Source organism: Dryobates pubescens, chromosome 15, assembly GCF_014839835.1.
Source record: "Dryobates pubescens isolate bDryPub1 chromosome 15, bDryPub1.pri, whole genome shotgun sequence".
NCBI classification, from domain to species: domain Eukaryota; kingdom Metazoa; phylum Chordata; class Aves; order Piciformes; family Picidae; genus Dryobates; species Dryobates pubescens.
The window spans coordinates 8,796,233-8,857,180 of NC_071626.1; the positions used below are offsets into that span (position 1 = coordinate 8,796,233).

The 60,948-nt window shown below is 53.5% G+C and overlaps 4 protein-coding genes and 1 pseudogene across 4 annotated transcripts; 2 read left to right on the forward strand and 3 right to left on the reverse strand.

The window, feature by feature from the left end:
- Positions 1 to 4,518: 4,518 nt before the first annotated feature.
- Positions 4,519 to 19,751, reverse strand: TRIOBP (TRIO and F-actin binding protein). The gene is made up of 14 exons (XM_054168023.1): positions 19,566 to 19,751; positions 15,780 to 15,836; positions 15,359 to 15,427; positions 14,829 to 14,918; positions 13,915 to 14,024; positions 12,934 to 13,489; positions 12,186 to 12,296; positions 10,115 to 10,262; positions 9,467 to 9,578; positions 8,848 to 9,007; positions 8,428 to 8,529; positions 8,032 to 8,118; positions 6,785 to 6,948; positions 4,519 to 5,681 (listed from the first exon to the last, which is right to left on the reverse strand). Exons 1-13 carry the CDS (start codon positions 19,569 to 19,571, stop codon positions 6,787 to 6,789), a joined length of 1,770 nt encoding a protein of 589 aa, XP_054023998.1. The 5' UTR covers positions 19,572 to 19,751; the 3' UTR covers positions 4,519 to 5,681; positions 6,785 to 6,786.
- A 12,252-nt stretch (positions 19,752 to 32,003) lies between these two features.
- NOL12 (nucleolar protein 12) lies at positions 32,004 to 35,027 on the reverse strand. The gene is made up of 6 exons (XM_054168030.1): positions 34,910 to 35,027; positions 34,703 to 34,808; positions 34,461 to 34,509; positions 33,906 to 34,048; positions 32,862 to 32,971; positions 32,004 to 32,248 (listed from the first exon to the last, which is right to left on the reverse strand). The coding sequence occupies exons 1-6, from the start codon at positions 34,990 to 34,992 to the stop codon at positions 32,080 to 32,082; spliced, it is 660 nt and encodes a 219-aa protein (XP_054024005.1). The 5' UTR covers positions 34,993 to 35,027; the 3' UTR covers positions 32,004 to 32,079.
- Positions 35,028 to 36,503: 1,476 nt separating this feature from the next.
- Positions 36,504 to 44,048, forward strand: LOC104302035 (arf-GAP with dual PH domain-containing protein 1). Its single transcript, XM_009902499.2, has 11 exons — positions 36,504 to 36,609; positions 37,569 to 37,699; positions 38,592 to 38,683; positions 38,773 to 38,855; positions 39,575 to 39,687; positions 41,119 to 41,265; positions 41,654 to 41,737; positions 42,430 to 42,492; positions 42,997 to 43,068; positions 43,590 to 43,821; positions 43,911 to 44,048. Exons 1-11 carry the CDS (start codon positions 36,519 to 36,521, stop codon positions 43,937 to 43,939), a joined length of 1,137 nt encoding a protein of 378 aa, XP_009900801.2. The 5' UTR covers positions 36,504 to 36,518; the 3' UTR covers positions 43,940 to 44,048.
- Positions 44,049 to 47,305: 3,257 nt separating this feature from the next.
- Positions 47,306 to 51,313, forward strand: LOC128897877 (urotensin-2 receptor-like; annotated as a pseudogene).
- A 7-nt stretch (positions 51,314 to 51,320) lies between these two features.
- Positions 51,321 to 59,823, reverse strand: LGALS1 (galectin 1). The gene is made up of 4 exons (XM_054168073.1): positions 59,782 to 59,823; positions 53,328 to 53,407; positions 51,885 to 52,056; positions 51,321 to 51,515 (listed from the first exon to the last, which is right to left on the reverse strand). The coding sequence occupies exons 1-4, from the start codon at positions 59,821 to 59,823 to the stop codon at positions 51,372 to 51,374; spliced, it is 438 nt and encodes a 145-aa protein (XP_054024048.1). The 3' UTR covers positions 51,321 to 51,371.
- Positions 59,824 to 60,948: the final 1,125 nt, after the last annotated feature.

The following is a 60,948-nucleotide window of genomic DNA, read 5'->3' on the forward strand; positions in this document are numbered from 1 at the left end:
ATATTTGAAAGGTGGCTGTCAAGAGGAAAAGGCCAGCCTCTTTTCAGTGGTGTGCTGTGGTAGGATGAGGGGCAATGGACACAAACTGGAACATAGGAAGTTCCACCTCAACATGATGAAAAACTTCACAGTGAGAGTGATGGAGCACTGGAACAGGCTGCCCAGAGAGGTTGTGAAGTTTCCTTCTCTAGAGACTTTCAAGACCTGTCTGGATGTGTTCTTGTGATCTGCCCTAGGTGATCCTGCCTTGGAAGGGGGGTTGGACAGGAGACTGCTTCAAAGAGTCCAGCACAGAGCCACAAAGATGATTAAGAAAGTGGAACATCTTCCTTATGAGGAAAGGCTGAGGGAGCTGGGACTCTTTAGCTTGGAGCACAGGAGACTGGGGGTGAGTTAATTCGTGTTTATAAGTATGTGAAAGGTGAGTGTCAGGAGGACAGAGCCAGCCTCTTCTCAGTGATGTCCAGTGACAGGACAAGGGGCTATGGGTGCATACTGAAGCACAAGAGGTTCTGTGTAGACATAAGGAAAAACTTTTTCACTGTGAGGGTTAGAGAGCACTGGAACAGGCTGCCCAGAGAGGTTGTGGAGTCTCTTTCTCTGGAGTCTTTCAAAACCCATCTGGATGCATTCCTGTGTGACCTGCTCTAGGTGATTCTGCTCTGGCAGGGTGATTGATCTTTCAAGGTTCCTTTCAACCCCTAACATTCTCCAGGTTGCAGAGAGGAATAGCCACATCCCACCTCCCCTGGGTTTAATTTTTGCTGTAAGACCTAATGAATACATTGCTTGCCCTCCCATAGGAAGTGCACGGGTGGTGAGCTCTGGTGGCCACTGTATGACCCTTTGACCAGTTGAAGGATCTCTTATTTTTCCTAGCTGGGAATAAACTGCCATCACTGGGTGCCTGCACATAGGTGTGTGCAGATAAGGCACCATCTGCTTTAATTTGCATCCAAGTTTTCAACCGTCAGAAGTAGCTTGCCAATACACTGTGCCCTGAGGAGAGACAAGGAGGAGAGGTGTAAGCATCATCTCCGAGCCCTAGAGGTTGGCACGGAGCCATGGGCTGACCACAGAGCCTCTAGCCTTAAAAACCAGGCAGCCATTATCAGGGCAGCACAGTGATGGGGAGGCAAGAGACGGGAGAGGCAAGGCGGGAGGAGGGCAGATGCTTTAGCTAACTTTAGCCATCTGAAAACTAGGAGTCTAATCTCAGCCGGTCACCTGGGCAGCTCCCGCGGCTGATCAGCGCTGCTCAGCCTCCTCCGGCGGGTGCCGCTGCCGGCAGGCAAACATCCTCTCCCCCGCGCTCGGGAGTTGCAACCCTTTCACCCAGACTGGCTGCTCTTTAGCCAGTCACAACAGGGGGAAGATCCCATGCCCCTAGGTGACTCCGTGAAGGGAAGGCACAGCTCATCAGGCTGCTGCTGGCCTTACACATGGGGGACATCCCGGTCAAGGCAATCCCCGAGTCCCCACTTGATGTTGGAAAGCACCCCTTGAGCCCTGCACTGTCCTACCAGTGCATCCTTGACATGAGCTGGCCAGGATCAAGAGGGGCTCCCTGGCCACTGGCAGGATGCCCCAGCTGGAGGTGGGGTGCAGATGATGCAGGGTAATGCAAGCCCCACTGCCTCTGGGAAGTGGGGTCCAGCACCACTGGCGCTCCCCTGCAAGCAGCATGAAGGGGGCTCCCCCAGAAAGAAGACTTACTCCCATGGGCCACCTACACCACTGTGCCTGGCTTGGGCTCATGTCTGTAGTTGTGGCCAGAGGAATCTGCCACCATGCCCAAGGTGAGGTGGGTTACCCCTGAGCACCCCTTTTGCATCTCGAGGAGAGCTACCCAACCACTCCAAGCCTCCTGTGCCTCCCATTTCTGGCATTAGTCAGGGGAGGTTGGGAAATCTTGCTTCAATGATGAACTCCAGAGGACAGACTCTGGCAGAGAAATCCTCCCTGTAACACCATTTACCTTCTCCTCCCTCCCTGCACTGCATTCAACCAGATGCCTTGGGGATTTGTGTACTTCCAGTGGAATGATTTTGACTTAAATGGTCAAACTGTGGCCATTGTGGACATGCTGGGGATCCATCAGTGAACAGCTCCTGCCTTGTAGGGGTAGAATGACTGTGTATTGGCATCCGAGTGCACCAGGGCTCTTACGGCACCTAATGCCAGCAGCAACATCTCATTTCACCTGGTTTCTGTTTCCAAAGAGGTTCAAAATCCCCAGCATTGATATCCAAGTGCTGCAGTGCTTTTTCACTCTCAAAAGAGGGGAAATGGGCTGATTTTCCAGCTGTGCCCATCAGAGCTTCAGCTGTGAGCCCCTGGTGAGCAGTGCAGTGTGGCCAGCCCAGCATGAAGCTATTCCACCCAGCTGGTGGTAGCAACGGAGCAGACTTTAGTGATGAGAATACATGGCAAAGGAGTACTGCCTCTGGCTGCTGGACCACATACCACTATTTAAAAAGATTTATGAGCTGGTTTTTAAGGGCAAGATCCTTATGAGAGCTCTCATGCAACTGGGGCACCACAGGCTGTGTGTTTTCCTGGTGCTCTAGGCTGGGATGTTTCTCGCAGCCAGGATATGGCTGCAAGGGGATGGGGTATGGGCATCACTTTGGGATGCCAGCCTCCCTCCAGCCATCATGCCTGTTGCCTGTGGGTATTTTGGTCACCTCTCCCCACCATTCTCCATCACCCAGCTACCCTGCACTTGGCAGATAGCGATGCTGTGACCGTATCACCCTGCTGCAGGCAAGACAGGGCCTGCCTGATTAACGCCACGCCGGTTTGGGAGGTGGCAGTCCCCCATTACCCTGGGATGACAGGACACACTTACCCAGCTGGTGGCTGATCTGCAGCTGCAGAGCCTCGAGGAGGGGCAGCTGGACTGCATGTCAGGCACCCACACATTTCACCCATGCTTACGCGAACTGCTTATCAGGGTCAGCAGCCCCTGCTCAGGAAGGGGAGAAAAACACCAACACGCCAACCAACCAACCCAAACAAACACAAGGGGAAGGGGCCAGTGAGCCACACACAGCAGCAGTCTGCAGTTCACCCCTCACTCACTGTTTGCTTGTCCCCAGTGCCCCACTTCTGGGGGTTTTCTCCCCCAGTAGATACCACCACACATTCTTTCTTCAGTGTTTTTCTAGCAAACATATATCCCCCCCGCCCCCCGATCCCCCCATGTGCCCTCAGCCCTGCTTTATTTTCTTCTTTCTTGGTCCCAACCAATCCTGCATGGCAAGCCCTGCAGCTTGGAAGCAGCTGTCCTGAGCTGCTCTATGGCCTCTTGCCTTGCTTCCCACCTCAGACCTCAGTGTGCTGAATGCTTGCCCCATTCCCCAACTCAACAGCAACAGCCATGTCCTGTGGGGAAGCAGAGGGAAAAGCCTGGAGCTTGGGCAGCACAGGGACAGGTGGGTTTCTAGGCTGGAGGCCGAGCCCCAGCCAGAGCAAGGCTTGCCTCTGTGCATGTGCAACGGGGAGCCAGCTGCTGAGCTCAGAACTTGGCCTCTTGCACTGTCCACCAGGTTGCCCAAGGGCCTCATGTGCACAATGAAAGCCTGCAAATCAGTCTGACCAGAATTTGTGACTTAAGAAGCAGCCTGCCTGCCTCACCTAGGCAAAGCAGTCACTGCAGCTGTGCCCATGGAGGAGGGGGTCTGCATCTGCCTGCACTGCCCTGCCCTGCAGGACACTGATACAACACAGAATCATTAAGGCTGGAAAACACCTCTAAGATCATCAAGTCCAACCATCAACTCAATGTCCCCACTAAACCATGTCCCAAAGTGCTGTGTCTGTGCATTTTTTTAAACACATCCAGGGACTATCATTTCTCTGGGCAGCCTATTCCCATGCCTGACCACTCTTTCAGTGAAGAAACTTTTCCTAACATCCAATCTAAACCTGCCCTGGTGCAACTTGAGGCCATTTCCTCTTGTTCAGTGACAAACACCCACCTCACTACAACCTCCTTCCAGGTAGCAGTAGATAGTAGTAAGCCCCCCTGAACCTCCTTTTCTCCAGGTTAAACAATCCCAGTTCTCTCAGCTGCTCCTCATGAGACTTTTTCTCCAGACCCTTCACCAGCTTCATTGCCCTTCTCTGGACACCACAGTGAGGTTACCACATGCTGAGCTAAGGCGTGCTGCCCCGACTCTCCTCACTGTGCCTCCCACCATGTCCTTCCACCCCACTCTCACCCCCATGTCTTGCAATACTCCAACCATCCACACAATATATCGTCACTTCCATTCAAGGTCCTCCTTGAGCCTTTTGCCATCCCCTCTTCAGATGGTGCCTCTAGCCTCAGCAGAAGCCTGCAATTAGGGTCTTTTTCTAATTGCCTGTGGCCTCTCTGCAGAGCAACAGCTGATGTGTACATTGGGAGGGAGCTGAATGAGGAGTCACTCCCACGTCCTCCATTCTGCTCAATAAAAGCTTCACCCAAAACAAGAGATGAAGTGTTTGAGATCCTTGTAATCTCCCCCAGGTTTAACATAAACTGTTTGCCAGTAATTTGCAGTGCCAACAGCCTCCCCCAGTACTGGATTTACTAGTACAGCCCAGGCTCAGCTCTTCCTCCATGAGGTCCACAAGGGATTTTTGGAGTGGTCTGCTGAAGCAGATTATTTCCCCTCGACACCCAATAGTGGAGCAGACAGCTAGATAATAGCATTGCAGGGCTCCTCTCACTCTCTGGCCATGGGCTGGGGGTGCTTCTGCTGCTTTCCTTCCCCAGATCCAGAGGGAGAGAATAGATGGGTGGGGATGTCCCAAAATCACATAGGAACCTGGAAAAACAACCCCCCCAGTGCCACACTGGGTTAGGGCCACAGAGCAGCCTTCCCTTCCAGGAATGCCTTTTTCTCAGCAACAGGGGAAGATTTTATTAAGTTAAAAGTGGAAGGGTGCAGCACAGCAGCAGCTGCCACCTTGGAGGGGGGGTGGCTCCAGCAGGTGCAGTAGCAGCCTCACGGCTCCTGTTCCCTGGAAAGGAGAGGCCCTGTGGCGCTGGGCTCCTGCCAGCTTGAGTTCTTGAAGGAGCCAAGGGACAGTCACGGAGAGAGCTCGATCACGCAGACTTCTTGCCAAGGTCTCCTCTTTCAGAAGTCCCAGGCAAGCATGTCCATGGCAGACTGCCCCAGCGGCTCCCTCCTATGGCTTGTTTGTCTTCTCCGCAGGTCCCTGGGGGCGGTGCAGGGTGGGGGAGCATAGTCCTCACCATACAACCCCGGGGGGGCCATGGAGACATTTGGAAGAGAGGGAATATGTGACTAAAGTGGTTGTGTGGCCAGAAGCAAGAGGGCTGGGTAGGGGGTCAAAACCAGATTCTCTTTTTTCAGGTTAGAAAATGCTGGTGATGTAGTAAAAATTTTCCCCCCTCCTCTTCCCCTCTTTCCCTGGGGGGGAAAAAAAAAATCTTCTATAAAATATAATTTTCACATATAAAATCCTGAAGAAGGTGCAAACAATGTGCTCAGGTATGCAGGCGAAAGGGGGTCATCAAAAAAGCTTTGGGAGGGGAGCGAGGAGGTTGAGGGGTGCGTGGGATTCCTTGCCAAGGTGACAAGGGATGGGATTCAACCTCCCTCTCCCCACAAGTGAGGAATGGAGCAAATACAAAACAAGAACAGGAAAACAAACGAAGGGCAGACCTGGAGAGAGACAAAACCAGAAATGGTTTAGAAAGGCTCCAGCAAGCACAGAAATACCGACCCCTCTGCTCCCCCAGGGTTGGCTGTGGCATGCCCTGCTGCAGACCCACTCATCTCAGTGCCCACCAGCTAGGGCTGGTGGGGCAGCATGACCTCAATCCCAATGGCCATGGCATCCAAGCAAGAAGCAGAAGAGCGCCAGACAAGAGGACACCCTGCTTCCCTCCCTAGCCACAGCAGGGATGCCTGCACGTGAGTGTGGGAGGGCTGGGTCTAGTCAGGGCTGCTTTGATGCAGACCTAAAATTTCCATGCTGCCACAGAGAAACCACTTCAAAGGGGAACACAGCAGAAACACCACCTACAGAGGCAGTGCACAACCACCCCCACGCTGTCATCCAAGCCATGGCACAAAGGCCAGCACGTGGCCAGCTCCCCCCTGGCTGAGCAGTGCTTGGTGCTGTGGCTACAGAAGCAACCACCCCCACACTGTCATTCAAGCCATGGCACAAAGGCCAGCATGTGGCCAGCTCCCCCCTGGCTGAGCAGTGCTTGGTGCTGTGGCTACAGAAGCAACCACCCCACACTGTCATTCAAGCCATGGCACAAAGGCCAGCATGCGGCCAGCTCCCCCCTGGCTGAGCAGTGCCTGGTGCTGTGGCTACAGAAGCAACCACCCCACACTGTCATTCAAGCCATGGCACAAAGGCCAGCATGCGGCCAGCTCCCCCCTGGCTGAGCAGTGCCTGGTGCTGTGGCTACAGAAGCAACCACCCCACACTGTCATTCAAGCCATGGCACAAAGGCCAGCATGTGGCCAGCTCCCACCTGGCTGAGTGGTGCTTGGTGCTGTGGCTGCAGAAGCATCAAGAGCAGCACAGCTAGAAGGGTGCTGGGGACCTTGGGAGAATGCCAGGGACAACAGAAGGGCCAGAGGTGCAGAAGGAGGGGATGCAAGAAGCAGAGAAGGAAAAGTTTAAGCCTGAAGTTTCAGCATTGGGCAGAGTAGGAGGAACGAGCAGCCTCTACCCCCCTGTCAAAGCAGGGCAGCCAGTGTCAGCCAGCTGTAGCTGCAGGGCACATCACAGCACCCCTGGTGCTCACCATTACTTGGTGATGCTGTTGCACAGTGACTCCTTCTCCTGCAGAGCTGCCATGGCGAGGCGCAGATGCTCCTTCAGCTGCTCGATCTCTCGCTCCGAGCGCACCTTGATGTGGTTCAGCTCTGCATAGACATCTTGGTATTTCCCTGAGGCAAATCTCTTATCCTGCCAGGGGAGGGAGAGAGGCCAGTAGGTTTTAGGGCTAATATTAAGAGTGGCCAGGCAAGTCCAGCAGAAGGGCCAGCAGGTGAGGAGGGGAGAGCCAGTCCTGAGTTTGAAGCCCATCTCAATCTGGGCCATGCCAAAACCATTCAGAGTGTGGAGGTAGTGCTTCTTAAACCCCAGACTGGGGAGGAAGGCAAAGCTGCTGGCCCTGCAGCAACAAGGATCTGCAACATTAGACTGAGGAGGTGATGGGGGGGATCTCTCATCTACAACTACATGAAAGGAGGTTGTAGTGAAGTGGGGGGAGGGCTAGTATCAGGCAATAGAAGAAGAGGAAATGGCCTTAAATTGTGCCAGAGGAGGTTTAGATTGAAAGAGTGGTCAGGCATTGGAATAGGTTGCCGAGGGAGATGGTGGAGTCACCCTCCCTGGAAATGGTCAATAACTGTGTGGACATGACATTTCAGGACATGGTTTAATGGCCATGGTGGTGTTAGGCTCATGGTTGGACTTGATGATCTTAGAGGTCTATTCCAACAGACACAATTCTGTAATTCTATGGTGCACATGCTTTTGGGCCAGCCCCATGGGAAAAATAAACCCCACCAGAGATGTGGGATGCTGAAAGGGCCAGTCCCAGACTCTTTGAACATCACTGAAGATCAAAACTTCCTTCAGATTCCCCTTTAGCAGGGGCCTTTGAAAATTCCTCTGAAGGAGCTGCTGCCAGTGGAGGGAGCAGCACACCCATCAATACATCCACCCAGCCAGGCAACAGCCAGGGGAAGAGAAGGTGGCTGGGGAAGCAGAGTGCTGGACAGGCTTTATCTGGACTTCCCACCTGGGCAAAAAGGGTTCCTGGCTTATCCATGCTTATACCTGGGGAAACCAGTGAAGTCTCTGGCACATTTCCCATGTACAAAGCAGACTGTTTGGAGCAGGTGGCTGTTATGTGCTCAGGAGGAAGGAGGGATGAGGAGTACCAGTGACAAGATTTGAGCTGAACCCAGCTCACATGCAGCCCTGGTGCTTCCCTTCCTTCCCTCTCCTGCTGCTTTCCCAGTGGCCTCCAGACCCGCTGACCTTTTGCATCATCTGCAGCTCCTCCCGGAGGCACTGCACCTCTTTCTTTACATACTGGAGCTCGTTCTCCTTCACTCGCAGAAGTACCTGGGCCGGGGAGGAAGAAGAGGAACCAGAGGTGACTCAAGAGCCACCAGGCGGGGAAGGCCAGCAGCCCCGACGCAGGCGCGGCAGCGGCAAAGGAAGGAAGGGCCAGGAGGGCTGGGGCAGGAAACGGCGCCAGCGGCCCAGGAGAGCACGGAGCGGAAGCTTGCGTACCAGCTTCCTGCACCGGCCTCCCTGCTCCTTCCACCACCCTCCTCCTACCCACTTCAAGCCAAAAGCACGTCAAGGAGAAGATCCTCGGCGTGGGGCGGGGACGGAGGCAGCGGGGCAGCCCGAGGGGACCTGCCCTACCTCCAGCTCGCAGGAGCTCCGTTCGTTGTTGTGCAGAGAGCCTCGCGATGAAATGAAGCTCCGCAGCTTCCCGATCTCCTCCGAGAGGCGGGTCTGCAGCTCCTGCAGGCAACACCAAAAAACATCAGAGCAGCCATGACACAGGAGTCTCTGCTGTCCTGGCCTCTCCATCTTCATTGCCAGCCCTGTTCCAGCTGAAACCTCCTCCCAACCCCCCCCGACAATGGCAGCACCTACAAGCAGCAGAGCACACTTTGCCACACTGAAGACAGGCCCATCTATAGCCTCTGACTCTTAATCTTTTTTCTCTCTGATGAGAACATCTCAGAAGGGAAGAAATATGACCAGAGGGGGTGCTTCCAACACAGGGGCTGTGCTGTGCTCCGTGGTCTCCGCTGGCAGGGAGAGCCCTTCTCTTGCCTGGTTTTTCCGGAGGAGCTCCTTCCCCTCCTGCTGACAGTGCTGCAGTGTCTGTTCCCTCTCCTCTGCTTTCTGGGTGAGCTCCCCAATTTCCAAGCACTTTTGGGAATACTGCTCAGAAAGCACCTGCAGCTCCCGCTTCAGAGACTCCACGTCCAGCCTGCAAAAGAGGCACCAACTCAGCACTGCCCTGCAACCTGGCCACTGGCATGGCCTTTCCCCCTGCCACAGCTGCCTCTCTCCACACCAGTCATCAGCACAAAACAATGTTCCCTGTGGACCAAGGCTTCAGTTCCCACTCTTGCACACAAGCATGATGCCTTGAGGAGCTTCAAGCCATGCCAAAGAAATGGGGGAGCCTTCCATGAAGAAAACAGAGGGAAGAAACTATCAGGGAAAGAGAGATGCTATAGGGAATATAGCCAAGCAGGGGATATACCTCCCTGCCTTACAGCTCCAGCAGCCCTGGCAGTCACCACTGCGCACCCACTGCCCCTGAGGAGGGAGCTGGGGTGGCCGCAGGAGGGACAGATGGAGGCTATGGCTGCAGAAGGGGGGTGGTGACACTGGCACAGGGCAGCAGTGTCAGGCAAGGCAAACAGGAGAGGTGCTTTCTTACTGGTGCTGCTTCTGGAGGGCATCTGAGACCGAGCTGCATTGCTGGATGCTTCGTGTCCTGCCCAGCTCCTTATTCATCTCCTCCCGATGGGCTTTCTTCAGTGCCTCGATGGCTGTGGAGGGGAAACAGTGGGAGATGGGGGATCAGGCTGGGCCAGCTCCAGAACATCTGGGGAAACCATGCCAGGGAAGTGGCTGAGGTATTGCCACTGCAGGCTCACAGACTTGTCTTGGCAGACTCCCTCTCCTTCCCTTCTGCCCTCAGGGCATCCCCTACACTCTCCATGTCCCAGAATTATCCCAATGCACTAAATGCTGCCAAGAAAACTAAGACAAGGCAGTGTGGGAGCTCCCTGCCACCTCTGCCAGCCCTGCTCACCTACAAGAAAGTGCTGGTCCTCTCCCACTCATGCACCCATGCAAGATTCCATTTCCTACAGCATCTTTTACCACTCTGCCCCACCCAGCCCAAGCAGCCTCTGCAGCACAGGTCCAAGGAGCACCAAGCTGATGCTCCAAGATGCATCAGCCTCACACCAGCAGGGTCAGTCCAGCAGACTGAGATGACTCGTTTCTGGCAAGAGACATCTGGGAGAGGTGGAAGGGTTTCACTTGAATGAGGAGGGCACAGCTCGGTGCTCTCTCCTACCTGCTGCTGTTGCTGCTGCCTCTTCCGCCAGGAGCCTCTCCTTCTCCTGCCGCAGTCGCTCCAGTTCCCGCTGGTGGTGCCTCTGGAGCTCCTCCATCACTTGCTGGTGGGAAGACTCCATCTCAGCCAGGCTGCGCTCACAGGCTTCCTGCCATGCCAGGTAAAGGAGTGGTAAGGGACCAGGAGGAAGGACGCAGGCCAGGCACCTGGCTGGGCTGATGTTTGCCTTTGCAAACCTCAGCCACACCCAGGGCCATTTTCAGAGATGTGAGACCACTCCTCAGCAGGGCCTTTGCCTTCTGCAAGTGAGGTGGCACTTCTCTCACTGAACACAACCACCTGACAGGAACACACATCTTGCAAACATTCATCTTGCACTTTTTAAGACCAAAGAGGAAGGTCCCTCTTGGGCCAAGAACTGGGAATAATGCATCTGACACTCCAGTCCAGACCCTCCACCAGGCTGCACTGCCTGGCTGGAAAAGATCAACAGAGGGAATTGTGTCTTGGTATCTGCCTTTTAAATGAAGCAGTGTCCCCTGGAATCAATGAAAATTGAGCCTCTTCTCCTGAAAAATAACACCCTGCACTGCCCTGTGGCCCGACAGCAGCTGCCAAAGAGCCCTCCTGAAAGCCTAATGGTTAGGGATCCTCCTCGCACAGCCTGCCCTCCTTTCTGATGGCTCTGAGACGAAGGGAATGGCTCTTTTGATGCTGAATGCTGTGGTTAACTGGTGTTGCAGCAAAGAAAGTGGTTCCCACCTTGAAGCTACACATCTGCTCTTGCTTCAGACACTGGCAGCACTGCCCCAAGACACTCAGAAAGGATTTGTTCACCACCAAACATGCCAGAGTATTATTTAAAAAGACAGGGCCTCTAAGACCTCAGCAGAGAGCCAGGAAGCCATCACATCCCCCAACAGCCCCTTTCCATCTCATTCCTTCCCCTAGTAATAAGGCAAAGGCCAATATAAAGAGCACTGCAGCATGTGGGAATGCAAGTCCTTGTCAGCTACTCCTCCCTGCTGAGACAAAGCAAGCTGGGAAACGCCACAGATCGACCAAAGGAAAAGCTGAGGGATTGGTTTAGTGTCCATGGGCTGTCTGTGAGCCTTGGCAGACTGAGAGAGAACAAGCCCTTTGGGGAAAGGCCAAGTTTGGCCTCAGATGTGAAATGCTGGTCTTTTAAGCCAAGCTATTAGAAAGATAAGGTGCCATTCCTCTCCACTCCCTTTCCTTTTCTTGACCATAAAAAGGCCTGTGAGCTGTAAATATTAAATCAAGATGATGGGAGTGACTGGTAAGTGGCTAGGCTGGGCACCACAGGGCTTGTGGGTTTCTTTGTCTGGGCTAGGTACAGCCAACTCTGCATCAGGCTTTGTTAGCCCAAATTTCCTTGCCCCCTGGTTTCTTTCCACACATAGGGCACATCCTGAAATCTCCACAGTGTGACAGAACAGCAGCCACCCCCCAGGAAAGCCCCATGGGATGTGACCTTGCTTGCTTTGGATGAAAGAAAATAAATGAAGAGAAGCTGAAGCACGAGCAAGCCCTGCTCCGTGGGCTTTCCCACGTGCTGTCCCAGCAAACGGACAGGCTGCACTGTCAAAGTGACCTCCAGGGTTCAGGCAGCTCTGGCAGGGATGGGAGCTCCCCAGGGCCTGACAGACTGCTTTCAACAAGGGATTCAGAAGCCCCTGTTAGCAAGAACCACACGTCAAGCTGTAAACTGCCAGGGAGCGTGTGGGTGGCTCAGCAGAGAGCTGCAGTCCCACTCCCAAGCTGGAGGATGTCTCACACTCCTCACCCAGGCCAGCATCATGCCCATGCACAAAGCAGGGCACAGATCCTGCACCTCTTCTCCCATTCTCCTCCCCACTTATACTCTGGCCCCTTTAAGGCCAGGCAAGATTCACCAGCCTCTGTGTAATTAACATTGATTACAAGTGGGCCCAGTTAGAGTCACCATGGCAACCCAATGATTAGCAATACCTGCTCCCTAATGAGCTGAGTCCCAGCACTACCCAGTTTGGGACTGGGAGTGATCCCAGGGTCCTGTGTCCTGGCTCACCTGTGAGATGTACCCCCGTGGCACTTGGCTCTCTCCCTGGGATTTTGCTGCCTCCCGAAGGCTCTCATTTCGGGCCCGGCAGGACTCCAGCTGTGCCCGCAGTGACTGGACCTGTGCCAGGGAGGGGAGAGAGACGCTCAGCCAGGGATGGAAAAGTGTCACAGCCCAACCAACATCCTGCATCCAAACCCTGGGCTTAAAGATAGGAAGGACCATGCATGGCCAAAGTCTTTGATTTCCCACAGGAACGGCAGCCTGCCAAGGGACCAAACTGGCAAAAGTCAGGCCCGGCCTGGTAAGTGCTAGCAAGGAGGAGAGGAGACATCCCAACTTCTAGAGGTGGATCTGTGCTGGAGGAAACCACTGCTGCACATGTAGCCAGCATGACAGACAAGTGCATGGCTCCTTTCAAGGGCTGACAGGTGAAGCACTTGCAGGCTTGGGAGCAGCCAGAAAAGAGAGGCTGCTGCTGCACTCCTGGAAACACATGCTGCAGGCAAGCGGTGCCACCAACAGCTTAGCCTGGACCAAAACGTGGCCTGGGAAACGTCTCCAGGCAGGAGTCTGCCCTCACTTTACCTGGATGCAAAAGCTCCCATGCACTGCACTGTAGGCAAATGGAGCCAGAAAGAATGAACATCTCCAAGGCACCTCTGCCTTGCTCTTCTGTAAAGCCTCCTGCTACCAGGGAGGACCACATTAACAAGGCCACCAGAATCCCAGGTTCAGAGAGGAGAGATGTTCTTACCTCCTTTTTCAGTGCCTCACTGGTGTCTCCATGGCCCCCTTTGCTCTGATTCAGTAGTGCTGTCAAAGGCACTCGTTGTGAGTCCTTCAAGGGCAGGCGTTCCAGCTCCAGCCACTTCTTCTCTATCTCCTCATTCAGCCGAAGCCGCTGGTCCTCTGAAAGTGGGGGAGCAGGGAGATCCTGCTCCCCAGCCCTGCGGGAAGGCTCTCCCGCTGGGCCATCGCTGTTCGGGACTCTGCCATCAGGGGCCTCAAACCATTTCCTCCTCTCCTCTGAACGGACGGCCAGGTCCCGCTCCAGCTCCTCCTGTTTGGGACTTCGGTCAGAGATCCTCAAGCTCCCTCTCGTCCTCTGTGGGGACCCCTGATTCCCAGGGTCCTGTGGCAAGGGAGACAGCTCCACGTAGTCGAAGGCGTGGTGCTGCCCGTCTGCCTTCCAGTGACTGCCCTTCGAGTTCCCCTCATGGCCCGAGCCCAGCCGCTGCTGCTCCTCCTTCCGGAGTGAGCCCTTCTGGGGGACAGAGTTACGGAAGTTCTCCTTATCACAGTCAGAGAGCCTGAAACCAGAGCGGCAGCCAGTGAAAGAGAGGCACTGCAGGGGAGAGGATGCCCTTGGAGCCACCACCAACTGCCCTCAGTCAGCCCAGAACCCCACTGTAAGTGCAAAGCTGGGCCTGTAGCATCCCGTGCCTCAGGGACACGGGTTCCTCCATGGGGCATGGAGGATTCACCCCAGTTCCAGCCATGCTGGTGAAAAAATTTAGTTAAACTGATATGGCAAGGCAAAAAGCAGGTGCAAGAGCAGCAGTCTTCAGGCTCTCAGCCTCTGCCATCAGCTGAGGTATCCAGGCCATGCTCAGGAGGAGCGGAGGGCAAGACTGATCTGAGAACGGCTGGATTTCCAGACAGGTCTTCCCAGACCCTGCCTGCCATGGGAAAGGGGTGTCAAGAAAGGGAAGAGGTGACATGGGGAAACTCTTACTTGGTGACATCTGGAGCACTGACTGGGCGCACGTTCTTCCTCAGGGCCTCAATCCAGTTGCGCCGGATGCCCGAGGTCATCGCGGACAGGGTGAAGACAGCATCCCTTGTCTGCAGCAGGCAGGTGATGGAGGCCCATCAGCACCAGGTGGAGGCACAGGCAGCTTCCCCTCACTCCCCAATACCCCTAAGCACTTGCTCACATGCATGGTGAACAGTGTTCAAGAGGCTGACCACTGCCTCAAAGACTCTTGGGGACAGGTGGAGGGGTGGGAGTGGAAACATGCCCTTTGCAGAGAAGACCTCCATGAGACCATCTCCAAGCAAAGGCAAAAGAAACTTTGCTGGCACATTTGGCCATACACAAGCTGGTATAATCCAGCCATTCAGGTGCAGAGAGCTGGGCACCAGCACTTGAGGTACAGCAACAGCTCACAGGGGAACCCAGCACTGCACACACCCATAAATACTGGGGTTTGTGCTGTCTTAGCAGCCACCTCCTGCTGCCACAGCAAGTAGCCAAGGATGGGATTGTACTAGGGCTGGATCCAGGGTACAGGTTGTTACTCAAGAGCTCTGACAGCCAGGCTACAGTGAGATCTGCAGCACTCACCACTCCCTCCCCAAAGCTCTAGAGAAGCTGCCTTGGCCAGCAGGTCAAGTAAGCTCCTGGCATTCAGCTTGGCTTCTGGACAACTTCCAGCACAGCCTTTGGCCTCCTCCTTCCTTTGCGGATGGGCAGCACTCACGTTCCTGAGCACTGCCGCCCCTGTGCCACCCAAGCAGCCTTGCTGGGCCACTGTCCTGGCAAAAGGCTTGCACAGCTTGCTCCTCAGCATCTTGGCATAGACATGCATTCTCAGCCAGTGTTCCCTGGGGCTGCTGCTGTGTGTCCATGCAGTGTAGGACACTCACGTGGATCTGGAAGCCATAGTTCCGCTGCACTGCAAACTCCGTCACATCTGTGCACGAGCGGAGGTCGATTTCTCCATCGAGGTCATCAGCCTGCAAACACAGCCCACCCACTGCCACATCAGTGCAAACCTAGCTTTGAAAAGCCCCTCAGCACCTGCCAGCACCCCAGCTGAAGGGCAGGCTGCCTCTGCCTTCATCCCATGGCTCTCTGGGAGCCAGTCTCAGCTCCCCAGCACAGCATGGCCTCTGTCAGCCAGAGAGGTAGACAGCAGCATGGATTGAGGGAGTCACATACGCCCAAGAGTAGGACCAGCTCTTCTCCTCACATCCCACCAAGACCCCCTAGGCTTTGCCACCCCTATCCTCCACATTATCCCCTTGGCCAAGAGCAGCTTGCCACTTGCAGTGCCTTTCAGGAGGAGAGGACACTGCTGTTCCTCCTGGGAGCATGCTGGTTACACTGGGGCTGTGCTCCTCTGCCCCTTGGCTGGGAAGGAAGGGAGGGCTGGAGAAGGGCTGACCACACTTACCTCCTCTGCGTTTGAGTCCCGGTAATACCTCAGGCTGGAGTCAGTCAGCACGAACCAATGTTTCTTCCACTGCAGGCAGATTGGGCAGGGGGAGGGAAAGGAAGACAAGAGGGAAACGGATAGGCAGTTACCAGGGGAAGTGTAGGAACAGGGAGGGACACTGCACTGTGACCTAGTGGCCTTCTCTTCACCCTCCTCCACGTCCCTTCCAGCTCCCCCACCTACCCCTTGGCTGGGAGGGAGGTGCTGGGTGAACCTCTGTACCTGCACACAGAGTGAGGCACCTCCATCAAAAGCTTCCTGCTGCCTTTCTGAGCAGGACCAATCTCAGTGAGTGAGGAGGAAGGAAATTAACTTCTCACTGGGGGGTTTCTAGCAGCAGGAGCTTGGGGGAAGTGGCAGACCCCCGCTTCAGGCTTACCTCTCCTGGTTCATCCAGAATGGACATCCATCCCTTCTTGAAATTGAGGAGATCCGGCTGAAGAGGAAGGACAAAAGAGAAGGTTACTGTATTGGAATGACCCACAGAAGGGCTTTGCATGCCAGGGGGTGGAAGGTGAATCTGCAGGGGCAGAACAACAATGAGAACAGCCTGGCATCACTTTTAGGAAACTCATGAGGGTGTAGGAGCCAGTGCTGAAGGAGAACTGGATTTAGTTCTCAGCAGTAGGCAGTCATTCCTATAAGAGGAAGCAGGAGATAAGGAAAGAGGTTAAAAAAAAAAAGATAAGGAAAAATATGCAGCAGGGAGGTTTCCACAAGGAGCCTCAGAGGTATTTACTCAGAGGGGGGGTGGCAGGGTCAAAGAGAGTGGGCAGAAGGGAGTGCTCCACAGCCAGGCTTGCCTTGGAGACGGAGGCAAGGTTGCAATTACCTAGACACACCTTGTCCAAACTCTGGCCATCCGTGCCTCACAGCTACCTCTGGTAACTTCACCAGCACTCATTTATTAAAGACACAAACAGCTCTCTAAGAAACAGCCCTCACCACAAAGGTACAGGAGGCAGTTCAACAGCTGTGAAAACATGCTGCCTTCAAATGAGATGCCCCAGGGTAGAGATGAAATGAAAGGTCACAACCAGCACTTGATCCTCTCAGAGACTTGACCTTCTCCAAGACTCAATCCTCTCTGAGATGCTGGGGGCTCCTCTTTTACCTGGGTCTTTCTGCTCCCCCCTGTTGCAAGTCCTGCCCTGCCTTTGGTAGCCACAGCTACCAAAGATGAAGAGAGTTTCACTCAGATCACCCATGCTAGAAAGAAGCTTCCCCCTGCCCCCCACCTCCTCCTAACCTCATGCAATTGGTGCAGCATCCCAACCAGTTTATCTCCTTCCCAAGGTGGAGCACCAGAGAGCTGACTCAGTGGAATCACTCTCCCTAGATTTGCTCTCAGTCAAACAGGCTTAAGCTGGTCCCTCCTCCCAGCCCTGCTGACTCTGGAGAAGTTGCACCACCAAATAATTCAACCCAACACCTCTTCTCCCTGAGAAGCCAGGGTTTGCTGATCTGTCCCTTCTTCTGCAGCTGGAGTGCTGGAGAGTTTGTGCCAAAGTTAGACCTCCCAGTGGTCTGTACCAGACTTGTCAAGTATGTCACCATCAGGCCTCACATGCCACAACCACCACCCAGGACCAAGGGATGGTTTTGCAAGCCCACAGCCACTATGTGCCCCCTGAACAAGCCCAGCAGCTGGCTGTGCCTGCCCTGGAAGTCCAGCTCTCTGGCCATCCAGCTGAGCCATGCCTTTCCCTGCTTTCACCTCCTAAAGCTGCCCCTCTTAGGTTGTACCTGAGTTTATGTGGTGGTAAGAGCTGAACATGTGTTGGCCCACCCTGGTGCTCTGGATATTGGTTTGAGCAGGCATGGGAAGGCCCACCAAGGGGAGGGTCACTGGCTGCTATGGCTTCAGGCCTGGCAAGAGGTGTCTGATGGTAGCCTCAAGCCACCTGCTAAGGTGATGGGCGCTGTCTGCAGCTGGGAGACAAAGTGGACATGTGCGGCCCCGTTCCTAGGGGCCTGGATGTCCTACTGGCTCTGCTGTTGCTCTGAAAAAGCACCCCAAAAATTAATTCCTTCCCCGTGGCAGCAGCTCCACCCTTTTTCCCGTTATCCCTTCCAATCCAGTGACTTCAGCTCCGGCTCCAAACTGGGAGCGGCGAGGGGGAAGGAAAGGAGGCGAAACGTCAAGGCACAAGCTCCCCCCTCCCGGGACACACGTGCTCTCGGCAGAAGGGCTCTGCAGAGCAGGAAAAGCAGTATTATTAGGGAGAGAAAGAGTGAAGAGCCCTAGCTGGGGCTGTTGTTTGGATCAGCTGGGGTTCAGCTCACTGGGGATTTACAGTTCCAAAGCATTAGGTGCCAAAACAATGAACACTAACGGGATGCGTGCTGCTCCAGAACTGCTGCCCTCAACACAGTGTCAGGGCCAGAAAATGCCCCCGAAGGGCTTCTCCCAAGCAGGTGAATTGCACAGGGATTTTGTTTGCCCTACAGGCCCCATTTGCCCTGCCACCCCCAGACATGGAGCCACAAATCTGGAATTGGCTTTGAACTATCCTTGTCATAGCAGGGCTAGTACCACAGGGCAAGGCTTCAGGTGATGCACAAAATACTCTTTTCTCCCCCTGCCTCACAACCAAATCCAGCTCCCTCGTCCAGCATCAAGAGCTGAGGATACCAGCAGAGCAGAGAGCAGGGTTCAAACCAAACCCCCCCATCCAGAGGAAATGGTCTGGCAGCGGGAAGAGGAAACGTCCAGGAAAGCCGAACTGCTGGGAGAGATCCGGGTGCTGGAGATGTAAGGATGAGGCAGGATGCACCCCTGGCAAAATGTACACAGCTCAGGGCTGTGGATGGTGAGACTTCAGCTCAGGAGGTGGCAGCAACAATTTTGCCTGGCTGCATTTGTACCCACCAGAGTTATATGTTCAGCCCCACAGCTGACCAGGTAGAGTCACCAAGCACCAGGGACATAGGTGACATCTGAAAGGACTGGTTTACAAGAGCAGGTTAAGGAGAGGCAGCTGCCTGCTCTGGCTGAAGAAGGGCTACAGGGGAGGTGATAATAGCCTGCAAGTATCTGAAGAATGTAAACACCAAAGAAGGAAAGTGGAGTGGGAGCAAAAGAATGGCCCCTGGGTGGTACAGAGGCGCCTGGAAGGAGAAGTGGAGAAGAAGCTGTGGAACGCCGAGAAAGCTCCGTGTTTGAGGGAAGGGATGGGATGGTTAGGTGTGCTCTTTCCAAGGCCACCCTCTGCCATCACCATGCTTCCCACTCCCAAAAGCTCCTCAGGACCACAGGACCTGGAGCACTGCTTCCTCTCACCTCAGAGAGATGGTGCAAGAGGCTTGCAGCCTCCCGGAAAACACAATGTCTCCTCTCCTCCAAAAAAGGAACCTGCTCCACAAGGCATGGGCCCCAGGCCAAAACGCAAAGCAAAACTGCTCCAGCTCAGTTTGGTGGAAGCAAAACCACTCCCAAGATGAAGCACACAAGCAGCTCCCAGATGTATTGTACGTGCCACAAAAGCAAGCGGGTGACAGGCTCTGCCTTTCCCATCGCCCCCGTGCAAAACGCCGGCAGGCACAGCCCGGCCGTCACCTCCATTACCCCACTCTGCTCAACAGCCTTCCTCCTGGGGCTGGCAGACGTCTGCACGAAGCAAAGTTTGCCCCAGGGATGGGACACTCCTTGCCCCAAAACCACATCTGATTCCCACAGGGCGCAGGACCTCCCGATGCCCGGCGGGGTGTGGATCTTGCATCCGATTGCGGTCACTGATGTGGTGAGCTTCGGCAGGCCTCAGCCCAGTTACCCAGGGCTGTGGAGGTGGGGTCGTGCCCGCTGCTTAGGGAGTGCCGGTAACGAAGCGGCTCTTGAGCAGCCACGGGGAGCCCAAGAGGGGAACCCATGCGGAAACCCATGAGGGGTGCCGGCGGTGGTGGGGAAAGGAGGCAAGGAGGCACCGACCCTCAGCAACAGCCTTGAGTACCCGTCGAGACCAGAGTCCCCGCGGGAGCTGCGATGCCCGGAGCGGGCAAGGAGCAGAGGGACCCCGGCAAGGCGGAGACTGACAGCTGGGAGCCCCACCGGTCCTCCGCCACCTCCCAGCCCCGGGAGCTCCCGCCGGGCACCCGCAAATCGCGGCCAAGGAGGACGGCACCCACCTCCCCAAACCCCGAACCCCGCGGGTCGGTCCCGACTCACCGTCATGGCGGGGGCGCCGCGGCCAGCGGCGGGGCCGAGGCCGGGGTCGCGGCGGGGCCGGGCGTTGGCAGCCAGTGCGGCGGGGCGGCTTCAGCGGCCGGGTGGCTTTCGCGGCCCCACCATGCCCGCCCCGCGCTCCCCCCTCGCTTTTTCCTCGTCTTATTAAATAAATAATAATGATTTAAAAAAAAAAATCCTAAAGAAGAAAAAAGGAGGGGGAGAAAAAAAATCCCAAACGAAAACCCAAAGAACTTTTCTTTCCTCCCCCCGAAACTTCCTGGGAGGGCCCGGGCAGGCCAATGGCAGCAGCCGCCACCGCCCCGGCCGCCCGCAGCCAATGGAGCCGCCGGGGAGGGCGAGGTCCGCACGGAAAGGGGGGGCCGGGCAGGGGTCGGGGGGTGGCCGGCGTGATGAGACGGACCGGGGCGATGCTGGGGCTGCGCTGTGCCCCCTTCCTTCCCTCCCCGCTGTCCCGGGCAAAGTTGAAGCCCCGCTAAGGGACGGGCTGAGCCACTGCTGCCCCGGGAAGGCAGCGCCAGGAGCCCAGCCCTTGCCCAGGCCGGGTTTCTTCCAGGCGGGGATGATCTTTATTTCAGGCATTTTTACTAACACAGATTTTCAGCAGTCCTGGCATGTGTGTGCACACAGTGGGGTCCTCACCCTTGCTCTTGAAGCTACTCGGTTTTATATCCCACCCTCCCAAAGGAACCCCTAAAGCAGCAATTTGCAGTGTTGGCAGAGGTGGTATCAGGACCAGGGAGGCTCCTGGTGCCACCAAATGCCAGTCAGCATAGGGAAGGGACATTGCTAGACAGGGTGCCAAAGGGCACGAGGCAGGGGGCTGCACATCACAAAATGTACAGTTAGACCCAAGGTAATGCTTCTGGTCTCAGGGTAAAGTGAAGGTGCCTGCCTCTGAGGTGAAGAAACCTGGGCTAGGTGGGGTGAACCATCCCCATTTGTGCCAGGGGTCTGGGTTCCTCTCTGGCTTGGGGAAGGGAAGTGAGGGAAGGGATGTTACTCGTTTCAAGTTTCAGAGATCTTGGGAGCCTCCTGCCTGGCTGCAGGCTGTCCTTGTGTAACACATAAAGCCAGTCCTTAACAGGGGACAACCTGGCCAAGACGACTGACGCACAGGGCAGGAATGGAGGCAGGGACTCGGACACAACTGCCAGATACACAGGCTCCTGGGACACTTTGTGCAGCCCTCCAAAGCCACTTTCGTGCCATTTTTGGCATCCCAGGAATGCCAACACAATTGACTGTATCATCTTTCATGCCACTAAAGCCCACTTCATCCCTATAAAACACTCAGTGCCATCACAGCACCAGGCAGTAATAAAGGGAAAGAAAGCAGCTATGCTGAGATTTTAGTCCTAGATCTACTGCTTACCACTCTAGCTACAAAGAATAGGATCTGTACCTCAGCTGCCAGCCTAAGAAAATGGGCAAAGGACTAAAGGAAAGGGGGATGTTAGTGAGCACGGTGCCCAGGAGGCTCAGGTGAAGTGTTGGAGACCCAGGTGCTACCTGAAGTGACCTTCAAGGAAGGGCAGCTGCCTTTCCTCACCATTTCCAGAGTCTGGCCCTTACCTTGTTGCGCTTCTCACTGGCATTGGAATGCGGCTTCACGCTTCCTGAGGAACTGGTGTTGGTTTGTGGTGGGAAGGTGCCTCCAACCAGATGGGGCTGCATGGGGAGAAAGCAGGTGCTGAAACCATGGGGATTTAGCCCTCATCTCCATTTCCCACATCTGAGCATTTGCCTCCCAGCATGGGACTCGGGGGGAAGCATCCTCCCTCTTCCCAGTGCCAGGCAGGCGACACAGCTTGTCTGGAGAAGCAGAAGAGCCGGAGGAGCCACGACATGTAGAATTGCAACCCAGGGGACCCACCCTCTCTGTTCTTGCCAGTTTTATGCCTGGCAGGGTCCCCATTAGCTCTGGCTCCTGCCCTACTCACATGGTAAAGACTCTTGTTATCCCAGTCACTTTCCAATGGCTTCTCTGGGTTGTTTCTGCCTCTGGTGTGCTCAGGACCTTTCCAGGCATCCTCCAGCTGCTGTGCTGGACTGTCAGGCCTTTTCCAGCTGTCATCTGGCCGTAGCTGTACACCTGGACATTTAGTGGGGCTTTTCCAGTCCCTCTCCAGCTGGCGCATCAGGTCTGCATGGCACACAGGCTTCTCTTGGCGCTTGCAGTCCTCCCATGTCTGTGCCTGGTGGGCATCACCCCGAGCCCTCCAGTCCTGCTCCAGCGGTCGTGTTGGGCTCATGGGGCGTAGGGGTTTGCCTTGGCCCTTGCAGTCACTGCCAGTGCCCTTCCTAGGGTGGGAGGATGGCAGCTTCTCCCGAAGGCTCTGCCAGCTGCATTCTGATGGCTTTCTGGGTCCCCTGAGGTGCAGCGGCTCCCCCGGCTTCGCTCGTTGCCTCTCTGTTCCCCGCACTGGGCTAGGAGGAGAGATCTCTTTTTGGCTTCTCCATGTGCTCTCCGTCCGTCTCCCGGGGCTGAGGGACCTCGGTGGTGGCCCTGCCCGGCTCAGCCCACTGTTACTCGAACCCTTCGCCAAGCCCGTGGGATGCAGGGAGTCCCCTCGACTCTTCTTCTCCGGCGTTTGCCCTGTCCCCCCAGCCTGCCAGGTGGCTCGGCCCCTCTCCAAGCTCGGCGGGTGGCCAGGCTCCCCTCGGCTCCTCCAGCTTTTCTCTGAGCGCCAAGGAGGGCTAACAGGCTCCCCCGCCCTCCTCTCCGACCGGCTGGCTGGGCTCGCAGAGCGCGGGCTGCGGCTGCCTCTCTCCTGCCGCCAGCTGGGGCTGGAAGTGCCCAGGGGGTCTCCCCGGTTCCTGCTGACCTTCTCAGGGTGCCGAGCTGGACTGGGGGAACGCAAGGGCATCTTGGGGTCTCTGCTGTGCTGCTCAAGGAGCCAGGAAGGCCGCTGACCCTATGGAAACAGGGGAGATGGAGCAGAGTTCTACAGAAAATAAATGCCAACAAGCAGGAACAAGATGAGACTGGGGCTGTGAGACAGTTTAAATAATTCCCCAGTTGCAGCCCTGTGTATGGTGCCAGCTTGTACTGCACCCAAAGGGTGCACCCAAAGGGTGAAGGGGCTGCTGCCATTCAAGAGCCAAAGGAGCCAAGAGCTGGGAGTGAGGGGAATAGGGGGAAGGGAAATGGAAGTGAGAAGCATGTAGCAGAAATGGAGGAAAATATGGCAGGGAAAAGCAACCCAGCTTGGGGAGTTGGGATGGGGTCCTGTCAGGCAGCCAAGCCTCACCTCCCTGGTCAGGCTGGGGCTGGATTGCCTCCGAACTATGTGGCCTTTGCTGGGTGGCACTGGGGTCTTGCCATCGAGTCGGTCCACACGGCCCTCCTCCAGGGCCTGGAAGGCCTCCAGGGTCTCTGATTTCCTGCAGGCACACACAGTTTGTCCAGCTGCTGCCAGGCTTAGCCTGGAGGCAGAGTCCCTGCAGACCCTGTTCCACCTAAGCCTGTCCCAGACGCTGTGTGCACCATAGTCTCCCTGTCCCCATTGCTTCAACCACCCCAGCTTTCATGTCCTGCTGCCTCACCCATGTATCCTTCACAGTATTCCTTAAGCTTCCCTCCATCTGATCATTCACATCCCACCACCTGTCCAAGGTACTTCCCTACTCCCTTTTTAAGTCCCCTCCAGCCCTGTGCCACTGATGATGAAGCCACTCTTGTGTCTCCAGAGACCCAGCCAGCACTGGCTACTTCTTGGCATTCCCCCTCCTTCCCTGAGCAGCTCCCTGCAGTGGACCCTGGATCTCAGGGAGCTTGCATGCTTGGAGTGGGGACCACATCTTTCCTTCTCTTTTGCCATGGCTTGCCCTGCTCTGTGGCATGTTCTGCAGCTTCCAGGAGGTGGCTGTGAGGGTGAGGAGGGTGGGCTGCTCCTTCCATTTTCAGTGGTGCAGCTTTGCTCCATCTTTCCAATGGCCTCAGCTGCCTGCATGCCACAACACAGGAGCTCCTCGGGCTGGGAGGTGCTGAGCCTAAACCCAACCCTTGCTTTAAAGGAAATCTAAGCACAACTGAAAGCTGAGCTTTGCCATCTAGCCCTGTTCTCACCCTGAGGCACAACGATTCAGAGGTAGGGGCCCCCTGACAACATATGGGGATGATCCTCCAGCAGTGACCGCTGTGGAACCCCATTGCTCCTCACCTGCGTTCGCAGCCAAACATCTTCTCCACCTCCACCCGTCCAGGGCTGAGCGTGCGGGAGCCGCAGCGGTCAGCAGCATCCCGCTGGCCGAGGCGCTTGGGCTTCGGCAGGTCTGCCAGCACCGTGTACTCCTGCCTCTCCAGCCCGTGCCGCCCCTCTGCACCTCCACTGCTGGGGTGCCCACGCGACTCCCGAACTCGGGAGCTGCTGAGGTGCCTGCTGCCACCCAGCAGGTCACCGTGGGCTAGTGAGGAGCCAGTGGCGGCATGCTGTGGGGTGGACGCCCAGGGAGGGTCAGTTTTCTGGTGCTTCGGCCAGCTCTCTTCGGACTTCTGGCTGGCAGGACGGTGCTCTGGGACGGGGAGAAGGCCGTTACTGGGGGAGGCACGAGCGACGCGGGATGCCACCACGTCCACAGCAAAGCAGGTCTTCGGAGGAGAGCTAGAAACGGTCCAGGAGGGCAGAGATAAAACCCAGACTCCCTCCAGGCAAGGTGGGAGGCTGGGGCACAGCGCTGCGAGTGAGGGCACACCAGATCATGCAGACAGAGAACACCCAGAAGATCCACGGTCCATGGTCAGCACACACAGAGATGCCATCTCATGGACCCTGGGCCTCATCCGTTTGCACGGTGCCCATGGAGGTGTTGAACACCTCTTGGGACCAGAAGTGGGTAAGAAGATGCTAAATCTAAATAGAGATCTGCCGTGAACTTCAGAGGCCCCTGGGCGGAAAGTAAACCACAGCTAGAATTTCACACACGAGCAAACCAGATGTACCTGCTTTCAGTGGGCAGATTTCTTTCCTAAAGCCCTGGGCCTCGCTTTTCACCCAGGATCCAGAGCGAATAGGCTGAGCCCACCTGGGCCTGTCTGCCTGTGGGGCTCGTGACCACACCTCCTCCTTGTGGCCCATCATGTCCCGTTTGCCTGAGCCCAAAGTGTTGTCCCACAACCGCATCATTTCCCCATCCTGGGAGACAAGATAGGGAAGATCTCTGCAATGGGGACTGGTAGTTTTTGTGGGCTAGAAGGATGTAAGAGCTTATATGAGAAGTCCCAGCCCATTCAGCCCAAAGCTGCTGGTAAAAAGGAAGCAGGAGAGGAGCTGGGTGAGCGTAAGGTGACCCCAGCTGAACATCAATGAGCATGTTGAGAAACAACATCAGAAAGTCCACTGGAAGGAATCCAAGAGCGAATCTCATGTGCTTTTTAGAGGGAGAGCCTCCTTTGTGGGGACTAAGTGTCTCAGCTGATCCCCTCCCTTGTATCTCAGGACCTTCTGAATGTGACCAACAGAAGTGGCACTGAAGGGCCAAGGGGGCTGGGGAGACCAAAAATAACCCAAACCACAAGAGATCCCCATCTCACCCTGGCAAGCGTGGAGTTGGCTTCGGCACAGGCGCTGGGGTCAGTGCCAGTTTCTCTGTGCTCACCCTCAGCTCCGGGGCTGAGCAGGGGATATTCTCTGCTCTCGTGCCAGCTGTGGGGCAGGGAGAGAGAACAGCTGATGGCCAGCACAGCCCACAGAGCTCAGGGGTGGATGGAAGCACAGCAGCTCAAGCCAGAACATCTCTTTCTCCACTGGATGGGCACAGGCTACGAGAGCCCATCCTGGGACCACCAGCCTTACCCTAGAGGCAGTGAGGAAGAAGGAGACTCTTCTGGTGGCCCCCTGACCTCTCCTGGGAGAGCCAAGATAAACACAGTTAGAGGGCCTGGCATGGAGGTTGCCCAGCCCTTTTTCCCAGGCACCGGTGTGCAGAGCATCACAGAGAAGGCATCTATTCCCCCTTGCTTGGCTTCCCACTCCCCCTTCTCTGTTCTTCCCACCGAGGGAACGCAGCTCCTGGTACTCACCGCTCTGTCCCCTCTGCTGGGCCCACGCAGACGTATACCTCACACTGCGGGGCTAAGATATGGAGGGCATCCCAGGGCCCGCCTGGGTCTGCATCGCCGCCGGCATCATGCTCTGAGAGCTTCACAGCATGCTCCTGTGAGGAAGAAGGGGGTACAATGGTGCTGTCAGCGTGCCGAGGATGAGGAGGGAGGCTGCCCTTCTGAAATGCCGGCTTCTTCCTCCTCTGAGGGCAGTCTGGCCTTCGGAACCCTTGCTCCTTCTCCAAGCCCAGTGCTGAGATTTTTCTCCTACTTCAGGAGGCCAGAGAGGCCCCAGGATGCTCCTGTTTGATGTTGAAAGCTGCAGGCATCCCAGAGACAGCGCGTGCGGGTGAGGTCTCGGGGAAGCTCACGCTGGCGTTGGTGCTACTGGTAGCTTCTCTCCCTCACCACCCAGATAGCCCAGGGAGAGGCAACAGAGCCAAGAGGGAGGGAGGTTTTTGCAGAGAAGGCTGCAGCCCAGCCCCTGTCTCTCTCTGTTAGGGTTTGTAGGCGTCTCAGCGTCCTCACCAGCCCCATTACCTGCGGGGCTTATGAGCAGCAGTGGGGAAGGCTCTGGGGAGCTGGCTGCCCGCACTGCCTTCCCTTCAGCATCTCACAGGCATTTGCTCAGAAGTGACAGCTCTAAGCAGATCATGGGCGAAGGGCTGAGGTAACCTTAGAGGGCCTGGGGCCAAGGGCAGAGAGGGAGAGGGTGAGAAAGAGAGAGGGAGGCTCATTACTATTTCATTATCCCAGGCCAGTCGCTCTTGGAGGACAGCAAACAACACGAAACCCTTTGTGAATATGAAACCAGCTGTCGCTTGGTCAGAGCCAAGCAGCTTGTGCGTCCAGCCCTGTGCTGAAGGACCATGTTGGATCAAGATACCTGGTGGCCAAAGTCCCATGAGATTTATCCCCCTCCTGACTTCTCCTTCAGGAACAGCATGCTGCCACTGCCCCAGAGACAGGACTCAGCCCCAGCCCAAAATCTCAGAGCCGAGGGCCACAGGAACATCCACCAGGACCGTACTTTTAGGTAAGGGAGGCTGTAAAAACCAGTAGGCATCAAGCAGAGATTAATCCAGGGACAGTCTTTGCTCTGCTAGGTTTCCCTTTTCTCCTTGTAGCTTTGCATCTGCAACACCCCTGCCTTCCCTTCCAGCATCCATTATCTCATACCTGATGTCCACCCCTTCCCTGCTAAGGCAGCTCCGAGCTCTGGCCTGAGCACAGTTAAATGATGGATTCCCATGCCTGGAAAGACTCTCTCCTCATTCATCTTTCCTCCAAAGACATCTAGAAAGCCCAGCTGAGCCTTTGGCACATGGAGTCCCAGGATGGAATAGAGGGGCCCTTAATGAAGTATTCATAGCCTGCAGGTGGGATAGAGGAGCTCACCTGGATAATGTGCTGGTGAGCCTCTGCAGCTCGGAAACAGTGCTGGCACAGGCTCTTTGCAAATATATTGGCTTCAAAGTTCATGCAGGGAATATCATCCACTGAACCAGGCATTGTCCATAGGAGAGATGAAGATCTTTGGCTGATGAGTAGCTGGCAGGGGCCAGCCAGGAAGAAAAGGAGGAAGAAACAGCAGCAGAAGATCAGAGTTTAGGGTTTCCTGGCCTCAGGCTCCTTGTGGAAGCAGGAGTGTTATTCCCAGGCTGTAGTTTGCTGCTCTCAGCTGGCAGTATTGGAATCGAAGGACATCCAGGTGCAAGGTGACCAGTGTGATCCATATTGTTATAGATAATAAAAGAGTATGCTCCAGCAGGGACCTCTTTTAGAAGGGGGCACTGTGCTGCACCCTCAAATAACTGCTGACACCTCTCAGTTTGGGAGCCCCTGCAAACAGAGGGAATCATGCTCACATTTTGCTATTTTGATGATGGAAGTTTTCTTCCTTCAGGTTCTCTTAAAACACACAGAAAGGAAATGTTTCTTCTTGATTACCCCTATAAATGGATAACTATGAGCAGTTTAGGAAATTTGGAAACCCACCAAGACTCTTCCTAAAGTCCTTGACCCCACTAAAGTTTCTGAGACCTGTAGGACAGTTGATTGCAAAACATAGAAAGGCAATAAACACTGCTGGTGCAACAGCTGGGCTCCATATTTCTGTCCTGGCTTTTCACAAGCATCTTGCCCACCATCAACTCCTCTGTCCCATAGGGTTAAAGGCTGAGTCCTTGGATTTGAGGATGTGCTCTGTATTGGGAGGGTTCTGCCTAATTTGTTCAGAGAAGGGATGATTTGAAGGACAGGAAATCAGTGTAGGATGAGACCAGCATCCCTGATGTGAACATTCTACTGCTCCTCTAAACATGGACACCTGACTCAGAACAACTGATCAAGGCTATGGCTACTCTCCAAAACCACCAGGGCCAAGTGTCAATGTCAAAACCAAGAGATAATTTTTGTTTGTCAGCACACTCATTTGCAATGCAGCAAGTTGCACCAGTGTCTGCACCTTCCAGCCTCCCCCCTTCACACTGGGGCATATTTCTTGACCTGTTCACACAAAATAAGAACCTAAGCATCCACCTGCCAGGGATGCTCCACGAGACACTGCAAACATCTCTGCCCACCCCTGCCCAAGGAGTGCCATCCTTGACTGGAGCCCACGGCATCCCACTGTCTGATGGGCTCCCCCCATCCCTTGAGGCTTAGTGCCAGGGTAAAGCTGCAGTCCTCAGGGTCTCTAGCGTGCACGCAAGCTGGCAGCTACCCCATGCTCAGTACTCCCAGAGCCTCCCAGTACCCCCGGTACCTCAGATTTGCTATGGCTCCCAGGATCTCGCTGCCCGCCGAGCTCCCCCCTCAATGAAGCTCGCCGTGAGAACCGCGGGTCGCGAGGCCCCGCCCTTTCCCCTTCCATTGGCTGTCAGCGAGCAGAGATTTGAATATCGCTCTGTGATTGGCTGTCGCGGGAGGGGACCATAGCATCCACTGGTGCGTGCACCCACGTGTCGGTGGGCGATCGACCCGGCCGGGCGGAGCATGGCGGACCCGGGGCTGGGAAGGGGGCACTGAGCTGCAGCTCATCCCCCAACCCTGCGCCTCCCCCGGGCCCGCCTCTCTGCCTGCCCCAGTACTACCCCGGAAGCGTCACCCCAGGCGTTAGTTAACCTGAACCCTAAACAGGTGCCAGAGCAGTGGACTCTTCTGCAAGCACTGAGCCAGCTGAACGTCACCGTGTCCCCAGCACAGCTCCAGCACGAGGTCATGCCTACCCACAGCATCTCCCAGAGAGGTTTGTCTAACCCGGGCTTCACCCGGCCAAGCACAAGCCCTGCCTGAGCCTTGCTATTATTAGCGAAATGTACATCACCTTTGTCCTCCATTGCTCCTGCTACACTTCAACTTCTCTCTCTTCACTGTCCTGATCAACGTTTAAAAAGAGTTTATTTGCACTTTTTGTTTACCCATTGAAGGTGGTTTGCATCCACTCTTCACATCTGTCTTTCCCAAACAACCCCCAGTTATTTAGCTCCATTAGACCCCCAAACTTCTTGTCACTCTGCCAATAGCTTCTTCTCTGCCAGTAGCTGCTTCTCCCCGGTTCATTACTGGAAGCAGCCGAGGGACCACACTGGGCCCAGCCTCAGGCTCGATATGCTACTGAACAGCAATAAATACAGTGTGCCAATTACCACCCAGCTGGCTCAGAAGCCTGTGTGCTGTGCTCCTGTTTTTTCCCCAAACTGTCTGACCTCTCTGGCTGCCGGTCCGGGTTTGATCCTCCGTAATCCCAATTACATTTCTGTGCGCGCATGTGTGCGGAATCGCAGTCTAGCCAGTGGGAGCCATCATGCGTGGCAACCCCGGTGTGGCAGCCCACGTCAAAGCCTCACATCTGTCTGTGCCAGCCCTCGGGCGCAGGTGCCCGAGGTGGCCTAGCTGCAGAGCCAAGCGTGAAAAGCCTGTGTGTAGGCCACGGAAGGGGGAGGACACAGGGTGCTGCCGGTCTCTGCTTTTCCTTCTCGGAGCAGCAGCTCCAGTAGCACGCTGCTTTTTGCAGGTACCTTGTATTTCCTAGAATCATAGATGTTAGGGGTTGGAAAGGCCCTCTAGAGATCATCTAAGTCCAACCCTGCTGCCAAAGCAGGATCACCTTGGGCAGACCACACAGGAACATGCCTCTGTGGCTTTTGAAAGTCTCCAGAGAAGGAGACTCCACAACCTCTCTAGGCAGCCTGTTCCAGAGCTCCGTAGCCTTCACAGTAAAGAAGATTCTCCTCTCGTTGAGGTGGAATTGGCTTCCTCCTGTGCAGTTCAAAACCGAGCAGCTAGGGAGGGGGGGAAAAAAACCAAGCAACAAAAGGAAACAGTAAATCCATCTTGGAAAACAAAAGGAAACAGCAAGTGAGAATTTAAAGTCACAGTCTGGTATGAACTCTGATGTGTCTGGTAAACACTTCATGCACTAAGTTGTGTGGGGGAGATCATATCCTTGATCCAATATATCCTGGGGTGGCCAGACTGCACACACCCCCCCTGAGTAACAGAAGACAGCAGGCATGGGCTGAGGCAGTAATTTACATAACAAAATAAAGCTGTAATCGATCAAATGGAGAAATCAATAGGGCAGAGAACAACCCTGATAGTTAACACCATCCAGGATTTAACAGTTCTCTTCTCAGCTTTTTCCACATTACCCCTCCACCCCCACCTATTATTTTTTTCCCTTTTAATGTGGAAACAACTTCCAGCAGAAACTGGAAGCTTTCAGAGCATGGAAGAGGCCATCGGAGATTTCAGCTGACATTTGATAAAGGCTTGGAAGTTATTAGGTACAGGGAAATTGTCAGGTTGTCCAGGGAGGTGGTGGAGTCACCATCCCTGGAGGTGTTCCAAGAAATGTGTGGCCAAGCACATAAGGCATCAATGGCACATGGGTAGCAGTGTCCACTTCCCCCTTATTTACCTTCTTCAGAAGAGAAAAGGAGGTGCTAAACAACCCTGCTCCTCACCACATGTCACCCAGTTCCCTCCAGAACATGCACTAGCAGAAATGATGCAGCTGCTGGCAGTGTTGGGATCATACCCTTCTCCTCAACAGTGAACAATTTCTGTGCACACACATGTGCATGTGCCCAGAAATGATGGGACAGAGATGTCAAGCTGGTGCTGTTAGCTTTAGTGGCTGGTAGCCATCAGCATTGCTCTGATGTTCCTCCATGAAGCCTCAGGCACGGTTTTCTTTCCCCTCCCATTTCTGGCATGAGGAATCCATGTGCTTGCCCATTGCTGGGTTGCCAATTTTCTGGTGTGGGTTTTGGCCACACAGGCCTTTTCTTCCTTTGTCATTTCCCTGCCAGTACACATGTGGCATGGGAGGAGGCCCAGCTGACAGAAGGATAACAGCCACCATCTTCTGCAGATACTCCAGGGCAGAGTCCAGCATGCTGCCTAGCCTCACTTTTTTGCCTCAGTTTTGCCACCACAACCATGCAAACCTTCCCCCCTACACTGAAGGCATCCATGCTAAAAAACATACACTGAAGTCCCAAGAAGGCAGGCAATTAACTGCTGACTGCAGCAGCCATGAGGTAAAGGGCAGCCTCTGCCCCTCCCATCCCAGAGAGGGCCACACACACACAGCAAGGGCATTAGGGCATTTCATACTTCCCTGAGCTATCAGAATTAAGATCAGCACATTCAGCAGACAATGGAATGAGCCATTCCTGCTCTGGCTGGCTGTGTATTACCACAGAAATAGCTCCTAGCTATTTCATTTCCAAGCACCAGCAGATTTCAATATTCTTTAAGCACTAGGAATTGTCTCCCCTCTTTTCCAGTTGGTACTGGCATTAGCACAGTAGCTGTTGCACTTCAAATAAGTCACAAGTGGTTGTGTTTGGTTTTTTTTCCTTAGCAAAATGACTTCATAAAGATTTATTCACAAAGTTATTAATTTCACCTGGCACAGGTACCAAACAAGAAGTACCTCTGCATTCAGGTGTGGCACTGAAGAGGAAACACATGGAACAAGATGACACCCCATCTCCATGGAAAAAGGATTTACTGCACGGCAGAAATGCCAGGGCACTGATGCATGAGTGGAAGCAGAGCTCTTCCAAGCCTCAAATTGCTCTGACAAAGTGCCTGTTGCACTCTGCCCCAGATCCTCTCCTCTGATAAAGCCAAGTATAAGCTCTGGAAGGAGAGGCCCAAGGACTTCTGGATTATGCCAAACAGAATACGTGACCTCCAGCAGAAGTTTTCAGAGACTCTGTGGCACCCAGGCACTTAGCTGGAGATCCCTGCAGAAATAAATGGGTAGTATCTAGTCCCTGTGGCCAGTGCTCAGGAAGCAAGAGGCGGGTGCAGCTGGGCTCACTGCTAGTCAGAGAGCCAAGCAGATGAGACCCACAACAAAGGGGCTCCAAAGAGCAGCAGGCCAGCTGTGGAGCACTGTCCCAGCTGCTGGTCTGAGCACTAACTTCTCCACTAATCCTGGTCATGGCCTGTTTTGCCTGTCAGCCTCCGTCGCTGAGTCTTAGTTGTTCGCCCGGTGGATTTCTGGACTTTCTTGCGTGGGCCTTGCCCCCGCTGCAGTCTCTTTCCTTTTCTCTTTTTCCGGCTGTGCATGTGCAGCGTGGCAGTAAGAGAAGAGATCCTGTAAAGGGTAGGAAGAGAAAAACGTTTGGGGCAAAAGTCTGCAGGAGCAAGGCAACAACGGGAGCACAACAATAGCAGGACAGCCCTGAGTGGCCCAGCGGGAACGGATGCCAGCCCTGGCGAGTCCCAGAGGAACTCCACTGGGCCAGGCATCACCCTGACAGAGCAGGAAGTCCACAAGTCTGCATGTGCAGTAATAACCAAAACGAATGTTGTGAGTAATGGGCTACCCAGCCACCACAGTCACGTTTAATTCCCCACATTCCCAAAGCAGTCATGATCCTGAAAAACGTGGAGAACGCTGCTATAGCACCTTCAGTGCTAGGGAAAAGCCCTGCACGCTGCAATGCCTGCCGAGAGGAAAGACAAGGTAAACAGTTACGGACAAAGCCCGCCCTGCGCCGCATCCTCCCCTTGCCGCCGCCGCTGCCACCCGAGATCGGCGCGATGGGAACGGAGCGTCAGGGGCAGCCTTGCGCTCTGCCACTGCCCTCTGCTGGCTGCTGCCCGCTGGTGCAGACAGCGCCGCATCCCCTCCCTGCAGCCACACCGCGGGTCTGGGAACAAGAGATCCTCCCTATGAGCACGCAGGTAAACTAATTTATACGTACTTCTCAGACAGCAGGGGGTTTCTGGACTTCTTGGGCATTGTTCTCACAGGCTTTTTCATCGCCTCTTCTCCTTTCTCTTCTTTTCCCCCTTTCTCTTCATCGCTTTTCCCCTTAAAAACGAAGCAAAGAGATTAAAACCAAATCCCTGCAGACACATTGAAACAGGCAGCTTTATGATTCCAGTGTTTCTGCTGCCTTCATCTAGCCCCAGATGAAGTATTTTTCAATTCTCCACATCCCTTACTGTCAAAAATCTCAGGGTTTCTTATTGCAGCCCCTCAGAAAAGGCCAACTGGTAATAAGTCCTACAGTAATCCACTCCAACATCCAAAACCTTCAGTACAATCTTAATGGCCATGCAACTCAAGTCTAAGCTGTGAATTGAAGGGTTTAGGGTTTGGTTTTTTTTGCTTAAATTACTATCAAGATGTCTTTAAGTGGATTTTCAGATTGAGAAATGAGCTCATAAATGTAACAGATGAAACACAGATACTTCCCCAAAGAGCTCAAATGTAGCTACATGCCATGAAGACCCAAAGGATCAAGTCAACCAGTGCCTGAAAGCCTCCATGAAACAAATGAGTTACAATATCTTTTGAGAATAAAAGTAACCACAACCAGAACTTAAGGGTTTACTTATTCCTAGTCTAAGCACAGTCATGACAGAAATCTCTCCTCATGCTAACAGTAATTTTTCCTGGAGAGGACACAGGAAAGAGGTTGGACACAGACCACGTACAGTCTGAAATCTTGCTGCTTGCATTGCATTGGCTTTTAAAATACTGTATTCTCCTCCAGAAGATCAGTTGGGACTAGCAAAGGATTCCAGGGAGGTTTGGAGAGAACTGCTCAGATTGGACATTTCTTTCTCTTCAGAGGCCCAACAGAAAGTGTGGAGGAATGGGAAAGTTAGAAGTTTCCCTTTTTATCCCTGCTGCCAGACACCTGCAAGTCCTTGGGCATAGTCAGGAGTACCAGCCCTACCTAGCCTGCCCCAAGGACATTTATGGCTGGTACAATCAAAGTGGCAGCAAGCAGCTTTACCACAGGGGTGGTTAGTCCCAGCTGGCGTGCTCCTGAGAGGTCCAGGTCACTGATGGTGGTCACAGTCACAATGTGGTTCGGGTGGTCAATGTTGACAGACTCTGTCTGCGATGTCACCAGGTGCTCCAGCTCATCAGCCTCATCTGTCAAGACAAGAAATCCTGCATGCAAAGTGCCTGACTTTTCACAAGACTCATTCCTGTTCTGCCGAGGTGGGATGGGAGACTTTGCACACAGGGTTAAAGAGCTGAGGGGCTTGAACCACAGGCAGGAAGGGCAAGTTGCTTCACCGAACAGAAGGGACCTGGTAACGCTTTAAAGACGTCCTCCTACTTGTTCCTTTCTGTATAACCCACTTGACATCCCTTTCTGCCAGGGGCAGAGGGGATCACCGCTCAGATCGCTGCCAAGCCTCCCAGGAGGATGCACAAGGAGTGAGGATCTATTCTAGGGAGGTGATGTGAGGACATCCCTGCTCCAGCTCTGCTCACCCAGACAAAGGCCCAGACCACAGGCGCCCACCTCCCGCCCTGCCGCCGGGGTCCCAGCACCTACCCAGCGCCTCCTCCCTCTCGCTCAGCATCTTCAGGTACTCCTGGTGCCGCTGAGGGAGGGAAACAGGTCACTGCCGCGCTCCTGCCGCTCCAGCCCGGCACGGCCCCGTCCTCCGGCAATCGGCGAAGAGGAAGCCCGAAGACCCCTCCTGCCCCTCCGCCCGGCCCTTGCGTCCCAGCCCGCCGCAGCAGGACGGGGCCACCCTTGTCCCACGGAGGGCCAGGGCGTGTGCGTGCGGGTACCTCCTCCTTCATCTTTCTCTCCTCCTCCTTCAGCTTCCGTTTGATCTCCTCCAGCGCCGCCTTCCTCCGCTCCACCTTCCGCTTGTGGAAGCCGGTCAGGTACTCCCTGCCGCCGACAACACAGAATCCCCCACCCCAGCTTTTAGCGACCCCTTCCACAGGGACGGCGTGTCCCTGCCCGCTCCCCCGCAGCCCGCCCAACATCACCTTCGCTTCTCCTCGTCGAAAGTCACCACCAGCCGCCCCGCACGACCTCCCGGGCCCTTCTTCTTGTTCTTCTTGCGGCCCATGGTGGTACCACGCTGCCGCCGCCGGTACCACGCTGCCGCCGCCGCCGCCGCCCGCCCCTTCCGCCCCCGCCCGGCGGTGCGAGGCCAGCTCCGCCCCGTGCCGGCCATTTTGTGCCTCCCGGAGCTCGCCGGTGCAGGGTTGTTGCGGGGTCGGTGTTTTTGCAAGGACCTGAGGCTGAGCCGCTGTTGGACTGAGGGCAAGCGGCTCCAGGGGGTGGGGATGCCCTGAGCATCGCCGGCAGGGGGCTGCGGGGTCGCGGGAGGGGCACAGCGATGCCCCCGCTCTGGCTGCGGGGTGGCTTGAAGGAGCAGAGTGGAGTCGGTGTTGGGTCGTCTTGTCCCCCTGGTGCGGGGGCAGGGGTGGGGATCCCCCCGCCTGCTCCTGGGGCGCTTTCTGCCACAAGACTAAGGCAGGAGAGAGAAGCCACCGCCGCGGACTTTGCAGGTGTTTGTGCCCAGTGGTGGCACCCACCCTGGAGTGGACAGGGCATTTCTTAAGGCTTGGGTGCCTCCAGCTCCCACTCCTCTTCAGCCCTTTCCCAGCAGAAGGCTCTCAACATCACTGTCGTGTGAAGCCAGTGTAGTAGTGTAGCACCCAGTCTCTTGCCCTGAGGCTGCCACTCCCCTGAGAGCATTTTACATCTTCATCTCTTTAATAGAAGGTCATTGCTCCAAATAATTAATGTTTGCATTTCTTTAATAAAGGACTAAAAGTTTATTTCAAGCTATTGCTTATTCAAGTCATTGCATGCTGTCGGTGGTGCCTGTGCTGCTTCTCATAGCTGGGGGAGGCGAGTGTGGGGATGCGTCTTGGCTCTGACACCGAGTCTCCGGTGCAGAGCCTGGACAAACAGCCATGCTTTCTGTAGGCAGTGGAGAAAGGTATCAGCATGTAGTAGGTGGGGGCATCAGAATCTCCATGGTCTCATCACTTGGGTTGAGTGACTGGCTGAACTCTTAAATAACTTTTCTTGCCCTCCACTCCTTGCCTTAAAAATGGATGTAATGCTTACATGGTGGCCAGCTGACTCTGGAAGGTCGTGATGCCAGAGCCAACTCCCCCAGCCCACAGAGTTTGATGAGCCCTGACACAGCCTGATGGCCAAGAGGCAGCTCATCCAGATCTGCCTTGCCTTTATCAGCTCCCCGGCTGCTTGCACTCTTTTCCTGGCCTGTCCTTTCACCAGCAGAAATGCGGAAAAACCAGTTCTGTGGTTAATTGCTGCACTTCCCTCCACGCCCATGGGGCAGATCTCCTCCTCCTCACTCACAGTCTGGGTGCACTTCAGCCTCCAGCCTCTTTGCCCTTGCCTGTGCTCAGCTGGTTCAGGTGCTCTGTCAAGCCTCCGAACTCCTTGCATTAGCCTCATAGCCTGCCTTCCCCTTTTCCTGGTCTGCCAGAGCTTTAGCTTTGCTGGCTTCTTCCTCCTTGGGCAACCCAGTGGGCTGGCCGGCAGGTGCAGAAGGTGCAGGCAGCTGCCCTCCTGGCTGCCCTGCCCTGCCTGGAGGGGTAGCATTCAGAGGTGATGGCTGGAGGCAACGAGCGGATCATGAAGGCCCTGAAGGAGGTGTGGAGAAGAGCAGAAAACTCATTGTGTGCAGACTGTGGGAAGCCAGGTGAGTCCCCAAAGCCTGCTAGAAGGAAGTCGGGTGAGTCCCCAAGAGCTGCTAGAGGAAGAATAGGAGGCAAGGAGATGGGGCTGGTCTATAGCAGCTATGCAGTACTGGCTATTTGGACTACAAAGGAGCCTGGGGTCGAGAGGAAGGAGAAGCACTGCCCTGGATACTTGCTTCCTCTCCCTGGAGGTGAGTTGGCAAAAGAGGAAGAAGGAGATGCCGCCAGTGCTGGTGGGAAGAAGGACAAGGACGTGGTAGTGCCAGAGGAGCAGGGCCTGTGCAGCTGCAGTACTGTGGGTTTTAATCATGTCAGATCTCAAATACAAATCAAGGTCATGCTCAGTCAGGACCTGACAGGAAAGCTCCCTGCAAAATCCTAACTGCTTCAGAAAGAAGGCATGATTCAGGAGGGCATTGTCTCCTCTGTGACTCAGCTCTTAACTGACAACCTGCCACAGGCACCTTGGAGACTTTTCTTTACTGAAGGGCTTGCCCTCTCAAAAGGGTTAACCCAGTCTGAGGACTGTACCACCCAAGCCAAATAAAGACTGGGATAATTAATACCATTTTACCTTCTTAAATTGGCCCAGGAAACTTTCTGATTCAAGGCTGCTAGACACTGTTGCTGTGTTGCACCAAACAGCTCCTGGAGTCTTTTCCCACAGGTGGTTTAATTTTCATGGTGAGTGACCTTTTACACAAAAGGAGTTCACAGAGCACTTCAGAGTTTTTTCACGTTCAGGTCAACTGAGATTCAGGTGAAGTTGTTGGTGAAGGGGGCAGGGAGAGGCAGGACTAATAGCTATGCTTTTTCCTGACAGGCATCTGTGTGTTAGTTAATCAGCTCATCTGAAACTGTGGTCAGGCAGCTCTCTGTTTCTCAGGACCACATTCTCAGCTGAGGCACATCTTCCAGGGGAATTCATTACTTCTAGTCATGCAGTCTTTTATACCCTCAGATCCTGACTGGGCATCCTCTACTTTGGGTGTCTTTATATGCCTCAGCTGTTCAGGAATTCACCGCAACATCCCTAGCATCAGCAAAGTCAAATCCCTGAAGATGGACCACTGGGATGATGCTCAGGTGCAGGTGAGAGCTGTATCCCCACTGGTATGTCAGTGGGTTAGGTCTAGGCCATACTTTAATTGTCCTGGTAAAATTAGCCCTTTGGCCTCACAGAGATGGAGATCTAATCTGATTTGTCTCTTTGCCACTCGTGCTTTGGATAGTCAAGCAGAGAGAACTCCCTGTAACCCCCTGGGAGAGGTAGGATGCCCTGTGTGTCTCCCCATGTGCTGTGACTTTATGGCAAATGCAGAACTCTGGCAACACATCTTGCCAAGGTTCAGGGCCTTTGTAGCTCCAGATTATACATTTCCCACTTGACATCACCATCTGGCCCCAGTATCTCCTCTTGGTTTTAGCATTCCAAGGTTAAAAACTTGGGCAATTCCATGCTCTGAAAAGAGTTTCCAGATACAATGTGATCTCTTGAGAAAAATGGCATTTTGTGGGAACTTGACTTCTCCTTCTCACTCCCCCCCCCCCCCCAACCCATTAATCTTCAGAGGACTCAAAACAATTTTCCAGAGATCCAAAGAAAATAATCTTTATCTTGCTGCTCTTTGGAGAGGGGTAAAGAGGTTCAGAATGTCCTCCCAGACAGCACTGTTGTTGAACTTGGACTCCCCAGAGATGCAGGCATGGCAGAAGCTCTGCTGAATGTGTGTGCACCCAGCCCCATGGAAGTGCCATTTATGGCACCTATTATGGCAGTCAGTGTAACTTCTGAGAGCAGACAAGACCTTTGAGACCCACCCTTCTGCAGCCAGGCTTTGCTGGGATGTTGCAGTGGAGGGGAAAGAGAATACTCCACTGGAGCTCTATGTGCATCTAGTCCTGTACTGGGTCAGGGAAGAAAAAAGGTCCAACATGAGTGTACATCAAAGAGAGGGCACTAACTCTCTGTCTAACGCTGCAGTTTCTGGCCAAGCATGGGAACGCTGTGACTAAAGCCATATATGAAGCTCACATCCCCATTTACTATTACCAGCCGACCTACAACGACTGCCAGTAAGTTGCTGCATATGGGAGAAAAGGGGGAAGGGCAGGTTTGGGTTCCTCCAGCTTGTTTCTGAGCAACCTGTCACCTCTCTTCACAGCGTGCTGAGAGAGCAGTGGATACGGGCCAAATACGAACGCAGAGAGTTCACCGAGCCAGGAAAGCAGCTGCCCTATTCTGATGGTAAGAGCAGAGCACAGCAGCATGCCTCTTGCCTTCACTGGAAGCTTCTGAGCACCACGAGGAGAAAGCTCAGAGTGTTAATGTGGCACATTTCCTGAGGAGCCAGCTGATACTTCCAGGGCATTGTTCTAGAGGGAGTTAGTTAACTGAGTTGTGAGCAGTATCGGTTGGCTTCCATGGGTTGCTTCCAGGCTTGCTCTTACCAGCTGGCATTTTTTTCAAAGGCAGTTGCTGTCCTGATGGAGTCAGACCTCAACAGTAAGGAATTTATGGCCTGCTGTATACCACCCCCTCTAACCTTGGCAGTTGTCTTTGAAATGTGACTGCCAGTGCTGTAACACAAGGTGCTGGAGCCCAGGGGCCTACAGTGTCAAATGGAGAGAGTTCTGGTCACCCACCAGGGCATGGGCCAGGACTCTGGTATTTACAGGAGGGATGCTCACATTGCCAAAGGCCATAGTGGGAAGCAGGCTAGGAGTTGGGAAGCATCTGGGAATGTGCTTTGGTGACCCTTTATCTGGGCTACAAACCCAGAAACACTGCCATCTTCATCTGTAAGTCAGAGATGAGACTTCTCCTTCTCAAGTGTTTGTTCTCAGCAATACTCCATCATGTGCTTTACCCCAGAGATGTTGCTGGGATCCCAGGCTACATGCAGCTCTGTGATGTGTGCTGTGCCTGTGGGGGATTGCTCTTAAAAGTGGCATTTCTGTTCCTAGGGGTGAAAGAAGGCATCCTCTGGAAGCGAGGTCGAGACAATGGGCAGTTCCTACCACGCAAGTTCCTCTTGTCTGAGAGAGAGGGGTGCCTGAAGTATTTCACCAAGCATGATGTGAGTATGGTGATCAATTCCCACCTCAGTGTGTGGTGTTTCTATTTCCTGTGCATGTTTCTGAGGTAGTTGGCTTGCTCACCCCAGGCCAGTGATGATAACAACAACCGTGCTACCGAAGAGAGGGGTCCCCTTCCTACTGTCAGGCTGACATTTCCCCATGTCCTCCCTCTGTGCTTCCCTACACCCTTCCCTCACTGCTGATGAAATGGCTGATCTTTCACTTCACCCCTGTCCATTTGCTTGGTTGTGTAACCCTGCACCATCACTGGAACCAGCATCAGCCCACCGTGAGCCAAGACAGCAAAACCCTGCTGTTGGGTTTGTTCTGAGGAGGGCTACTTTTCCTCTCATTCATTTCCCTGAAGTGAATGGGGCAAGTGTTAATATACTGTTACAAGAGAGGGAATGGCTTGGGGTAGGGAGGAGCAGGAGATGGCACCCAGAGGGACCTGGACAAGAAGTTCAAGAAGTGGAGCTGTGTGGACTGCATATGAGGTTCAACAAGGCCAAGTGCATAGTCCTGCACATAGTCAGAGCAACCCCTGGTATCAATACTGGCTGGGGGGGTGTAGGGTTGGAGAGCAGCCCTGCAGAGAAAGACTTGGGGTGACTGGTGGACATAAGCTGACGATGTGCACTTGCAACCCTGAAAGCAAATTGTATCCTGGGCTGCATCAAAAGAAGTGTGACCCAGCAAGTCAAGGAAGATGATTCTGTCCTTCTACTCCACTCTGGTGAGACCTCACCTGAAGTATTTTATCCATCTCTGAAGTTCTCAGCACAAGAAAAACATGGGCCTGTTAGAGCAGCTCTAGAGAAGGGCCACAAAAATGGTCAGAGGGCTGGGACACCTCTGTGAAGAATGACTGGGAGAGTTGGGGTTGTTCAGCCTGGAGAAGAGAAGGCTGCAGGGAAACCTTACTGCAGCCTTTCGGTATTCAGTAGGGCCTGTTTTGACAGGACAAGGGGTGACAGTTTTAAACTAAAGAGGTTGAATTGAGACTACATATAAGGAAGAATTTTTTACAATGAGTGTGGTGGAACACTGGCACAGGTTGCCCAGAGGGGTGGTAGAAGCCCCATCCCTGGAAGCAGTCAAGGTCAGGTTGAATGGAGCTCCAAGCAACCTGATCTCATTGAAGATGTCCCTGCTCACTGCAGGGTAGTTGGCCTAGAATACCTTTAAAGATCCCTTCCAACCCAAACTGTTCTATGATGCTAGGAGTGGGCTCTTTCCTTTTGAGGTCAGTTAGCTTTCACACTGGCTCACCTCTAAAGTCAGATGCACTATCAGGGCTTCACTGCTACAACAGTTGTGTTGGGAAGGGGCAGTTATTACCCTTTAAAACCTTTTAACCTTGCCTCACACCACTCAGGTCTCCTTCCTGCTAGGATCATTCATCCATGACCATGTCATTTTGTTTTCAGGCCAAGGAACCCAAAATCAATGTTAAAATAGATGTCATCAATGCTACCTTCCAGCCAGTGAAGATTGGGAACCCCAATGGCCTGCAGATCACCTATCTCAAAGACAACAAGACCAGGAATATATTTGTCTACCATGAAAGTGGAAAGGTATCTGGGCTTAGCTTCAAACACTTCAAAGCAATTGAGCTGATTTGAGAAGCTGCTGAAATTAAATGGTCTGAAGCACAGACAGGACAGAGTGTGCATGTGTGACAGGGTGTGTGGGGGTCTGTGTCTGTCTGTCTGTGAGAGAGTTTTGCTGCAGGGAGCAGGGCAGGAGCACAGGCTGAGTTGGTTTGTGTGAGAGGAGCTGCCGTAGAGGATGTGCTGCCTGGGGCAGCTCTGCTGGCTCTCTCTGTGCGAGGGAGATGCAGTCAGTGGTGGGGAGGGAGAGCTGGCTGTGTTTGTAGTTAACATAGGGTTGGGTGCAGCCAGGTGAGATGAGCTGGCTTGTCGCTGCTCTCACTAAGCTTGTCTTGTCCTTTTCCATCCTCAGGAGGTAGTGGACTGGTTCAATGCCATTCGCTCCGTGCAGTTCCATTATCTGAAGGTAGCATTTCCTATTGCCAGTGATAATGAGGTAAGGCAGCCCCAGATCACTGCTGATCTCCTGCTAGTACTTGGGGATGTGATGAAAGAGTCCCTTAGAAACCCAGATACTGAGGTGGAAATGGCAGTGTTTAGATGGAGGGATGAGAAAGCCTGTGTAAAAGGGCCTGTAGTGGCCAGAGGACAACTGCTCTGTGATATCTGCAGAAGAGAAGACTCCAAGGAGACCTTATTGTGGCCTTCCAGTATCTTAAGGGGGCCTACAAGAAAGCTGGGGAGGGACTTTTTAGGGTGTCAGGGGGAATGGAACAAAATTAGAAATGGGTAGATTCAGACTGGATATTAGGAAGAAGTTCTTCCCCATGAGGGTGGTGAGATGCTGGAACAGGTTGCCCAGGGAGGTGGTGGAAGCCTCATCCCTGGAGGTTTTTAAGGCCAGGCTGGATGTGGCTCTGAGCAACCTGATCTAGTGTGAGGTGTCCTTGCCCACGGCAAGGGGTTTGGAACTAATTGATCCTTGAGGTCCCTTCCAGCCCTAACAATGCTATGATTCTATGGTATTTCTGGGCACTTTGCAGACAGAAGTGACTCCTGGGTAGGCAGTTCTGGCAAACATGAATTCAAAAGGTGGCTGAATCTGGGTCAGTAGAAGGAAGGGTGGATGGCAGAAGTGACTAGCAAAGAAACCTGGCTAAGTGAAGGTTTCCTGTGCCTTTTTGTCAGATTAAAAATCGACTGACAAGAAACTTCCTGAAGGAAGGATACATGGAGAAGACTGGTCCCAAGGTGAGCTGCTGTGGGAGAAAAAGAATCTAACAGGGACCTCCCACTGACCTTCCCTACTTCAATGTTTTTCTCCTGCTGTTTCCCCCTTCCCCCCCGACTCTTTAGACACCCATGAGAGCAGTGTGTGTGCACCAAGGGAGGGGACAATAGAAGGAAGGGGAAGGACACATGTGAAAGTAAAGGAAGCCAGAGTGCCTGCTTTCTCCCAGAGCAACAGATCCCTCTGCATGTGTCTGTGTGTGCGTGACCTTACAGGTATTTAGCATCTAGATTTCTCCTGTCGCAACTCTGGGATCTTTCACAGAAGTCCAAGAGTTGGGGACAGCAGTTGGGACTGAAAAACCCGACACTGATCTCCTCTCTGTGGTCAGAAATGGCGAGGAGGAGGCTGTTGTTAAGGCAGGGGTTTGGCTCCAGCGGTTGGGATGGATTTTGGGTCTCCATTCGCACTGCTCGCGGCAGAGGGCACTGTCCCCTTACCTATGTCGCCTCTTCCTTTCACAGCAGAGGGAGGCTTTCAAGAAGCGCTGGTTCACGCTGGATCACCGCAGGCTCATGTACTTCAAGGATCCCTTGGTGAGGGGGAGATCTGACCTCTGGCAGCTGCAGGCAACAGTGCTGAGGGCAGGGTCAAAGTACAGTCAGGAGTCTTCGCTTTGCAGTAGGGATGCTTGCAGCTTGTTCCCCAGCTGCTCTGAAATGATTCTGGCTCTTCCCCTGTGCATCCCACTCGTTTCACCACAGGCTTTCTGTATTTTTCTCATTGCCTGCAGACAATGGGAACAAGGAGGGCAGCAATGTAAAGGTGGTGATGGGGAGGAGAATGACGTGGGGTGGGGGGTGTGACATGGAGAGACTGGAGCAGCAGTTCCTCCCTCAGGCCTCTCAAGACCTATTGCTCTTAAATTTTCCCTTCTGCTGCTGCCTTTGAGCATAGTCTCCTCCCTGCTTTTCTGAGTCCTCTGACCACTTTCAAGTATTTTTGCTGCCACATCCCTGGTCTTTACCTGTTCTTTCCCTGCTCTTGGGTGCACTGCTGTTATTCCCTGCTTCTTCTGAGCTTCTGTAAATCCCTGTTTTTCCCTTCTGATGTTCAGGATGCATTTGCTAAGGGTGAGGTATTTGTGGGCAGCAGAGAGAATGGATACAGTGTGCAGAAGGGATTGCCTTCAGGGACACAGGGCAACTTCTCTTGGCACTATGGCCTCACCATTGTCACCCCTGACCGGGAATACCTCTTCACTTGTGAGACGGAGACCGACCAGCTGGACTGGATCACAGCCTTCACTAGCGTCATCAACCAGGCCATGACACCACAGGAATATGCAAGTAAGTGCCTGGATGCTGTTTCCTTCCCCTCCTGCCTCTCTGGTTCAGGCTATTGCCCTAATGCACCACCTTTTTTTCCTTCACTGCAGTTGAAGCCTACTTCAAGTTCAAATCCTAGGAAACCATGCAGGAACCTTGCTATGACTCAACTCTACCTGGTGGGCTGTCAGCAGAGAAGAGGATATTGACATCATAGAAGCACAGTGCCCTTGAAGCACTCTCTGAAGCACTTTTTCCCCCCCACACAGAGGGTATTCCTTGTTCTGAGGGCCCAATTAAGCTGCTTCATTTGAAGTGCAAGACTTTGTGAGTCTGAATCCTCATGCAACTTGTCACTGTTAAATTGCTGTGGTCTGGCTGGCTGCTGGCAGGCCTTGCTTGTCAGCTGGACCTTGAAAACTTGGCACTTGCTGTGTTGGACGTGGGACCTAGCATCACTCCTGCATGAAACTGCAGACAGCCACCTACCTTACTCAAGAAAACAACTGCCTGGCTGGAGCTACACCTGAGTGGGTTGCAGGGGCTGCTGGACTAGGAGAGAGTGTTCCTTTAAAAGAAATGCCTTCTCTGCTGGTGACAAAGATGTGAAACATCTAGATGTTTGATCAGTTAGAGCTGTAGTTGAGAGAAGACACTTAAAAGATGTAATCTAACATCTAAATGTGAGGCCTTTTTTCCTCCTGCCATGTATGTACTTGAAAGATTCTTCAGACCACATTACATCTGATGACAACAGAGAAGGTTAAGAGGTCTGCTGAAAAGTAATCTGTGTGGACAAAGAGTGTGTGTGTGCACATAGCAAAAAGCTCTGAGAGCTGCAGCACTGCCCTAGGAAGATACTGTGAGGGATATTCAAGCTATTGGGGTTCATCTGTCAGATCTGAGTCTCTAGTCAAACCAATACAGGGAGGTTGGGTCTGGCAGAGAGCAGCCTGGTGTATGTTTGATACAGACTTTGGACTCACTGTTGACTTTACTAGAGCCTAGAGGTTGATGTCTGAAGTTAGTGATACACAGCTCTCTGCTCTCTCATTCTCTGTATGTCAAAGGCCTGGCACTTTCATTCTGCCTCATACATTAAATATGTATAGATTGTATATATACACTGCTATGCAGTAGTAGGGAGTCTGTATGTTCCTATCCTTCTAGTAGAGCCCTGACCACCAAATCAAACCATGATTTGTATCTTAAAGCTCTCCTGGGAGAGCTGTTTCACATGCTGGAAGGACCAGCCGAGTTCTGCTGCTGCGTGTATAACCTGTTCTGTCTGCACTTTTACACAGGCAGTGTGAGAGTTAATTGGAATGAATGAGGCAACCACTATTTTAATTAGCTCCTAAAGAAATTAATTCTAAAATCCCCTTGTGATTTATTTTAACTTCCTGAATGAGCTGAGCTGCTGGCTGCTAAAGCATGAGGCTGTTTCTTGCAAAAAGGCACAGACAGTCAGAGCAAGCAGCCATGGCTCTTCATTGCATCTGCTGGACTGTGGATCTTCCCATTAGAGCCAACAGCATGGCCCAAGGAGGACCTTTCTGTGCTGAGACCACCACAGCCTGTTAGGAGTATTGACTTCCTGGCTGAGAAGCAGCATCACTCATTCTGCTGCCACGGCACAATGGAGCTTTCCACTGAAAAAGCTGCATTTGGCTAACCTCTCCCAGCCTGGAGCATGTCCTACACACTGAAAGCCATTGCAAAGCTGATGTTCCAAAACTAAGGGCCTTTTGCTTCTGGTAATGTGTAAAGGGGGCAAACCCCATCTAGATGATCTGCAAATTCAGTCCTATGGGAAGAAGAGTGTAGAGAGTGACCCAGACATGCCAAGAGTCGATGCAGATAACCTAGATGGAAGCCTCTGAGGTTGCCTCCATCAAGGCCGTGTGCCATGTGCCCACTCCTGTGGCAGAACCATGCTGAAGCTGTTGCACACACCACATTGATCAGGAAGGTGCTTGTGAAGGCAGTGCTAGCAGAATGCTCCCTTCTTCTGTTTGCTGCTGACTTACTGCTGGGGGAGATGAGTGGAGGCATTTAACTCAGCCACAAAGAAGCTCAGTACACCAAGGATGCAGAAAAAAGTGTGGCTGGAGTGGCACTGAATGAAGGGCAGAGCATGTTTGGTGATGGGACATCTGTCTCTGCTCCTCAAATTGTGTTCTGCTGTGTCTGTGTAGTGAGACAGAGGAGGCTTGGCTGTGGGTGAAGAGCAGGGTGGCATAGCACACAGAAGGCCACAGATGTCATTCAGCAATGTCCCACTAGAAGGCAATGGTGCCTGCCTAACAGCCTTCTGCTCCCTGCTCTGAGGTCTCCGACGGGAGGCAGCAGGTCCCGGAGTGAAGAGGGAAGGAAGAGGAAAGCTCGAAGAAGGAGGATGGTGTTTGTGGAAAGGGAGGAACGGGAGGAAATTATCCATCCCTCAGAGGCTTTAGGAATTCGCTCCTGACTGGGCAACAAGGGTGGAGCTGGGCCAGGTTATAGAAAAGGTGAGATGTCCTATCATCTGGTGGGCTTGCTTGCAAATGGGGATCTACATCCTTTGTCTACACCTCAAGGGGCCCTGATGGCCTTAAAAGGGAGTTGTGGAAAGGGTCCTCTCAGCCCAGCTCGCTAAGGGCCAAGGAGAGCAGCAGTGTGGCAGCTCACTGCCTCTTGCACTTTCAGGGCTGGCCCTTGTTTCTCACCTAAAGCAACAGTGTGATGCTTTCCCTCCCTGCCATGCTAAGGACTCTTGGCTGTCAGATCTGATTTCAAAGGAGAAAACTGTGCAAGGGGGAATGGGAAAAAGAAAGGGGGAAAAGAACAGGAAGGGAAAGGGAGCCAAAGGAAGGTAGAGGAAGGCTCTGGGGAAGAAGCAGCATGTCTGCAAAAGACAGGAGGGAACCAGCATGGCTCCTGAGATAGTGGCTAAGAGCCCAGTGTAAATTTGGGCTGTAGTCACACCAGTGTGTGAAGCTCTGAGTCAGACACATTCCTCTGTGCAGTGGCAAAGGCAGCTGTCCAGGGGCTGCTTGGGGAGGCAGAGCCCACCTCACCAGAGCCTGTATGAACTAAGAGGAGATATACCTGGGAGAAGGAGAAATCTGCTTGTCCACTGAGTCTGCTGCTTTCCATGGGCACAGTGGACACTGAAGAGGCAACAAATGAGGAGCTGGTGAAGAGGAGAGACATTTCCTTCTGGCTGGCAGAGGACATTTTGCACCTATCAAGTCTTGAAGGGGAGGGGGTGTCCTCTCTTCAGCCCTTTGGAGGTTAAAGAAAACTGCTGGATGGAACTTGTGATGGACACCATGAGCAAAACAGAATGGACACCTGGAGGTGAGGAACAGCAACCTAGTTCTGTGCAGTCCCCTATGTCTGCTGAGCTCTTGCCATTCTTCCCTCTTGTGTTAAGGCTACAGCTGTCTCCTACAGCCTGGGAGGAAGGCAGAGGGAAGGAACACTTGACAGCCTGGCTTGTTCTTGCTCATCCTCCCCAAAGATGTTGTGTGATCCATCCCTCATCAGCATAAAGCCTGGAGAGGATATCAAGGGTGGCAGGTTCCCTGAAGAAAGCAGTGGTGGGGGTGACAGCCCAGTCACAGGGCCGCTGGCTGCCGTGCTTCTGGTCCTGTGCCTCACAGGGCTGCTGGGGAACATCTACACTGTGCTGGTGGCCTCTGGCAAGGTGGCAGGCTGCTCAGCAGGCTCCTTGGGGGGTCTACCTGATCAACCTCGCCATGGCTGACCTCCTATACCTCTCCATCATCTCCTTTGTGGTCTGCTCCTACTTTGCCCACTACTGGTACTTTGCAGATGTGGGCTGCAGGCTTTTGCTCAGCCTGGACCTCCTTGCTGCAGGCTGGTCAGTGCCATCCTGTGGCTGCTCTCTCTCCTGCTTACGGCCCCCCTGATGGCAATGACCCAGCTATGGGAGGGGGGCAGCCCCCTCAAGCGCCTCTGCATCCCCACCTGGGCACTGGCAGCCTTCCAGCTCTACCTGACACTGCTCTCCACAGCCAGCATCCTGGCACTGGGCACGGTGCTGGGCATCACCTACATCTGCCTTGCCTGGATGTACCAGTCCTCTGCCTGCTGCCCAGGGCTGCCAGTGGCTGGCTGTGCCCCTGCCCGGCGGCTCCTCTCCGGGATCTCTGCCATCGTGGTGGCTTACTGCGCCTGCTTTCTGCCATTCTGAGCCTGGTAGCTGGTTAGGCTGTACTGGGGTGAGGGGCTGGGCATTGGTGCCACCACCCAGGCCTTCCTCAACTTTGGTGTCACCTGCCTGGCCTCTGGCAACAGCTGCATCAACCCTTCCCTCTACACCCTGCTGGCTGGCAGCTGCTGCCTGTGCCCTGGCTGCAGCAGGAGGGGCACAGCACAGCCCTCGGCACCCTCCCGGGGGGCTGTGGGAGGCCCAGCAGGAGGTGACAGCATACCCCTGGCTCTTGGTGAGTTGTTGGGGTCTGTGGGTGAGGAGTGAGGGATGAGCAGCTCCCCAGGTGGGGAACACCTCCTCGCCTTTGGCTGTGCTCAAGTTGAGAAATCGAAGTGCATCACCTGCCTGCTGGTGTGCAGTGTTTTCCCCTACGTGCCTTCCCCTTGGCCAGGCTGCTCACCCTCCTCACCTGAGCAGAGGACTCTTGTCTTGAGTACCCATACCCTGACTCCATCCTCAGGTCCTTCAGCCCTCGCATGCCAGCCTCCAGCTTGTGCAAGAGCAGGGAGGGGGTGGAAGGGAGCAGTCAACCTCCATCTGTCTAAATTACACAGCTGGGGAACCCTCACCACCTCACTAGCAACAGGCCAAGCCATAACAAAGTCAAGACAACAGTGAGTCACAGATTTCACAGGACCAGTGAGTCACATCAAGAAGCAGCTACATTAGCAGGAGACCTGGATAAGGTTCATCTTCTTGTGGTAAAGCTCACACTCAGCTTTCTTTGCCCACTCTCCACAAAAAATATCTTTGAATAGCCTTTCTAAAAAAAAACCCCAACACTCTGGAGTGCAGTTAAGGAACACTGTGAGGCTGCCCTGAAGTACAGCTCGAGGAGGTCAGCACATTTGCTCAGCTTTCAAGATCAGCCCAGCAGAGGAAGTTGCAAGCAAAGAGGGAGCTCCACTACGTGTCCAGCACCACAGCTCATGGAGGCCCTCCCCTGCCCTGTGGTTGAGGAAATCCCCAACTCTCTGGCCTACAGAACATACCCCAGCCTGCCAGACTGAGTCAGCTAAACTGTCTTCTCATTCCTAGAAAGGATCCATATCATGCCACAGAGAGTCCCCAGCCTGCACTGTCCTCTAGCCATGCTTATGCAGGGTGGTAATGTCAGGTGTTCTGTTTACTATTACAGTCATAACCTTAAAAAGCAGGGGTTGATCATTCAGAGCAGACTAGCTTTGGACAAAACAAGGCTTCACAGAATCACAGAATCTGTCAGGGTTGGAAGGTACCACAAGGATCATCTACTTCCAACCCCCCTGCCATGGGCAGGGACACCTCACATTAGATCAGGCTGGCCAGAACCTCATCCAGCCTGGTCTTAAACACCTCCAGGGATGGGGCCTCAACCACCTCCCTGGACAACCCAACTCAAGAGAGATCCAGCTGCAGATCCTCAATCTACTTGTACACCTGCTCTGGTTCCAGCTGGGATGGAGTCAATTTTCCTTCTGCCATGTTTTGGATTCAGTGTGGGAATTGTTATGAGAAGAATGTTGATAACTGACTGATGGGTTTAGCTGTTGCTAGGAAGTCAAGCACTGTTCTACTTCTCATGCATTGCTAGTGTGCAAATGCACAAGAAGCTGAGAGGAAGCATGTCCAGGAGAGCTGCCATGAGCTATCCAAAGAGATGTTCCATACCAGAGGATATCCTACTCAGTATAAAAGCTGGAGGGAGTTGGCTGGGGGGCAGATTGCTGCTCAGGTATGGGTGAGCATGTGGGGAGCAGCTGTACTGTGCATCACTTTTCTTGGGTTTTGTTTCTCTCTCTGTTCATTATGTTCCTTTTTCTTACTATTCTTTGCACATGTTGTTATTAGGTTAGTTATTAAACTCTTCTCATCTTGACCCATGAGCTCTGTTTTTCATTCCTGATTCTCCTCACTGGGAGTGGGGAGGAACAGGCAAGTGGCTGCATGGTGCTTGGTTGCTGGCTGGGGTTAAACCAGGACAACACCCCAGGTGTTCCTGCCTCCCAGCTCATCTTGTGCCCTTGCCTCCAGCTCATCTCTTCTTCCTCAGCCCTCCAATTTCTAACAGCCAAGCTTTCCTCTGCATAGGTACCTGGGATACAGGACCTGGCAGAGCTTCATGAATTATGGAGCAAGACTGGGAGGTGCTGCTGTCATAAGCAGCAGGTTCCCATGCTTCAGCTGCTCTGCAACTGCTTTATCAGAGGAATAGGCCCAGCCAGGCCTGAAGGGAATCCTAGAACATCAGATAATTGTTCTTCACATTGCTCATTGATCAAGCCTGGAAGTTTGATTTGGGTCCTTCCATCCCAGGCCTATCTGGTAACTGCTGTGCTCTGTGGCAAGGGAAGTTCCCACCTTTCCTAAGCCTACCAGCAGTAACCACTGCTGCTGAAGTAGCATTAGACTAGCAGAGCCCCTGCAGCACCTGCTGTCTGACACCTTGGGTAATGACCCACAGCCCAGGAAGAACTACACTGTAACATCAAACACACTTCACCATTTCTAGACTCCTCCCAGGCCAACCTCAGGCTAAGAGAAGTAAAGTGGTATCACAAGTATTGCATACACATCCTTCATATCCCAGCTGGGGCACCAATTCCTCTCCCACCTCTGAACAGACCAAGTCAGGCACATAGGGTGAGAATAAAACCAGATCTCTCCAGGTTACTGCCCTCATGTGCCACATGAGCTTTGGCCCAGCAGCATTCATGGGTCTGCATTTCTTGGAAGAAAGAATTTGGATGAGGAGCCCACTGCATGCTCCACCACAGCCAGCAGGGCAGCCTTTTTTACTGCTGTTCCCATGCAGCAGCAAGAGGCCTCCAGAAGACAGAGCAGTCACAAGTCAGACCAGCCTCTATAGGGGGAGGGGGATGCCACCACAATTGAGGACTTTTCCCCCTCACTCCATGCCCCACTGGGCTTACCTAGCACAGCAGCTCATGGCTGAGAAGAGCCAGGGATGCTTAAAGAAGAGATAAACCTAACCCACCCTTTTTACACAGGTAGTATAAAGAGGTCAGTCTGAACCTCAAGAGCGGCTGACCTTGCCTCCACTTTCACCCTCCTCTTAATCTTACCTCTTCCCACCATTTCCTACTGAGACTCTCCTTCAGCTTTCCAGATTCTGTTTTTCAGGCTCTTCATCACCCTCCCCTCCATCCATGACATTGAAGGCCGAGGCTAGCACAATCCCACTCCCATATGGTACTCAAAGCTGGCTACCTTCTTCCTCCCACCCCTACAGCAAGGTGACCAACCCCTGTGGACTTGCAGCAGGAAACAGATGACATGGAGACTGGGTAGACCAAAACTTATTTATTGCTGAGTTTCTGTATCTTTGAGATGGAGGTGTCAGAGGAAGTTATTCCCAGCTGATGGACTGGAGCGTGAAGTCCCCTTGTGTTTCAAAGTAGTCAAAGACAGAGAGACCAAGCCGGTTGGGGAATGTGAACTGGTGGCCTGGCAGGTGGACTGTCAGATCACTTGGGTTGACACTGAAAGTAATCTGTGAGACAAAAAGTTTCTGATAAGACACTCTTAAGCCTTTCCCCCCCCAGCCTTGCAGCATTGCTGTGCCACTCTGCAGAATGAATGTGCTCAGCAGTGTAACCCACTCTTCAAACCACAGAAGTGTTATTCTGGTCTCCTAAAAGATGCTCATTTCCTGCTCAGTTCAATAGTAACAGCCCTTTGAACTGCCTGGAACCTGTACATTTGGTCCCCACCCTCCCTCACTGGATGGTGGCACTGGCCAGACAGGAGAAGCCAGCCACCTCCTGTAGACAATCCTGAGGCAGTCTTTGCAGTTGGGTGCCTTGTACCAAACACCACCCCCCTTCACCAGGGCATGTACCAAGTGCACCCCAGGCCTCACCTCTGCTGTGCCCCCCTTCTGGAAAGGGAAGACACTCTCCCTGTGCTCTGCACCCCACTCTTCCACCTTCTTTGAGTTGCACACAATGGTGTTGACATCACCATGGGCATCAAAGCGGGGGTTGAAGTGAAGCCCAAGGTTGGTAGGATCCTTCCCCAGATTCATCACAAAACTGCAGAGAAAAGACAACATCAATACTGTTTTAATCAAGATATGGCAGCACATTGTTGATGGTAATGAACATCACTGGATCCATAGCTTCAAGCCCAGTTCAGGATTACCCAACTGAGGAACTTTAAATTGTACAGATTCTCCCCCCAGAAATGGTGCTGTGTCAGCAAGGGATACTCTCCTCTGCTGGGGTGATAGGTCCCACACTGCAATCCCTGGGAGATTCCCTGCTAGGTGTCTACAAAACTTGAAAGAAAGGTTCAGGAGTCATCATGCACCCAAAACAGCTCCCAGGGAGTCAGCTGCTTTTCACTGACTTCTCTTCTGCCCCAGACAGTTAGCTGGTGCTGCACCCTGCCTGACAGCCACTGCCTTCTCCCCTCCCCGCAGGCAGCTGCAATAATGACCATGTCATTAGCTATCCCAAAGCATCTGCATGGCAGTGGGAGGAAGCAGCTTCCTAGCCCAGTGTCCACCTTGCCTCAAGGCCACTTACCTAGATGAGAGGTGAGGGAACCACATTATTTGGCAAGAGAAAGCCCAGAAGGTTTCACTCTGTCACTGGCAAACTTTAAAGGCACTGGGATTTGCTAGGACACTGCTACTGCTGGTTCAGCAGCTACTCACCAAGAGTCCCACCAGCCACAGCCCTGCACAAGGGCTAGAGGCTGCAGCAGTGACTTCCCTGGGCACTTCAAGCTACCCTGATCCCTGCAGGTGGAAGCACATTTCTGCTTCTGCCTGCCCACTCACTGCCTTTTTCCCCTAGCACCTGGGAGGTATCTGCACTAAGTGAAAGCAAACTTCAACAGCTTGAGCCCCCCTGCTGCAGCACACAGCCTTTCCAAATGCCCCTTAGCTGCAGCTCAAAGCATCCAGGATCTCACAGCTGCTTGGGCTGTAATCTCATGCAGCCCAGTGAAGCAAGGCACTGTAATGGTGTTCCTGCTCCAGAGCCACCTGCGTGCAGGGAAGAGGATGTGGCTGTGGAGATGGTCTCAACCCAAATCTCAGACATGGCTTCCATTTCCTTCACCCTGCACCAGAGAGGATGTGGTCACTGCCAGTGCAGGCAGCTGGAGCTTCACATCTGCTTCAGTTTAGCCCCTTGGCAGCAGTACACATTAGGCAATGACTCACTGAGAAGCACTGCTGCTGTTAACCCCTTCCAAAGCCACTGCTCTCCCACCCAAAGGAGGGATTCCTTCTGTCCCCCACCAAGAGAAGATTTCTGTGTTGGTGGCCTGGCCATGCCTGGGCAGCACAGCTTACCTCTTGGCACTTGGTGAAATCTTGCCCTTGACAGTGAGGCGCTGGCCAGGCTTGAGTCCCAGGTTGCTGCACACCGGTCCCTGGGGAACGTGGAGGCAGAGACATTAGCATAGTACCTGCTGGCTCACTTACTCCAACTTGGCAGCTCCCCTTGCTGCCTTGCACGACAGCAGATCGCTGTGGATGGCAGAAGAGACAGGGAAGCTCCCTCCCCCTAGGGCACTGCACCAGGCACATCCCATAGAAGTTACTCCAGTCACCTGGGACACACACACACATGGTTTCCCAACCCTTCTCTTGCTGCTCCCATCAACACATCTGTGTTTCACAGCAGTGAAATGTAGGTACCTGCAAGCTCTCATCACGCCCACCCTGTCCTAAACACACCCGTGTGCCCTGTGGGTCTCACATCATCCCACACAAGCTCAGTTGTGCAGGGATGGAGCCTCCACTCCCCTCTCCTGGCTTAGATTTGAACTTCAAGCCCCAGGTCATGGAGCTCAGACACTTTGCTTCCCAGCTCCCAAGGGTTTGTGTTCTCATTGTAGGCTCAGTATTTGCAAGATACCATGCTCCACAGTCACACTTTCCCCCCACTTTCTCCAGAAGTGCTAAAATAGCTTGGCAAACCCATAGGTATTCATGTTCCACCACAGCTGAGTCAGGAGCCCAAGAACACTGAGATTGCTTTTTTAACCCCATCCCACTTTAATAAGCTTGCACTTGGGACACCTCCTGATAGATTTTCATTACTCTGAGAGTGATTAATCAAAGAAGTGCAATCACTCTTCTGACACAAGCATCTCCCCAGAAGCCCTTGACACTCACAGAAGGACACTTCTGTATAGCTTATTTGCTTACAAGCAAGAGAGAAATAATGGAGTAGTGACTCAGGAAAACTTCAGCCAGGAAGCGAGCGGCAAGACTGCCCAGAAGAGATGCTCAGAGAGCAATAAACATTACTGCAGCTGCTTCTCCAGAGCAGAGCTGCAGCAGAACTAGTTACCCCAGCTTGGGAGCCAACACAGCAAGCCCCCCTTCCCCCCAGCCCTCCCCCAAGAGATCCTGCAGGAAAGAAAACCACTTCTGCCAGAACAAGAAATAGCAACCACCCCTCTGTAACAGAGGCAGCAGGGAGCTTTCCTCCCCAGCAGCAGGCACTCAACTCTAGCAGATGCCCTAACACAGGAGGTGATGAACAGGTGAAGGAGGACGGTGCAGGCACCCTCACACCAAGCCAACCCATGCTCCCCTCAGCCCCACTCTGTGAAGCACCACCTCCAGCCAAGCTGCCGTGCAGCAGCTGCCCCACTGCCTTCTCTACTCACGCAAGACATGGTGCTGCTCTGCAGGCTGATGCTCCTCGCCACCAAGGTGCAAGAGTCCCAAGCAAGTCGCTGAAGGGGCCCCACCCTTGCCTTTAAATAGACGGAGAGCTGGGTTGTCCCAGCCCTTCACCATCCCACCTACCAATCAGACCGAGGAAAGGGTGGAAGGGGTTGGGTTTGAGTGCAGGGAGGACCTTCCAGGCAGGGCTGCCGCCTCTCCTCCTCACCCAGGCTCCCCTCCAGGATGCTAAATCCAACCCTTCTAAGCAGGCTGCCGGCTGCTCCAGGAGGAGATCCAGCTGTGTGTGGCCATGAAGCCAATGGAAAAATAGTTCTGCAATGAGTGTTTGACTCGCCAAGACTTTTATCCCACACGGAAAATGGTTAGCTGGATTGAGACTTGGCGGGAAGGCTCTGCCAGGAGGGCTGGGCTCTTCAGCTCTGCCCAAGGCAGGAGCAGAAGTATCACTGAGTGCACACAGCACTTTGAAACACTTTGTGGCCTAGGTGAGACCCCAGGAGCAGAGGACTGTGGCTGGATCCAGGGTTACCCAGCTGCACTACCAAGCCTTGCTCTCCCCAGGAGCTGCCCAGCTGCTGACCCAGCCCTTACCACCCTGCTCTTGCAGGTACAGGAATCTAAGGAGGGAAAATAGCCCTTATTCTGCAGCCCTCCCCTTAGACACCCTCCAAACTATGCAGTTCTTCTTGCTTCTAGGGCACAGCAAGGCATTTTGGTGGGGTGGGTAGGAACCATCCAGGAAAGAGATAGTTGCTGGCTCTTGCACCTGCCCTGCACACACCCAGGCTGCTGAGGATCAAGGGGATGGGGACAAAACAATTTCTCACAATAAGCCATGGGATCTATAGGTCTTTTATTTTCCTCCATGTTCTCTTTGCAGCTAATGTGATTCACTCTGAGTGAAAGGATTCCTTTGGAAAAAGTTACCCAATTACCACATGGCTCAACTGTAATTACACTGAAAGAGGAGGGGAAAAAAAAAATCAGGCAGTGGGCCAAGCCTGTGGCTTAAAGCTCTCCTTGCATATTTGTCTCCAAATCACAAGATGCTTTGTGATTTCCTGAAGAGGCCCCAGAACTGAGACTCACTTCTTCTCTTTCTACGAGGCCCATCGGCTCCCCATCTCTCTTATCCCCCATCAAGCACAACCCCAGAGGCTGTCACTCCTGGATGTTTCCAGTTGGTGTCATCAGTGCCAGCCAGCAGAGGTGGCAGAGAAAGCCTCCTGCCTGCTGGAGCTGGGAAGGTGTTGTGGTGTTGCACCAGCTGGCAACTGAGCACCACGCAGCCGCTCGCCCACTCCTCCCCCATCAGTGGGATGGGAAGGAGAACTGGGGAGGGGGAAAGGTAAAACTTGTGAGTTGAGATAAGAACAGTTTAAGAAATAAAATAAAATGAAAGATAATAACAGCAATGATTAAAACTATAATAATAATAATAATGAACAAGAATCTAACAAAAGGAGAGAGAAACAAAACCTCAGAAAGGACAAGTGATGCTCCGAGCAATTGCTCACCACCCACTGACAGATACCTGAGCAGTGATCCACCCCCACTGGCCAACTCCCCCCAGTTTATAGACTGAGCATGACGTCCTGTGGCATGGAATATCCCTGTGGCTATTGCAAGGCAGCTGCCCTGGCCATGCTTCCTCCCTGCTGTGCACTTGTACACTACTTAAGTGGGAAAGTGCTTGACTTCCTAGCGACAATTAAAATCATGAGTATATTCTCAGCATTCCTCCCATACCAGTTCCCATGCTGGATCCAAACCATGGCACTGATCTAGCTACTCAGAAGGAAAACAGCTCTGCCTCAGTCGAAACCAGGACAGGAGGGCATGGAAAGGCTCCAGCCTTTGGCCAAGTTGCTGATCACCAGGCAACACAAGGGGGCTGGAGTAAAAGCCAAAGTGGGGCTTCTCTATGCTGACATGTCTGCTCCCTCTTCTACCCTTCAGAAACCTGCCTCAGGGTTCAGACCTTGAGCATGATTCCTTCCACAGCCTGCAAAACAAGGAGCAGTGCTCCATACTAGCAGGAGGACATGGTGTAGTGACAGACTTGGTGGAGTGGGCAAATCATTGGACTTGATCACCTCAGAGATCCTTTCCAGCCTGGGTGATTCTTATAGGTTGAGGACTACATCCTGACAATAGAGATGGTTAGGATTCTGTGTGACTGTGTGAGGAAAAGTAAATGGAACCATCTTCCCTCTGCTTGGGATGTGTGCAGTTAAATCAATTCCTTTCAAATCCAAGGTTTTGTAAGACCAAACTCCTGCAGAAGATCTCGTACACCTATGCAAGAAGATGAGCTGCTGCTGGAGCCATGGTCCAGCAGGTTGCAGGGGCTGCACTCTGTGGGACTCTTCCCTTGCAAAAAAAATGTTGGATGGGGAAGAGGAATGTGCAAGTATTTGCTCACTTAGAGCTGTAGGTGGGGGAGGCCATTTAAAAGGTCAGAGTAGGTTCTGTGTTTCCTGCAGTGCCTCTGGCAGCTGGGCACTGTAACCCAGCCTCAGCAGCCACCAGCTGCTTCAGCCATGTCTATCTAGGGACCTTCCTCCAAATGCTGCTGGGAAGATTAGAGGCCAGGTCATGGAGAAGAGGTGAGGACACAACATCCTAGAGGAGGCAATGGAAGGGCTTTTCACATCACATTCAGCCTTCAGATTTGAGTGTACCTCAGGCAGCCAGTGTTTGTATGATGGAATCCCAGGTGTCTCTGCTGGCTTCCAAGGAGCCTTGAATTAAATGGCATAAGCACAACAGGATAATAACAGAGGCAAGGGAACTGGGAGGTGTCCCATTGCCTGCAGGCCATGGGTGCCCCCCACTGGTCCAACGTCTCTCTTCCTACCTCTATGTTGGAGCCACCATGGGGAGGTGACAAAATCAAAAGCTCCAGGATGAGTGTGCTTAGGAAGTATGTCTGTACTCAAGGAAGGGAAAGTCCTTCCTCACCCTGATGGCAGACCAGCTGCACTGACACCTGCTCCACCACACTGAAGATGCAGATGCCCCTGTCCGTTATTTTCAGGGGCAATGCGGTGCAGGAAGAGCCACTGTGGGTTGAGAAGGGCAGAGCTAGGCTGACCAGAGCTGGCAGTCCTCATCTCCTCTCTCCTCATTTCCTATCGGGATGTGGTGGGTCAGCCAGCTAGTTACCAGCAGGTTATCAGCCCATCCAATCTGCCAAGGATGAAGATGAGGAAGATGAGAACAAATCACAGCAGACTTTGGAAGCAGGGGTTTGTCTTGCTGTGTGGGAACTCAGCAGTGGGATATGTTCTTTTGTCTCCACCTTTCCAGCCAGGCTACTCCTCATCAGGAGAGTTCTGCTGCCTCTTATTGCAAGTCCTTACTTTGTATTAGAGGGAAAGCCACTGACCTGCATCATCCCTTGGAAAGCAAAAGATCTTTGCCCAAGCCAAAGGGAGTGACTGAACTTGATGCCATTGCTGCAAAGAGCACCCTTGGCTATGCCAAACTTCTGGCCAGAGGGAGCTGCAAGTGTGGAGAAGGGAGTAAAGTCTGTGGGATATTACTTCAGCAGTGTGTCACCTCTGGTTTTGAGTGTGAGGCAGGTGATGCTTACATCTGCACCTGCTTTCTCTCCAGACTGGGTCTGTGTGCTCTGGACAGGATGGGACCAGGAGAAGAGAGTGCAGAAGAGACAGCTGCCATGAGAGAAGCAGACCAAATGCACAGGCAGCACATGTCTGCAAGGCCAGAAATCACAGCAAAGACCCCACCAAGCATGTCCTATGCTAGGGGTTAGGCATCCCACTTAGGTCCTGACTCTGGACACCTCTGCTGTGGCCACACAACTCACAGTCCACTCACTAGACTTTGCTGGTACAATGTCCCCAGATGCTCACTCCTCCTTGGAAACTGCAAATTGCCCTTGTATGGTGAGCAATCCCAGACAGTCCTCAGAGGGCAGCTGCTCCATTTGGGGCCTGAGCTCATCCCCCAGTGCTGGCTGTGATCCATCATTCCCATAGAAGGGGCTGGACATTCCCATCTGCATCTAGGGCTGCCCACAATCCTAGTAGTAGCTCTTTCCCTAGGGTCTCAGCCTTCTCCCTGCACTCTCCTTGAACAGCCAAAGAGCCTGTGCTGACCTCTCCATTCTGAGACACCACAGTTTCTTGAGCTTTCACCTTTCCTCAGGGACATCCTCATTACTCCCAGCCTCCAAGATGTAATTCAGCTTAGGCTGAAGAGGGAAACATGATTGCTAAGGGTGAGTTTCATCATCATGAATAGCTTTGAATTAGGGCCTTCCTTCTAGTCTAGCTGGTAGGCATTGGTGTGCCTCAGCACACTTGGCCTGGTCCGAGAGCTGAAGTCCAATGACTGCAAGCTGTGGGGTTGAGCAGAATTTCTGGGCTGAGCTGTTGGGTGGCTCTAACCAAGGTGATTTAGCAGCCTCTACAGAAATAGCCCAGGCAGGCAGGTGTCTGAAGCAAAAGAGGGAAAATCTGCCCCTAGATATGCTTGTGAAGGATGCAGTCATGACCCTGAAGGACTGGGAAAGGGCCTGGTTTCAACCCATGGACTACGTGACCGAAGTCCACCTGCACACCTTGCTTTCCAGCTGGCAGAGGCCTGCCTCGGCTGCAATTACTCCTCCAGCGATCTGCAGCATCTTTCCGCCGGGAGAGCATCTTTGGACCTGCTCAGCCACTTTGGGTTATGTGGGCTGGTGGCATTTCAAACTCAGTATCAGGCTGCACTCAAGTCAGATTTATTATCTCGTGGACACAGAGCCTCGCGTCAGGAATGAGCCACAGCAGGACCTCCCCAGCTCTGCCTGCTGCAACCTTTCCAACCACATCCAATTTCCTGGATTAGGAGCCGTCTGTGAGGCTCCAGCTCCTGCTGACTCCAGGATCTCTGCTTTCATTAAATCACTATGGAAATAATCTTCCCCCAGTGGTGAAGATAATCCTTCAAATGTTATCAAAGGGCACCTGGACAAGGTGGTCTGTCCGGGCGAGCCTGAAGTTACAGCTTGGGGAAGCAGGAATGCCTCCTGCTGATGTTAATGACACTGGGATGTTTCAGACACACCTAGAAGTGCATCCATGCTCCCCACCTCCTTCCCGTGCACCTCTGGCTCGTTCACGTTGGGCTCCATCTTTCCTCTGGGGTGGAAACCCTCTCTGGGCAAGCAAGGAAGGGAGTGTGCCTGGTCTGCCAGGGTAGAATCCTGTGGCTGCAGGATGGACACAGCACTTTGGCCAGGAGGGTAGAGAGGGAGAGAGCTGAGTCCTGGGTCACAGGTGTGGGCAGCGTGGTTCAGCCTGTGTCAGCCTGTGGAGAAGGTTGGTCCAAGCCTTCTGAGCATCGATGTAGCCTGTGAGAACAGCAAGAAGATCCATGTTAGCTCCTCTGCCTGGGTCACAGGCAGGAGGACTCCTTGCCTGACAGTGCTAGAAATACTGCCAACACAGCCAGAAAGCTCTAAGCCTTCGATGAACTTGGACAAGAACAATCCTGACTGTGAGGCTGGGGCAGTGGTTAGCAGATCTCTAATCCCAGCCAGGCGTTGACTAGTCAGGAAGGCTTCAGGCCATTTGCACTTCAGTCCAAGGCAACTTGGCCCAGGGCAGTGCAGCGAAGGCAAATCAAGGAGGGGCAGCCTGGTGCTTTAGGAAAGCGTGTTCTTGGTTTTGACACAGAAAAGCTGCTTGCAACGACACAGCCTGGGCTGGGTGGCTGCTGCCTGCAGAGGATTTCCAAGAGCTGCAAATGTAGGTGAAGAGAAGACTTGCAGCAGGTCAGGCAGTCACTGCTGAGCCAGAGGGGAACAGCAGACTGGGGAGAGCTGGGAGGTGAATGGAGTAAGGCTTGAGTTCTCCTGTAGGCAAAATAAAATTAGAGACCTCATGCAAGTCTACCATGCAGTTTGGGACTAATAATATTCTTGTTTGAAGCAAGTGGGAAATCAACTTCTGACTGGTGGCATGAATTTCCAATTCTCTTTGAATTAATCAAGATGAAGAAACAGAAAGAAAGGAAAAACCAGAAGTGAAAATGAGCTGGGGTGCAGGATGTGTTGTTCAGGCTGTGCAGGCACTGCCAGCAAGGGTTCAGACTTACCCTTTAAGAAATGACTCTGTTTCGAAAGCAGAGCTACAAGCTGGGTAAATACTGACCTGTAGAGGGGAAAACATTGCTGCTGCTTGGCTGGATGTCAGCTAATGGCTTCCAGAGGGCCTGCAACAAATGGCCAGTGCCACCACTGCAGCAGAGAAAGGGA

Excerpts from the sequence above, each read along its gene's own strand:
- TRIOBP (XM_054168023.1), bottom strand. Across the intron at positions 14,025-14,828 it reads ACTATGGCTTCCAGATCCAC|ACAAGGGATGCTGTCTTCAC; the intron begins GTGAGTGTCCTA and ends TGCCTGCTGCAG. Across the intron at positions 8,119-8,427 it reads GGAGCTCCTGCGAGCTGGAG|GTACTTCTGCGAGTGAAGGA; the intron begins GTAGGGCAGGTC and ends TCCCCGGCCCAG.
- NOL12 (XM_054168030.1), bottom strand. The coding sequence starts at position 34,992 with ATGGGCCGCAAGAAGAACAAGAAGAAGGGCCCGGGAGGTCGTGCGGGG. Across the intron at positions 34,809-34,909 it reads TTCGACGAGGAGAAGCGAAG|GGAGTACCTGACCGGCTTCC; the intron begins GTGATGTTGGGC and ends TGTCGGCGGCAG. Across the intron at positions 32,249-32,861 it reads AACCCCCTGCTGTCTGAGAA|GATCTCTTCTCTTACTGCCA; the intron begins GTACGTATAAAT and ends TACCCTTTACAG.
- LOC104302035 (XM_009902499.2), top strand. The coding sequence starts at position 36,519 with ATGGCTGGAGGCAACGAGCGGATCATGAAGGCCCTGAAGGAGGTGTGG. Across the intron at positions 39,688-41,118 it reads AGTATTTCACCAAGCATGAT|GCCAAGGAACCCAAAATCAA; the intron begins GTGAGTATGGTG and ends TTTTGTTTTCAG. Across the intron at positions 43,069-43,589 it reads TGTACTTCAAGGATCCCTTG|GATGCATTTGCTAAGGGTGA; the intron begins GTGAGGGGGAGA and ends TCTGATGTTCAG.
- LGALS1 (XM_054168073.1), bottom strand. The coding sequence starts at position 59,823 with ATGGAGCCCAACGTGAACGAGCCAGAGGTGCACGGGAAGGAG. Across the intron at positions 53,408-59,781 it reads CAGAGGTGCACGGGAAGGAG|GGACCGGTGTGCAGCAACCT; the intron begins GTGGGGAGCATG and ends CACGTTCCCCAG. Across the intron at positions 52,057-53,327 it reads ATTTCACCAAGTGCCAAGAG|TTTTGTGATGAATCTGGGGA; the intron begins GTAAGCTGTGCT and ends TTTTCTCTGCAG.